At 46.5% G+C, this 72,089-nt stretch overlaps 3 protein-coding genes across 3 annotated transcripts; all 3 read left to right on the top strand.

Moving 5' to 3' along the window:
• The first annotated feature begins 8,852 nt into the window (after positions 1–8,852).
• LOC127307895 (protein G1-like1) lies at positions 8,853–11,035 on the top strand. The gene is made up of 2 exons (XM_051338663.1): positions 8,853–9,072; positions 9,952–11,035. The coding sequence occupies exon 2, from the start codon at positions 10,023–10,025 to the stop codon at positions 10,809–10,811; it is 789 nt and encodes a 262-aa protein (XP_051194623.1). The 5' UTR covers positions 8,853–9,072; positions 9,952–10,022; the 3' UTR covers positions 10,812–11,035.
• Positions 11,036–16,226: 5,191 nt separating this feature from the next.
• LOC127310458 (uncharacterized) lies at positions 16,227–18,770 on the top strand. Its single transcript, XM_051341135.1, has 3 exons — positions 16,227–16,577; positions 18,286–18,579; positions 18,762–18,770. Exons 1-3 carry the CDS (start codon positions 16,227–16,229, stop codon positions 18,768–18,770), a joined length of 654 nt encoding a protein of 217 aa, XP_051197095.1.
• A 2,641-nt stretch (positions 18,771–21,411) lies between these two features.
• On the top strand, positions 21,412–43,701 carry LOC127309644 (uncharacterized). Its single transcript, XM_071822122.1, has 6 exons — positions 21,412–21,770; positions 42,657–42,830; positions 42,910–43,020; positions 43,122–43,191; positions 43,298–43,405; positions 43,497–43,701. Exons 1-6 carry the CDS (start codon positions 21,412–21,414, stop codon positions 43,656–43,658), a joined length of 984 nt encoding a protein of 327 aa, XP_071678223.1. The 3' UTR covers positions 43,659–43,701.
• Positions 43,702–72,089: the final 28,388 nt, after the last annotated feature.

Raw genomic sequence — 72,089 nt, 5'->3', positions numbered from 1 at the left:
CTTGGGGATGCCCAAGGCATCCCCTTCTTCATCGACAACATTATCAGGTTCCTCCCCTGAAACTATATTTTTATTCCATCACATCTTATGTGCTTTTTCTTGGAGCGTCGGTTTGTTTTTGTTTTTTGTTTTTGTTTGAATAAATGGATCCTAGCATTCACTTTATGGGAGAGAGACACGCTCCGCTGTAGCATATGGACAAGTATGTCCTTGGTTTCTACTCATAGTATTCATGGCGAAGTTTCTCCTTCGTTAAATTGTTATATGGTTGGAATTGGAAAATGATACATGTAGTAATTGCTATAAATGTCTTGGGTAATGTGATACTTGGCAATTGTTGTGCTCATGATTAAGCTCTTGCATCATATACTTTGCACCCATTAATGAAGAAATACATAGAGCATGCTAAAATTTGGTTTGCATATTTGGTTTCTCTAAGGTCTAGATAATTTCTAGTATTGAGTTTGAACAACAAGGAAGACGGTGTAGAGTCTTATAATGTTTTCAATATGTCTTTTATGTGAGTTTTGCTGCACCGGTTCATCCTTGTGTTTGTTTCAAATAAGCCTTGCTAGCCTAAACCTTGTATCGAGAGGGAATACTTCTCATGCATCCAAAATACTTGAGCCAACCACTATGCCATTTGTGTCCACCATACCTACCTATACTACATGGTATTTTCCGCCATTCCAAAGTAAATTGCTTGAGTGCTACCTTTAAAATTCCATCATTCACCTTTGCAATATATAGCTCATGGGACAAATAGCTTTAAACTATTGTGGTATTGAATATGTAATTATGCACTTTATCTCTTATTAAGTTGCTTGTTGTGCGATAACCATGTTTACTGGGGACGCCATCAACTACTCTTTGTTGAATTTCATGTGAGTTGCTATGCATGTTCGTCTTGTCTGAAGTAAGAGAGATCTACCACCATATGGTTAAGCATGCATATGTTAGAGAAGAACATTGGGCCGCTAACTAAAGCCATGCTCCATGGTGGAAGTTTCAGTTTTGGACAGCAATCCTCAAATCTCAAATGAGAAAATTATTAATTGTTGTTATATGCTTATGCATAAAAGAGGAGTCCATTATCTGTTGTCTATGTTGTCCCGGTATGGATGTTTAAGTTGAAGAATAATCAATAGCGAGAAATCCAATGCGAGCTTTCTCCTTAGACCTTTGTACAGGTGGCATAGAAGTACCCCTTTGTGACACTTGGTAAAAACAATGCATTGTGATGATCCGGTAGTCCAAGCTAATTAGGACAAGGTGCGGGCACTATTAGTATACTATGCATGAGGCTTGCAACTTGTAAGATATAATTTACATGATACATATGCTTTATTACTACCGTTGACAAAATTGTTTCATGTTTTCAAAATCAAAGCTCTAGCACAAATATAGCAATCGATGCTTTTCCTCTATGGAGGACCATTCTTTTACTTTCAATGTTGAGTCAGTTCACCTATTTCTCTCCACCTCAAGAAGCAAACACTTGTGTGAACTGTGCATTGATTCCTACATACTTGCTTATTGCACTTATTATATTACTCTATGTTGACAATATCCATGAGATATACATGTTACAAGTTGAAAGCAACCGCTGAAACTTAATCTTCTTTTGTGTTGCTTCAATACCTTTACTTTGAATTATTGCTTTATGAGTTAACTCTTATGCAAGACTTATTGATGCTTGTCTTGAAGTGCTATTCATGAAAAGTCTTTGCTATATGATTCACTTGTTTACTCATGTCATATACATTGTTTTGATCGCTGCATTCACTACATATGCTTTACAAATAGTATGATCAAGATTATGATGGCATGTCACTCCAGAAATTATCTGTGTTATCGTTTTACCTGCTCGGGACGAGCAGAACTAAGCTTGGGGATGCTGATACGTCTCCGACGTATCGATAATTTCTTATGTTCCATGCCACATTATTGATGTTATCTACATGTTTTATGCACACTTTATGTCATATTCGTGCATTTTCTGGAACTAACCTATTAACAAGATGCCGAAGTGCCGATTCTTTGTTTTCTTGCTGTTTTTGGTTTCAGAAATCCTAGTAAGGAAATATTCTCGGAATTGGACGAAATCAAAGCCCAGGGGCCTATTTTCTCACGAAGCTTCCAGAAGTCCGAAGGAGAGACGAAGAGGGGCCACGGAGGGGCCACACCCTAGGGCGGCGCGGCCCCCCCCTTGGCCACGCGGCCCTGTGGTGTGGGGCCCCCGTGCCGCCTCTTGACCTGCCCTTTCGCCTATAAAAAGTCTCCGTGACGAAAACCCCAGTACCGAGAACCACGATACGGAAAACCTTCCAGAGACGCCGCCGCCGCCGATCCCATCTCGGGGGATCCAGGAGATCGCCTCCGGCACCCTGCCGGAGAGGGGAATCATCTCCCGGAGGACTCTACGCCGCCATGGTCGCCTCCGGTGTGATGTGTGAGTAGTCTACCCCTGGACTATGGGTCCATAGCAGTAGCTAGATGGTTGTCTTCTCCCCATTGTGCTATCATTGTCGGATCTTGTGAGCTGCCTAACATGATCAAGATCATCTATCTGTAATTCTATATGTTGCGTTTGTTGGGATCCGATGAATAGAGAATACTTGTTATGTTGATTATCAAAGCTATGCTTATGTGTTGTTTATGATCTTGCATGCTCTCCGTTATTAGTAGATGCTTTGGCCAAGTTGATGCTAGTAACTCCAAGAGGGAGTATTTATGCTCGATAGTGGGTTCATGCCTCTGTGAATCTGGAGGAGTGACAAGAACCACTAAGGTTATGGATGTGCTGTTGCCACTAGGGATAAAACATTAGTGCTATGTTCAAGGATGTAGTCACTAGTTACATTACGCGCAATACTTAATGCAATTGTCTGTTGTTAGCAACTTAATACTGGAGGGGGTTCGGATGATAACCTGAAGGTGGACTTTTTAGGCATAGATGCAGTTGGATGGCGGTCTATGTACTTTGTCGTAATGCCCAATTAAATCTCACTATACTCATCATGATATGTATGTGCATGGTCATGCTCTCTTTATTTGTCAATTGCCCAACTGTAATTTGTTCACCCAACATGCTGTTCGTCTTATGGGAGAGACACCTCTAGTGAACTGTGGACCCCGGTCCAATTCACTTTACTGAAATACAATCTACTGCAATACTTGTTCTACTGTTTTCTGCAAACAATCATCTTCCACACAATACGGTTAACTCTTTGTTACAGCAAGCCGGTGAGATTGACAACCTCACTGTTTCGTTGGGGCAAAGTACTTTGGTTGTGTTGTGCAGGTTCCACGTTGGCGCCGGAATCTCTGGTGTTGCGCCGCACTACATCCCGCCGCCATCAACCTTCAACGTGCTTCTTGGCTCCTCCTGGTTCGATAAACCTTGGTTTCTTTCTGAGGGAAAACTTGCTGCTGTGCGCATCATACCTTCCTCTTGGGGTTGCCCAACGAACGTGTGAAATACACGCCATCAACAACCTCCGACACGACGCGCGTGATGAATAACACGCGTGATGCCAGCGGAATTATCACGAGCAGTAACGTTACAACATGTTTACAATAGAGGCCACAAGAAACATATATTACAACAATGACTCCAACGAGTCAAGATACAAATATACAATACGAAGATCGAAATCATACAAAAGATCAAATACATCCGAGTACGGACAAGATAGAAATTGGACTAAGAGTTCTGAAGATACCCAGTGGCGTCCATAACCCTGCCCAGGCCATGCCGGAAGGGTAACCTTGGTAACGTCGTCATCTCAAACCTGCGAAAGTCGGTCCAAGGGTTGCCGACAAAAGGGAGAGGAGAGACAAAAGAGAAAAAAGGCGAGGGTAAATACCAATGGCACATACTTGCGAGACAAGACCAGTTGTGCTTGCTGGTGGGCGGTATAAACATCGCCCGACTATATGGTGGATTTTAGCGGCAGCAAAGCTTGACTAACTTATAGAGACACACTACAACATTCGTCTAACAGAGAAGGTAAGAGAGCGCATAAGCTAGAAGTTCTATACTCTGCAAACATAACCCATCTGATGTGTTCCCCCTTCACAAAAGACGAAGTACTAACAAGGGCACAGACTCGATGACAAGTTATATTAAGTAACAGTTGTAGTAATGCTAATTTACTATGCAAGTTATTAACAAATTATTAGCAGCAACATAAAGGTGTATGTTGTTCTATGATCGAGTTAAACAGCTCCAAGTCGTCCATAACCGCGGACACGGCTTTTCGAAAAGATGTACACCATGCAGGGGTTGCCCAAATGTAACCATACGCATGCTCGACCCACTTACGACAGGTGGCTGTCTCACAACAAGACCATTCCCAGTTCAACAAAAAAGTCTAGGGGGACACCCGACTAAGCTACCCGTATCGAAGTTCGGTCGTACTCCGAAGCGGACTCAGGGTTTGCGTTAAAGGATAGGCGTGCAAACCACACGCTTCGCTAAATGTTTCGCGGGTACAATACATAATATAAACACTCGAATGCAGCAGGAAGTAAACACCCGAAGGCAACATTATATAAACATACATGCGCCAAATAACTAACTTGAGAAAAGGTAATGGGTGAGGGTGATCCCAGAACTCGGGTCCTAAGGGACATTAGTGAGTCAAAGTTCCGATGTTTTCACAAAGGGACTCACATATGCCACTGCTTACAATTTTAGTTGTTAGCAATAAAGTAAAGTGTGATTATCTTCAACAACTGATATAGCTTGTGATAACCTCCCAACAAACCCAACATATATAAAGATAACAACAGATTCCAAAATATGCGCTACGACTCGCAAATGCTCAACCAACAAACAATGGTGATAAGTAGCGGATATCTGACATGGCTCATATGGAAAACTGTGCAATAGGACACGTGGCACAATAGAATCGCAACGTATGGCTAGCAGGAGATCAACGAGACAGAAACTGTAAAATTGGTGAAGGAGGTGGGCTCGGCTGTGAAAAGCTGCAGAAGAACTTGTCGAACAACTCGTCGTGTCTCACAACACCACTTCGTAATCCTATCCGGGAAGAATCAAATGCTGGAACACACAACAAATGTGAATCTTACAACTACAAAATAATAACCGGCATGATGAAGATGATATGCATGGCATTGCAACGATGGTGCAATGCAGTTATCCAATTTAAGCGGGATCGGAACCCCGGACAAACAATTATTAGATTGAACTTGCATTTCTACCGACAAATTTAAATGTTTATTAGCATGACAAGATATGGCAGGGGTGAGATACTTCAATAATAAACGGAGCGGGGGAAACCACGTCGGTGTTCCAAAATACTACGCATATATGTGAGGTGAAATACACAAACTATCACGGCACGACATGATGCGAGATGCAAACAAATGTATGGATGGCATATTAATGTTCAGTGCATTTTTCTGATCAAAATTCATATATAACACCTTTTATTTTGAATTACCATTTAAAAGTTATTAACAGATTGGTTTTTATTAATTACTAGTAAATTTGCCCATGCGTTGCAACGGGAAACACAAGGCAAATAATATCTTGTGCGAGAGTGGCATGTTCTACTTTGACAAAACTATCGTCTAACCTCTTGTGATCCCGCTTGGCGGACGTTATGTGCTGGCGGAGCTGGTTCCTCCTGGCGTAACTTGCATGTTGAAATACTCGATGACCTAAGTAGGGATGGCATTTGGGAGCGTGACATCGTTCTCGACGCAGTCGTCCTTGATCAAGCGGTGGATGCGACAGAGTTGCTGCCTCGGGTGAACTCTTCTTCTCTACGACCTTGCCAGAGATGCCGCCACCACTAAAAATTAATGCTCTTTTTAACATGGACATGTTCCTACTCCATGAATCACTATAAACAAACCAGTTGATACATCTATGTACCCCCTCTGATCCGAAAAAGTGTCGGTGGTTAGTAGTATTTTTATAATTATACCCTTCTAAAAAAACGATTAATGCAATGGCCTTACTACTGTCTAGCGTAGAGTCCTGGACCCGTCAAGATGGACTCCAGATTGGAATCTTACCATGGATGAGACCGGGTGGATCCCCGTCGCTGGGCAGGCGGCAAGTCCGCCTGCAGCGGCGATCAGCTAGGCTTCCATCAGCGGCAGGTCCAAGAACGACACATCTCCTAGTGTGTGCAGGTGTGTGGCCATCGCATCATGGAGCCCCTCCGCCGCACGCGCGATGTAGCCAGGCGAGCTCGACGGAACGACGTGACGGCGTGGTTCATGGGGGGCGCTGCCACTGGCGTTGTTTTTAGGGTTGGGTGGGGATCGACGGAAGTGGTCCGGTTTGGTGGTTCCTCTGCGTGCGTTTCAGGATGGTTCGGTTGGATGTAGTGCGGGTTGATTAAAATAGAAGCGCGAGAGTTTTTTGTAAAATGTTCCGCCCAACATTTTTTTTTAGATCCTAGGGAGTAAAAAATATCCAATGAGGAAATTGTAGTCCCATTTACTGCTTTCTTTCAAATTTGAATACAATTTGAGAGGCCATTGGACCACAACGTAGAAATGGTTCTAAAAAAATCAAATCCCTCGTTGTGTCGGAATAACAAAATAAAAAAACAAATAATATATTTCTGGAGATATTCAAGTTGTGCATGACCCAACAACATATCTTATTGATAGCTTTTGAATTACATACTCCAGTATTTCACTATGTTTTCCCGTTAATCTCCATAAGGTCTCTCATTTGGTCTTTTTCCTCCATCTTGTAAGCTAGCTAAATCTAAATGAAAGATCAATTAATTGGCGTACATGTGCAGCAAGGAAACAGAAAAATTCAGGATATGACCATCAGTCCGCCTAGAATAAGGGAGTAAAAAATATCCAAATGAGGAAATTGTAGTCCCATTTACTGCTTTCTTTCAAATTTGAATACAATTTGAGAGGCCATTGGACCACAACATAGAAATGGTTCTAAATAAATCAAATCCCTCGTTGTGTCGGAATAACAAAATACAAAAACAAATAATATATTTCTGGAGATATTCAAGTTGTGCATGACCCAACAACATATCTTATTGATAGCTTTTGAATTACATACTCCAGTATTTCACTATGTTTTCCCGTTAATCTCCATAAGGTCTCTCATTTGGTCTTTTCCCTCCATCTTGTAAGCTAGCTAAATCTAGGGGGATTTTATAATTTGCCACACTTTTCTTTGCACTTCTATCATTTGCTATTTTATGTGTCACCGACAGGTGGTGGTCATGTGGCAAATAATAGATATTTTAAAGAAAACGTGGCTAATCATAAAATATTACATGTGCGGCGAGGAAACAGAAAAATTCAGGATATGACCATCAGTTCCCCAACCGCATGTGCAGAATAATCTAAAGAATCGCGGCCGTCTTTGTTCTTGCACGAATTAGCACCGCAGCTCGAGAAGTTCCCAAAGACAGTCGAGCCCGCACGCTGGTGACCGAGCCGTCGACACGGGCTGCCCAAGAAGTCCAAGAGCTTCGGCCGCCGTGGTAGCGCGCTCGTCGCTTCCGGCAACGGATGGACCCAAGATCTTGAGGACGAGATGCAGGGCCTCCTCCGGGTCATCTTGCAAGGCTACATCGTTCATGGTGTATGCATAAGGCGTACCTGACGACGCTGATGTGCATGTAGGGGATGGGATCGAGTAGATGAATACGCGTGCGTTCGTGAGGCCACCCATACAAGACCAGAATACGGCGGCGGCCGCATGACGTTAGGGCTTGGTAACCATTGTGACGATGCAGATCGGAGTATGGCGGCGGCGGCATTGTGCACCCTAGGCCATGGTTACATTTTTTTGAGTTCACGTTATGATCTATTGGGATTGAAGGGGAAGATGCAATACCGAAGGGGTATGAAAAAAAATTATGAAGGATATTGGTGGGTAATTTTTCTAACTCTAATGTCGTTAAATATCTCCAAGATCCATTGGCTATAATCAGTTAACTAGTAAAATTAACGGACGGATGTTTCTGATTATTGTGGAATTTTCTAGCTAATTCTCTAATTTCTAGTAGCCCGTAATTTACTTTTAATATCTAATAGATAGATAGATAGGTATCCCAAGGTCCAAATCCTTAAAAAAAATCCTATCAGCTTCCTTTGAATCAAAGGAGCCTTTTAAATGTAGGGGCTCTTTGATTCAACGGATATACATAGGAATTTCAGATCTTTAGAAATTTTCTATTGTGTTTATTTTATTTGTAAGATTGAATTTCATTGAAATTTTCCCTAAAGAATTCTTCGCACTAGATTTTATACAAAATCTAACATTCACTTAAAGTTGATTTTTAGTTCTTTGTTCCCTGTAATAGAATCAAACAGAGCATGTTGCATGATCTTGAATTTTTCTTATTGCTGCAGGCGAATTAGATAAAGTCGTGTGCATCAATTGATTGTGGAGGCTGGACCTACCCCTTATCGAAAAAAAATATTTCACCTACGATCTACTCGGTGGGTTTCCGCGTGGGGGAAGAGCAGAGGATGACACATCCATAGGTACACGTATGATCGAATACAGAGCTCGACGTACGTACCGCTGAACGATTTGACCTCTCTTTCTAGAGCTTTGAATAGACAAATATGGCTCCTCCCTCGTCCCCATTTGCTTCTCCCCTGTGAAATCCATCATCTCGACGTGACATCTCCATACCCCCCCCCCATCGACAGCATTTAATTCGAAGACAAGCTGCTGCTGCAGCCTGGCGAGGTGTGTGTAGCTATCCCATGGCCAACAAGAGGACAGGGAAGAGAGAGAGACTGAGTAGACGATGATGATATGAGAGAGAATGTGAAGTGACAACTGAGGTGACGACCTTTTCTGCAATGTGGAAAGAATCGCCATCCTCCCTCCTCTCTCTGCCCCACGAGGCTTGATATCTGCGCTCATGGCTGGGTCCCAACCCCTTGTCTCCCTTGCCTCCTCCCTTTACATAGAGGCTATCTTCTTCTACCTCTTGGTCTCCTCGCCAACAGCTCAGGGAGCTCTCATCTGCTGCCTCCACCTCCGATGAACTAGCCGAGCCTTCTTTCCCCTCCTTCATCGTCTTCTTGGTACTTTACTCGTTCTCCGCTTGATCTACTTGCAGATTTTCGTGCGTTTACCCTCGATCTTGATCGACGCTCTTTGATTTTTCACCCTATGTTTATTTGATTCTAGGGCATGCATACATGAACATAGGCATACATGCCTACACATAATCGAGTAAATCTTTCAATTTGGGAATTAAGAACCAATAGCTTCAATAAATCGCGCATCTCCCCCTCGTCTGATTCCGTTTTATTCTTCCATTTTGAGTGACTAGGTGTCTTCTGCGTGTGAATTTTATCTTCTCTGCACCAAGCAAGAAAACATGTATTCTATTTATACCACTAGTGCGGCTGTTTGTTCTAGCTAGGGTTCCATTAATTCCAAACCGTGCGTGTGCGAGTTTGACCGGCAAGAGCTATCCAATTAAGTGACCTCGCCCATCGATTGCCATCACTGTGCAGGTAGCTAGCTACCTTGGGAGTTCTTGCTATATCCTGCAGATTGTTTCTGTTTTTGCCATGTCTTGTGTTGTTTCTTTCCCTCTCTGCATTTCTGCATGTCTCAGCCTGTTTGTGTCAGCTCTTTGCATGGCTGCCAAAGCTCAGCTCAGCTCTGATCTTTCATTAAACATAGTTGTATGTAGTGTACTTATGGTAGGTGTCAGCTTGCCTGGAGGAAACCCTAGTTCTTGCTGAATCTTGATAGCCGCAGCTAGGATAAATTGAACAGGGAGAGCGAGATATATAGTTGGTCAAGAACCAAACTGACCATCCCATGGCTATCACAGAACACATGCATTATTCACACTGACACTAATTGCTAGCTAGAAATCTATTTATTGCAGTGGTTTGACCATCGGTCAGTGCCGGCATTGTGTTACTAATTATGGCATGGTAGTGCAGGTCCAGATCTGAGCTGACAAGCAGCTAGCCACGACCCAAGAGAAGGAAGGGTCAGTCAGGCGGCGGCGGCAATGGACATGACCGGTGTGGCCGTGGCGGACAGCCCTAGCAGCGTCGTCGGAGGAACGTCGTCCGCGTTGGGGGCGCCGCGGCCGAGCAGGTACGAGTCGCAGAAGCGGCGTGACTGGCAGACGTTCGGGCAGTACCTGCGGAACCACCGGCCGCCGCTAGAGCTTGCCCGGTGCAGCGGCGCGCATGTCCTGGAGTTCCTACGCTACCTCGACCAGTTCGGCAAGACCAAGGTGCACGCGGCGGGGTGCCCCTTCTTCGGCCACCCCTCGCCGCCTGCGCCATGCCCGTGCCCGCTGAAGCAAGCGTGGGGCAGCCTTGACGCGCTGGTGGGCCGCCTCCGCGCCGCCTTCGAGGAGCACGGCGGCCGGCAGGAGGCCAATCCGTTCGGCGCGCGCGCCGTTAGGCTCTACCTCCGCGACGTCCGCGACAGCCAGGCCAAGGCGCGCGGCATCGCCTACGAGAAGAAGCGACGGAAGAGGAATCCGGCGTCGAAGCAGAAGACACGGCAGGGGCAGGAGGAGACGCAGGTCGAGGTGGTGAGGCACTGTGGCATGGTGGATCACCCGGCGGCGCACGCGCAGTACCTGTTCCCTATGCATTCGCAGTACCTGTTCCAGGGCCACTTCCTGGCGCCGGCTCCCGACGGGGATCCCGCCGGAGCGCTGGAGGGCGGCGTGGTTCACGGCGCAGGGGAGGACATAGTGATGGTCATGGCGGCGGCGGCCGCGGCCGCCGAGTCTCACGCGGCGGGTTGCATGATGCCGCTGCCGCTCTCCGTGTTCAACTAGCTCGAATGATCGATGCAATGCTCCATGTAGAAAGTTAAATTAAGTAGGACTGAGTAAGTTAATTAAGTATGCGGGTTTATTTTGCTAATGGCGGCGATGCCTCGTTAGGCTGAGTTGTCTCGACATTTGGAACACAGCTAGCTCTAGGTTTGTTCCAACTCTTCCTCGAGTAGTCGACTACTAGCACTTGTGGTGAACGTATGAAATTGCCTTCTTGATTTAAATTTGAGGTACTAATCTCTGTGCTATGCATACATGGTTTTGTTGGCGAAGTTCAAAAAGCTGGCAAGATTGACATATTCAAACTAACCGCTAGCTGATTGATGAGTGTCCATTTGTGTGTTGCACTGTTGCTTGATCTCATGGCGGTTAGCACAGTGTGACTGACTCGAAGTTTATTGAACTTCATATGTCCCAGTTTTCAGAGTCATTGTACAATCAACTTTAGGGAAAGTGTAATGGCACTATAGTCCAGAGGGGAAAAATTTCTTTGGTACAATCAAACACATCTCATCCTCCTATAGGATTTAACTAGTCATAACATTTCAATGATATGCTTTTCCTATTTCTATGCTTTTCCTTTTTCATGGTTTTCCTATTTATGAATCAAATGAGCCCTTAATGGCTAAGGAACCCTCGTGATTTTTTTAAAAGATATGCATAATGTGATGCTTGGTTAAGTTCCGGCAGTGATGGAAAAATTCTACAGGAATATTATTGGGCTCATGTGCTTTATTAAAATCCATCGAGAAAAGGGTATGTTCCACTTCCTCAACAGTAAAGATTCTAGCTGGCCAGTAGAGATACATTTTACATGAAGGACATCCAAGATAAAGAAGATTACAAAAACATCCTAAAATTTTGCAAAGAGGACGGCGGGAGCAAACCACGCCATATCTTGATAGCCTCCAACATGGCACTACGGCCTGGAGATTATAGATCCTTCGCCGGCAGCTAGACGCCAGCATCAAGGGGGGAGCAGCTGCCCTTCAACCATGATGGTCGACAACAAACTCACCGTCGAGAAATTGCTCCCAGCAGTAGCTGCACCCATGCCACATCCCTGCCATAATCCACTTCTGTAGAACACATTACCGCTCTGCATCTTCCCCTCGCCTCCAAGGCCGGCCGAAAAAGGCTTCGATGCACGACGCCACAAAAATAAGGAGATGGCCACAACCGCCCTTATTCAAGGGCCTTGGCCTCTGCAACTCCTCCATCACCCTCCCACCTCGGGAGCTGGCTGGAAAAACTTGAGGACATCGATCCAATACCGAGCAGCATCACTTGAAGGAGCAATCCCAGAGGTATTCCTCCAGCTCTGCCAGACACCGCACTGCTCTCCTCCTCCCATCACCGCCATGGCCAGCCAGGAGAAGAATCAAAGCAAGGAATCTCCAGAAGAAGATGAAGAAGACCACAACCTTATTAATGGAGTCCCAGATGGAAGGAATCCCCACCGCCTCCGACTCCAACCGCTGAAGCACCACGACCGGAAATCTCACAACCGAGCAGTACCATATCTGGCTCAGAGAGATCAATACTTTGCTCCAAACTAAGCGCATATAACCCATTACCGTCATCCAGCCGAAAGACCAAACCCTACCCTGTACAACCCACATCCTCCTCCCATGTCCATGTTGGCCACCAGCACCGCCGGGGGAGCAGGGGGAAAGGAGAAGTGGAGTCGAGTCGACTCTAAAGGATAATGACGAGAGATAAAGTTGGGGAGAAAATGAGAGCCGGTGGTCTAAGATTCTAGTTAGTTAGGGTTTCCTCTTTCATTCGACACGAATATTGCGAGGAGCAGGACCAAAAATGTTTTGTAACACTGAGTAGCATGGCGTAAAAAGTTTTTTTTGTTCCATCCCTCGTAACATCTTCATCTTTGAAACAATGAAAATGTATTTCTCCTCTTCCTTCCATTTGCCACTCTAAGGAAATAAGCTGAGTTTTGATCATCTTTAAGTATTCAATTTTGGTTATCTGAAGCGAATATAACTGTTCATCAGCATAAATTTCATGCAGCTCCACTAGAATATTTGTTCTTCTAACATATTCCTCGGTGGACTAGGGAATAATTCTTACTAGCTCATCTAAAAGGGATAGTTATTCTTGTAACTCCTTTTTCTTTTTTCTAATTTTGCCAAACAAGTTAAATCAGCCCCACCCCTAAAAATGCTTCATGAATCTTGTTAACTTGATATTTAAAATGTCAATGGGATCATAAATATTCACATGTTGATTTTAAAAAATCAACAGTAGGAAGGGAATCATCTCTTTTCCACCAAGCAATATAAAAAAATTATCTAGTATTATTTTTGGTGCAGTAACGTTTACATTATCAGTCATTAACAACAAGGGACTATGATCCGATAACTCTGACACAAGTTTCCTAAATTGCACAAGGGAAAATAAATCCTGCCACGCAAGAGACATTAACACTCTGTCTAATTTCCCAAGAGTAGCTAGGGAATCTCTGTTCATTGGTACAAGTGTACAAGCCACTAGACATGTTAATCTCTCATGGGCCCAACATATGACTAATGGAACTAGAATTATTATAGAATCTAGAAAAAGGAGTCTTCTAATTTTTATCGCCACAATGTCTAATGATATTGAAATTGCCCCAAATTATATAAGGTGCATCAATCTCATGTCAAAAAGATGACATTTGAGCTAGGAAATCGTCTTTAAATTCATCATGTGCAGCAACGCCACTAATAACCAGCACTTACATTTTTCACATGGTCCGATAGATCTATGTGAAAGATATAATTGGCATTAGGATCTACTCTTCGAAAGAAACTTGGGGAAAAAAATAAAACCGTGTTTAGAAAGAACTAGACACTTTTTTGATATAGTAGAAGCGAGACTTGCCGTGACAATTTTGAAATTCGTCCCTGACAGGAATCGAACACCGGTCGTTGGGGTGCGCCACTGCAACCCCAAACACTAGGCTAAGCCCACGTCGTCAAAAAAATAAAACCATGTCTAGGAGGAACTATACACTTTTTGATATAGTAGAAGCGGGATTTGGCGTGAGAATTCCGGAATTCGTCCCTGACAGGAATTGAACTCCGATCGTTGGGGTGCGCCACTGCGACCCCAACCACTGGGCTAAGCCACGTCGTCGAAAGAAACTTGGGAAACTAGGGAAATTTTTTCTTCATAGTTTCGTGGAGGCAACGAAATCAATGGCATGATCATTAATAGATTCACTGAGGCATGAAGCCATGCTTTCTTCCCTTCCCTTGTATTATTCGAGAAAGCACCTTTTATTTAAATAAAAAATATTCACACCAATCAAAGATGCCCTAAGCATGATTTCTTTATGGATAGTACATCAAAGGAATTGGAGATTTGACGAGAATTAGCTTTCAAGATTCCTCCTCTTGAAGAGCTTAGTTGCATTATTCAAGCTAGCTAGGTAATACTTGTGATGGCAAAATTAACCTAGCTAGCATACTGCAGTAAGGGCATTTCCAGGGCCCTACATCTCCAGCGGCTCGACGCAAATGAATGAAAGTGATCCTTTTTATTCACGTGGATAAAAGATGGGTCTGTCCGAGCCCAGCGGCTAGACGCATAGTGACTGGGCTATCCGCCAAGACGCATTCCTGACCTAAATTTGGGCAGTGAATGCGTCTGCACAGACGCAACACGTGATACCTTCCGCCTTCCTTGGGACCGCCTGGCATCGACCATGTCTGCTTCATCTTCTACGTGGCGCGGGATAATTAGGCGGGGCGACGTTGCTTCTGCATCCTGTCAAGTGAATTAATGACCACACAGCGATGTAGGTTCCCCGGGCCTACCGATGGGTGTCGGCCTTAATGCGCGCCACCACTCCCTCGACTGCCTCCAGTGTATAAAATGGGCCGTTGCCACATCCATTCTTCACACAACCCAAGCAACCTCCCCAATCCCCAACCCTAACGCCTTCATCCACCTTCTCCCCACGTGCTCCATGACGGGTCCTAGGGGCCGAGTTTGGGGCGCGCCGTAGCCAGAGCAGGGTGGTCGTGTTGGATCTGCACCACCAGCACACTCGCCATCGCATGTGTACTCGTCTTCCCATGCTGACTCGGAGTGGAGGCACGACCAGGACTTCGAGTTTGTCATCCACATCACCAAGAACCCTTTTGGGAGAAAGAAACTTCCTGATAAGTTTGCGGAGTTTCTCGCCGCTCGGGAGCCAGTCGACGTGCACCTGCGAGAAGAGTTTCTCGCCGCCCGGGAGCTGGTCGACGTGAACCTACGGGAAGCCAGCTGCGGATTTTTCTAGTGGCCCGTCAACGTCTGGTTCAACGGATAAGGCAAGATATACCTCGTCTTTGGTTTCAAGAAGTTTGCGCGTGCCTACATCCAGGTCAGTTGCCTGATGCACTGCCTCTATGAAGACGACAATGACATGAGTGTCAGGGTGTTCGATGACTCATCCTGCCGCAGGTACTACCACAGCAATGACTCCAACAACGACAAGTGTCAGTTTAAACCACTAGTCCAAATTTTAATTGCGTCGAACTGTTGGGGCTAACCCTGACCCAAATGGACAAACCATTCAAAACGGCTAATTTGATGTCCGCGGCCCTATCCAAACGGACGTAGACAAGGCCGCAGAAAATGTCCTAATATTTGTATTTGTATGCGATTTTTGTTTTCAACGCAACATGTCCGAGACATGGTAGATGCATTTTACACCTGATCTGGATGGCCATTTCCTCACGATGGATCCACACGCATAGATAATGCACTCTTATATTCAGAGTATCTCCAGCCGTCTCCCCGACGAGGCCCCTGGTAGCCTTTTTTTTACATCCGGATGACAATATTCAGTCCAACCGCGCTCTCGGCTCCTCGTTTTCTTCCGGATTTGGCCTTTCATCCGTTCGGAGAGCCCAGGACATCCCGGCCTACGGGGTGCATTTGGGGACTCCGAACGAGAGAAAAGCGGGGACGGGCCCGCTCTGTCGGTGAGAGAACACACTAACCCCACCATTTTGTCGTCGCAAATCCCCCCTCCCCTCCCGTTGCTCTGTCGCCGCCGGCACCACCCCTCGCCAATCCGCTGGCCGGTAGCCTCAACTCCGTCGTTCCTCCACCCAGCAGCCTATATTCCGTCGCTCGTCCTGCCCTCTGCGTATTTTCCGCACTCCAAAAGCTCCATCGCGTCGCGCCTCGTCTACACGCCCGACAGGTGTTCGTCCAATTGCCTGGCCACACATGGACTCCGACGAGGAGGAGGAGGAGCAGATGTTCGCCGAGATTTTTGAAGAAGAAATGGCAGCCGCCGCCCAAGACGAGGAGCACATGCTGATCCTAGCTTGCCGGTCCGGCTTGTACGCCGAGTCAGCCATTGGTCGCCGTGGTGGGTCGGCACCAGGTCGCCGGAAGTGCAAGCTGATGCAGCGAATGGAGGGCTACTGCATGCTCTACGTCGACTACATCGTCGACGATCCATTGCATGATGAGACTGTTTTTAGGCATCGTTTCAGGATGGGTCGGAATCTCTTCCTGAAAATTGTGTATGCCCTTCGAGAGTACGACTCCTATTTCAGACGCAAGTTGGATTGCACCGGCATGGCAGGGTTTTCCGTCATTCAAAAGTGCACGGTGGCTATGCGGATGCTGGCATATGGAGCTCCTGGTGATTCTACTGATGACTATCTTAGGATGGCGGAGTCCACCGTCCTTAATTGTTTCTACCGGTTCTACAGGGCGGTGATAGCACTGTTCGGGGACATCTACTTGAGATCACCCACTGTCGAAGACACTGTTAAGATCCTCGCTGTCAATGAAGCTCGAGAATTTCCAGGGATGCTTGGAAACATTGACTGCATGCATTAGAAATGGAAGAATTGTCCATTTGCCTGCCAGGAAATGTACAAGGGTCACAAAAAGGCTGCACTGTGATACTTGAGGCAGTGACTACCTATGATCTCTAGATTTGACACTCCTTCTTTGGTATGCCGGGATCCATCAACGATATCAACGTCTTGCAGTGCTCGCCGATCTTCTACAAGCTTGTTGAGGGTCATACTCCTCCGGTTAACTTTGTGATCAATGGCCGACAGTATAACAAGGGATACTATCTTGCAGACGGTATCTATCCAAAGTGGGTAACATTTGTGAAGACTATCTCAAGCCCCGCCCTCCCGAAGGAGCAGCAGTATGTCAAGGAACAAGAAGGTTGCCGAAAGGATGCCGAGCGTGCATTTGGTGTCCTCCAGCAGAGATTTGCTGTAGTCCAGTTCCCCGCTTTGACTTGGTCCAAAGATGAGATGTGGGAGGTGATGAACTATTGGGTGTGCTTACACAACATGATTAACGAGAATGAGCGGAAGTATCCGGTTCCTCCGAGCGAGCAAGTTGCACCATATGACAGAGACGGTCCTCTTGCACAGCCTAACCACCAGGTGCCGGCATCGTAGGCTGTGTTCATCGCTATGCGCCAGGACATTCGAGACTCCACAATGCATCAACAGCTGCAGGATGATCTGGTGGAGCACATATGAACGTTTCGAGGCAACACCAACTAGTTTCCATTTTATTTGTTTCAAAACTTGTCTTATTTTGTTGAACTGTAATGTTTATTTGTAAAAGTAAGCCAAATGTTGGCGAAATTGGTCAAATTCGAACACCATGTGTCTACCGGGAAGACGGCTGGAACTTTGGCGCTCCCCGATCTAAACTTTCGTCCAATTCGACGCTATTTAGCACCGAATTTGACCGTGGGAAGCGCTAACGGCTGAAGATGCTCTCAGTACACGCATTCGATGTTCGATCCTCCCATGGTACGGTGGCCGATTCCTTCATTCACCCAAGACTAGAGTAGACAAACGCTAGTATATTGATATTACAATATAGCGTACCGGCCTGTCTCGCAGCACTTGGAGTGCGCGCACCTTCATGTTAGGGCATCTCCAGCCGCGTCCCACAAAGGGATTTAGGACGTGCTAGACAAAAAAAACGTTTCCAGTCGCGTGTCACAAAGCCTCTTTTTATCCGGCGCGGGCCGATACGGTGTTCGGCGCCCCGAGCCCTTCCCCGCTACACAGGGGCGCTCCGGGCTCGCCGAACACAACGAAAAGTGAGGCGAGGAGTGGCGGGATCGACGCGTCAGCAGCACATTGAAGTTTAACGTAACTGTCGCCTACCTCGCTACGGAACTTATTGATGCGCATCGACGGTGCAGTTCCCGCAGAGACGTAGCGAAGCGGCTCCTCGCGCCTAGCTCTGCGTGCCGGCGTTAATGAGCGCCACCGCTCCCCCGCCTCCCTACGGCCTATAAAAGGGTCGCTCTCTGATCCCTCGCACACAAACCCTAGCGCATCTCTCCCCAACCGTAGCCGCCACCATCTCAAGAGTCGACGCCAAGGCTGGTAGAGGCGGAGGCCGTGGTGGTGGCCGCGGCAGAGCTGCACGCTCGCCGTCGCCTGCGACGCCGTCGTCTTCATTGTCGGACCTGCAGGAGGAGGAGCGGGAAGTGTTGTTTGAGTTCGTCGTCGTCCTCAAGGGCGACCCACTCGGCATCGAGAGGCTACCGGACAATTACGCCGACTTCGTCGCCGGCAATGAGCCGGCCTCGCTGCTTCTGCGGGAGGCTGCCTGTGACTGCTGCCGGTGGATTGGGGACGTGATCTTCGACATGCGCGGCAAGATGTACCTCCACACCGGCTGGGAGAAGTTTGTGCGCTTCGACGACCTCGAAGCCGGCTGCGTGCTCACGTGCTCCTACCTTGGCGAGGGGGATATGACCGTCAAGGTGTTCGACGAGACGCGCTGCCGCCGACACTACCACGGCGACAGCGCCGAGGAGGACGATGACTAAGTGTTGTTTCTTCGCGGCGAAAGTGCCACGAGCCAATTGAAGCCAAGAGTGGTGGTTTCTGTATGTCCTATCTTGGTGAGAATAACAGGATTATCAATGCCAACTGGATTTTCCAGTTTGGGTGATTGAGTGTGCCCGAGAGTGTTCTTTCTTGACAGCGAACATATGAAATCAACACTGTTGGCTTTCTTTATTTTCCAATGTTTTAATGTGTGTCAACCATGGTTCAAACTATGTATTAGTTTGTGGATACCATGTTCCAAACTATGTCTTAGTTTGTGGATACCATATTCCAAACTATGTCTTAGTTTGTGTAAATCATGTTCCGAATTATGTATTAGTTTATGGAATGTTTTTCTCTCTGTTGAAATAAAAAAATTAATGTTAAAAAAAGTTTGGAGCAGCGTTTAAGGAACGATATCACTCAAACGCTGCACAAACAAAACACATCCCCAAACGCTCGCTTGAACTAACGTTATTTGGAAGGTGTTTTGAAGGACGCGACTAAAGATGCTCTTACCTTTTGAAGGATGAGGATAAGTTTGATCGAGACAAATGATGGATCGACATGCGATGCAAAGGCTCAGTAGGTTTAGACGTTGAGTACCCCGTTGACGGAGCTGAGCTGGTAGACCATGGGGGAGGTACGAGCTAGTGTGGTCTCATGTGCTAGTCAGTGCGTGTTCTTCTAGGTAGCCAGTCACCATGCGCTGAATCTTGCACAGTAATCTCTAGAGGTCTAGCTCCTCCCTTTCGGGGCTGATTTGGAGTTTTTTTTTTTTTGGCTTAAGCGGATGAAGCACCCGGTTTTGGGATTTCGGTGGAGAGAAACTCCGGTGTAGAGAAGCGTTGAGAGCATCTTCACCGGCGCTCCCGATAACAACTTCGATAGCAATCCCGTGCCGACCTCTTCGCTAAGGGCGAGAATCGGGGCCGCCGGCGCCTCTCGAGGCTAAAAAATTTGGGCGTGAGAGCCGCCTATCAGCCACACGTCGAGGAAATATACATCTTCTCCCCCAAAACCCCGTCTCCTCCGCCGCTCATTTCTCCCGCCAGTTGCTCCATCTCCCATCCATCCTTCAACCCGAAAAACCCTCGCCACCGCGCCATGGCACCGAAGAGAAAGCCAGCGAAGCCGCCGACGAAGGCGTTGTCGAAAGCGCCGCTGAAGACGCGCACCATCGCGCCGAAGGACAAGCCGGCGACCATGTCGCAGGAGGATTGGGAGAAGGAGATGGAACGCCGCTCCATCATGACGGCCGACCGCAGGAGGCGCCGCATCGCCACCATCGACGGAAAGAAAGCGACGGCCTCTGCGGAAGCCTGCCTGAGCTTGGGCGGCGGCCAAAACAGCATCTGGAGCTCCCCGTCGTCGCCGGGTTACTACGCGGGGTACACCGTGGACGCGCCGTCGATCTCGCAGATGCGGCTGTCGCAGATGGATGGTCGCACCCGCTACTCCCCCAAGTTCGGGGGCAGCGGCATGATCGTCGACAACAACGCGCCGTTCTCGCAAGATTCAATGGCTCGGGGCAGCGGCGCCTTCCGCTTCCCCGACCTGAACGATTCGTCTGACATGCGCCGCACTTAGGTCTAGGGCCACGTGACGGACGGCACCGGCCTTCCCTACCACCTCTTCCCCGATGACGGTAGGCACACCCACCAGGTGTTCGGCAGCGCGTCCGGCGTGTCCGTGGGCCAGGACGAGGTGCGTTTCCTTACTTTTTATGTGTTATGTGCATCGTATACACCGGTGGCGACTGAAAGTTTGTAACTTTATGCGTAGATTGCCAGCGAGGAGGAGATCCTGAACGACATCATCCGCGGCCATGCCTACGAACCGCCGGTCGACGAGTACGAAGAAGAGGCCGAGGAGGACGAACGTGAGGAGGAAGTCCAGGAAGAGCTAATCGACGCCGAGACCGGCGCGAGCGTGAGGAGGACGCGCAGGGTTCCGCTGGTACTCATGGTCCGAGGTGGAGGTCCATGGAGGATGAATGCCTCATCGAGGTGTGGAAGAAAGTGAGCTTTTTCCCCATCATCGGCGCAAACCAAACCGGGGGCAAGTACTACAAGCGCATTCTCGATTGCTTCAACGAGAAGAAGAACTATGGTGATTACGCCACCATAGAGATGAACCGGAACGAGGGCGCCCTCTCTCACCGTTGGAACTTGATCAAGGGGTCGTGTAGCAAGTTCCATGGCTAATATGAGAAGATCAAGGCACAGAAGGAGAGCGGCAAGACGATGGTGGATTGGGTATGATCTACGCCTATCTTCTTACATATGAATTGATGATCCTAATTGTTACATATGAATTGATGAACTATCTTCTTACATATGAATTGATGATCCTTGTTGTTACATATGAATTGATGAACTATCTTCTTACATATCAATAGATGATCCTTATTCTTACATATTGCTAGATGCTCCAAGCTCTTGACATGTACAAGCACCAACACGAGGACAAAGACTTCCCCTTCATGCATTGCTACAACAAGCTCCAAGGTTGCAAGAAATGGGACGACCTCCTCCACACTCTATTGAAGGACGGGGAAGATGGGCCGGTCGATCCAGCCGGCGCCTCCACCGGGCGCCCCAATGGCAACAAGAAGGCCAAGGCCGGGAGGAATGCAGCGCCGTTATTGGCAGCCGTGGACGCCTCCCTCGAGAAGATGATCAACTCATTCTCGGTTGAGAACAAGGAAGCGTCGGATATATAGGGCCACCGTCGTGTGGAAGGCAATCCTCGACAAGCAATACATGAAGATCGCGTTGGAGAGGGAGAAGGTGGAGGCGGCGAAGCTGGAAGCCCACGCCGCTACCATGAAGGCCACCAACGAAGCGACACAGCTATCGTTGACCAAAATGTCACAAGAATCGAAGATCTTAATGGCCGACATGGACAAGATGGACCCGTTGGCGCGGGCGTGCCACGAGATGTACCACGAGCGCATCGGCCAAGAGGTGATGGCGGCGCGAGATGGGTCGGCGTCTCCCCATGCACCGCCCGCGTTCATGTCTACCCCGGCACCGACCGTGGATCCTGTTGTAGCGACGGAGCTTCCGCCGGCCGCCGATGAGGAAGTCGTCAAGGTTGAGCCGTCCGTGACCTCCATCATGTGATCATCTGGCTTGGAAGCCCTTTTTTTGCGCCGGAGACGGCGATCTGGTGGCCATGTGTTGGCCCAAACCTCTTATTCCAAAACCTATTTGAATTTGGTGGCCGTGTCTGTAGGATAACGTTGCATAGAAAACAAAAATTTTCCTACCGCGAACACGCAATCCAAGCCAAGATGCAATCTAGAAGACGGTAGCAACGAGGGGGTATCGAGTCTCACCCTTGAAGAGATTCCAAAGCCTACAAGATGAGGCTCTTGTTGCTGCGGTAGACGATCACTTGCCGCTTGCAAAAGCGCGTAGAAGATCTTGATCACGATCGGTTCCGGCGCCACGAACGGGCAGCACCTCCGTACTCGGTCACACGTTCGGTTGTTGATGAAGACGACGTCCACCTCCCCGTTCCAGCGGGCAGCGGAAGTAGTAGCTCCTCTTGAATCCGACAGCACGATGGCGTGGTGTCGGTGGCGGTGTAGAAGTCCGGCGGAGCTTCGCTAAGCTATGCGGGCAATATGGAGTGGAGGAGCAAAGCTAGGGTTTGGGAGGGGGTGGCCGGCCACTCAAGGGGGGCGGCCAAGCTATGGTCTTGGGGGTGGCCGGCCCCCTCCCTTGGCCCCTCATTATATAGGTGGATCCCAAGTGTTGGTGTCCAAGTCTTCGAATAAGACCCGAAACCAAAACCTTCCATAGGAGGGGGCAAACCTAGCCCAACTAGGACTCCCACCCAAAGGTGGGATTCCCACCTCCCATGTGGGGGGTGGCCGGCCCCCTATGGTGGAGTCCACTTGGGACTCCACCCCCACTAGGGCTGGCCGGCCATGGAGGTGGAGTCCCTTGTGGACTCCACCTTCCTTGGTGGTTTCTTCCGGACTTTTCTAGAACCTTCTAGAACTTTCCATAGAACCTTCCGCGACATTTTATTCACATAAAATGACATCCTATATATGAATCTTATTCTCCGGACCATTCCGGAACTCCTCGTGATGTCCGGGATCTCATCCGGGACTCCGAACAAATATTCCAACTCCATTCCATATTCAAGAACTACCATTTCAACATCTAACTTTAAGTGTGTCACCCTACGGTTCGAGAACTATGCGGACATGGTTGAGTACTCACTCCGACCAATAACCAATAGCGGGATCTGGAGATCCATAATGGCTCCCACATATTCAACGATGACTTTAGTGATCGAATGAACCATTCACATAAATTACCAATTCCCTTTGTCTCACGATATTTTACTTGTCCGAGGTTTGATCTTCGGTATCACTCTATACCTTGTTCAACCTCGTCTCCTGACAAGCACTCTTTACTCGTACCGTGGTATGTGGTCTCTTATGAACTTTTTCATATGCTTGCAAGACATTAGACGACATTCCACCGAGAGGGCCCAGAGTATATCTATCCGTCATCGGGATGGACAAATCCCACTGTTGATCCATATGCCTCAACTCATACTTTCCGGATACTTAATCCCACCTTTATAGCCACCCATTTACGCAGTGGTGTTTGGTGTAATCAAAGTACCTTTCCGGTATAAGTGATTTACATGATCTCATGGTCATAAGGACTAGGTAACTATGTATCGAAAGCTTATAGCAAATAACTTAATGACGAGATCTTATGCTACGCTTAATTAGGTGTATCCATTATATCATTCACACAATGACATAACCTTGTTATTAATAACATCCAATGTTCATGATTATGAAACTAATCATCCATTAATCAACAAGCTAGTTTAAGAGGCATACTAGGGACTTCTTGTTTGTCTACATATCACACATGTACTAATGTTTCGGTTAATACAATTCTAGCATGATATATAAACATTTATCATAAACATAAAGATATAAATAATAACCACTTTATTATTGCCTCTAGGGCATATCTCCTTCAGTCTCCCACTTGCACTAGAGTCAATAATCTAGATTACATTGTAATATACCTAACACCCATGGCATTCTGGTGTTGGTCATGCTTTGCCCTAGGGAGAGCTTTAGTCAACGGATCTGCTACATTCAGATCAGTGTGTACTTTGCAAATCTTTACTTCTCCATCTTCGATGTACTCGCGAATCGAGTGATAACGCAGCTTGATATGCTTCAGCCTCTTGTGTGACCTTGGCTCTTGTGCATTGGCGATGGCACCCATGTTATCACAGTAAATGATTAATGGGTCCAATGCACTAGGAACCACACCGAGCTCTACAATGAACCTCTTCATCCATACCGCTTCTGATGAAACCTCTGAAGCCGCTATGTACTCCGATTCTGTTGAAGACTTCGCCACCGTGCACTGCTTCGAGATTGCCAAGCTTATCGCAGCACCATTCAATATAAACACGTACCCAGATTGTGACTTAGAGTCATCGGGATCGTGTTCCAACTTGCATCGGTGTAACCGTTTACAACGAGCTCTTGGTCACCTCCATAACAAAGAAACATATCCTTAGTTCTTTTCAAGTACTTCAGGATATTCTTGACCGCTGTCCAGTGTTCCATTCCTGGATCACTTTGATATCTGCTAGTCAAACTAACAGCATGTGCTATATCTGGTCTAGTACATAGCATGGCATACATGATAGATCCTACTGCCGAGGCATAGGGGATGTTACTCATCCTTTCTCTTTCTTCTGCCGTAGCCGGTCCTTGAGTTTTACTCAATACCTTGCCTGGTAACATAGGTAAGAACCCTTTCTTACTTTCGTCCATTCTAAACTTCTTTAGAATCTTGTCCAGATATGTACTCTGTGATAGCCCTATTAGGCGTCTTGATCTATCTCTATAAATCTTGATGCCTAATATATATGATGCTTCACCAAGGTCTTTCATTGAAAAACTATTATTCAAATAACCTTTAACACTGCTTAATAGTTCTATATCATTCCCAATCAATAATATGTCATCTACATATAATATCAGGAATGCTACAGAGCTCCCACTCACTTTCTTGTAAATACAGGCCTCTCCATGACACTGTATAAACCCGAAGTCTTTGATCACCTTATCAAAGCGTCGGTTCCAACTTCTTGATGCTTGCTTCAGTCCATAGATTGAACGCTGAAGTTTGCATACTTTGTCAGCATTTTTAGGATCGACAAAACCTTTGGGTTGTACCATATACAACTCTTCCTCAATGTCTCCATTAAGGAACGCCGTTTTGACATCCATCTGCCAAATCTCATAATCGAAAAATGCAGCTATTGCTAACAAAATCCTCACAGATTTTAGCTTCGCTACAGGTGAGAAAGTCTCATCGTAGTCAACTCCTTGAATTTGTCGGAAACCCTTTGCGACAAGTCGAGCTTTATAGACAGTAATATTACCATCAGCATCTGTTTTTCTCTTGAAGATCCATTTATTCTCGACAGCCTTTCGGCTATCAGGTAAATCTACTAAAGTCCATACTTTGTTATCATACATGGATCCCATTTCGGATTTCATGGCCTCTTGCCATTTGTTGGAATCTGGGCTCATCATCGCTTCTTCATACGTCGCAGGGTCCTCATCATTGTTATCTACAATCATGACATTTAGACAAGGATCATACCAATCAGGAGTGGCACGTTCCCTTGTCGATCTGCGAAGTTCAGTAGTTTCCTCGTTCGAAGTTTCATGATCATTATCATTAGCTTCCTCTCGTTGCCGGTGTAGGCGATGCAGTACAACTTCCGGTACTGCGCTACTCTGATCAACGAGTATAGATTCATCAATCTCATCGAGTTCTACTTTTCTTCCAGTCACTTCTTTAGTGAGAAATTCTTTCTCAAGAAAGGTTCCGTTCTTAGCAACAAAGATTTTGCCTTCGGATCTGTGATAGAAAGTGTACCCTATAGTTTCCTTAGGGTATCCTATGAAGACGCATTTCTCCGCTTTGGGTTCTAGCTTGTCCGGTTGTAACTTCTTTACATAGGCTTCGCAACCCCAAACTTTCAGGAACGACAGCTTAGGTTTCTTATTAAACCATAATTCATACGGTGTCGTTTCTACGGATTTTGATGGTGCTCAATTTAAAGTGAATGCGGCTGTCTCTAATGCATAACTCCAAAATGATAACGGCAAATCAGTAAGAGACATCATACTACGAACCATATCTAAGAGAGTTCGATTACGACGTTCGGACACACCGTTTCATTGAGGTGTTCCCGGCGGTGTCAATTGTGAAAGTATTCCGCATTTCTTTAAATGCATGCCAAACTCATAACTCAGATATTCACCTCCACGATCAGATCGTAGAAATTTGATCTTCTTGTTACGTTGATTTTCTACTTCACTTTGAAATTCCTTAAACTTCTCGAAAGTTTCGGATTTATGTTTCATGAAATAGATATACCCATATCTACTCAGATCATCTGTGAAGGTTAGAACATAACGATAACCACCGCGCGATGCTACGCTCATTGGTCCACATACATCGGTATGTATGATTTCTAATAAGTCAGTAGCTCGCTCCATCATACCAGAAAATGGAGTCTTTGTCATTTTTCCCATTAGACATGCTTCGCATCTATCAAGTGACTCAAAGTCAAGTGATTCAAGTAATCCATCAGTATGGAGTTTCTTCATGCGTTTCACTCCAATATGACCAAGACGACAGTGCCACATATAAGTAGAATTATCATTAAGTTTAATTCGCTTAGCATCAATGTTATGTATGTGCGTATCACTACTATCGAGATCTAACAGAAATAAGCCATTCTTTTGTGGTGCTCGACCATAAAAGATATTATTCATAAAAATAGAACAACCATTATTCTCAGACTTGAATGAATAACCGTCTTGCATTAAACAAGATCCAGATATAATGTTCATGCTCAACGCAGGTACATAATAGCAATTATTTAGGCTTAAAACTAATCCCGAAGGTAGATGTAGAGGAAGTGTGCCGACTGCGATCACATTGACCTTGGATCCATTTCCAACGCGCATCGTCACTTCATCTTTCAGCAGTTGTCGTTTATTCTTTAGTTCCTGTTTCGAGTTACAAATATGAGCAACCGAACCAGTATCAAATACCCAGGTACTAGAACGAGAACTAGTGAGATAAACATCTATAACATGTATATCAGATATACCTTCTTTCTTCTTCTTGACAAGGCCGCTCTTCAGATCTGCCAAATACTTGGAGCAATTACGCTTCCAGTGTCCCTTCTCCTTGCAGTAATAGCACTCAGCATCAGGCTTAGGGCCGTTCTTAGGTTTCATAGGAGGCGTGGCAGCTTTCTTGCCACCCTTCTTGAATTTTCCCTTAGACTTGCCCTGTTTCTTGAAACTGGTGGTCTTGTTGACCATCAACACTTGGTGCTCTTTCTTGATCTCAATCTCAGCAGCTTTTAGCATGCCAAAGAGTTCAGGTAACTCCTTGTTCATGTTCTGCATATTGTAGTTTATCACAAAGTTCTTGTAACTTGGTGGCAGTGATTGAAGGACACGATTAATCCCCAGTCTATTAGGAATCACTATTCCCAAGTCACTGAGTTTCTTCGCATGCCCGGTCATGGCGAGCATGTGCTCACTAACGGAGCTGCCTTCTTCCATCATACAGCTGAAGAAATGTTTCGATGCTTCATAGCATTCCATGGCCGCATGAGTCTCGAATATAGCTTTCAGCTCATTCATCAACTCATGAGGATCATGGTGCTCAAAACGTTTTTGAAGATCGGATTCCAGACTGCACAGGATGGCACACTGAACTTGAGAGTACCGAGTTTTCCGAGTCGCGTAAATAGCTTTTACTTCATCGGATTCATCTTCTGCAGGAGGGTCACCTAGCGGTGCATCAAGCACAAATTGCAGATTTCCGCCAGAGAGGAAGATCCTCACATGACGGAACCAGTCGGTGAAGTTGCTACCGTTGCTCTTAAGTTTCTCTTTCTCTAGGAACTGATTAAAATTGATTGGGGACGCCATCTCTACAACATATATTTGCAATAGTTTAGACTAAGTTTATGACATATTGAGTTCAAATTTTAATTCAACATAATTAAAAACCTAAGTGAACTCCCACTCAAAACAATATCCCTCGCATTGTCTTAGTGATCACACGAACCAAATCCACCGCACCTAAACCCGATCATCACGAGAAAAGGTGTGATTTCAATGGCGAACATTCAAAGTGTTCATCATATCAACCATATGATTCATGCTCTACCTTTCGGTATCACGTGTTCCGAGACCATGTCTGTACATGCTAGGCTCGTCAAGGCCACCTTAGTATCCGCATGTGCAAAACTGTCTTGCACCCGTTGTATGTACTTATCGAATCTATCACATCCGATCATCACGAGATGCTTCGAAACGATAAGACTTGATAACGGTGCTACTAAGGATGAACACTTTATTATCTTGAGATTTTAGTGAGGGATCATCTTATAATGCTACCGTCGCGATCTAAGCAAAATAAGATGCATAAAAGGATTAACATCACATGCAGTTCATATGTGATATGATATGGCCCTTTTGTCTTTGCGCCTTTGATCTTCATCTCCAAAGCACGGACATGATCTCCATCATCTTCGGGCATGATCTCCATCATCGTCGGCGAAGCACCAAGGCCAATGGCACCGTCTTCATGATTGTCCTCCATGTAGCAACTATTACAACTACTTTGAAATACTACTCAACATGAAATTTAAAGACAACCATAAGGCTCCTGCCGGTTGCCACAATACAATAATGATCATCTCATACATATTCATCATCACATTATGGCCATATCACATCACCAAACCCTGCAAAAACAAGTTAGACGCTCTCTAATTTGGTTTGCATATTTTACGTGGTTTAGGGTTTTCGATATAGATCTAATCTACCTACGAACATGAACCACAACGTTGATACTAATGTTGTCAATAGAAGAGTAAATTGAATCTTTACTATAGTAGGAGAGACAGACACCCGCAAAGCCTCTTATGCAATACAAGTTGCATGTCGAACGAGGAACAAGTCTCATGAACGCGGTCATGTAAAGTTAGTCCGAGCCGCTTCATCCCACTATGCCATAAAGATGCAAAGTACTCAAACTAAAGATAACAAGAGCATCAACGCCCACAAACCATTGTGTTCTACTCGTGCAACCATCTATGCATAGACACGGCTCTGATACCACTGTAGGATAACGTTGCGTAGAAAAAAAAAAATTTCCTACCGCGAACACGCAATCCAAGCCAAGATGCAATCTAGAAGACGGTAGCAACGAGGGGGTATCGAGTCTCACCCTTGAAGAGATTCCAAAGCCTACAAGATGAGGCTCTTGTTGCTGCGGTAGACGATCACTTGCCGCTTGCAAAAGCGCGTAGAAGATCTTGATCACGATCGGTTCCGGCGCCACGAACGGGCAGCACCTCCGTACTCGGTCACACGTTCGGTTGTTGATGAAGACGACGTCCACCTCCCGTTCCAGCGGGCAGCGGAAGTAGTAGCTCCTCTTGAATCCGACAGCACGACGGCGTGGTGTCGGTGGCGGTGTAGAAGTCCGGCGGAGCTTCGCTAAGCTATGCGGGCAATATGGAGTGGAGGAGCAAAGCTAGGGTTTGGGAGGGGGTGGCCGGCCACTCAAGGGGGGCGGCCAAGCTATGGTCTTGGGGGTGGCCGGCCCCCTCCCTTGGCCCCTCATTATATAGGTGGATCCCAAGTGTTGGTGTCCAAGTCTTCGAATAAGACCCGAAACCAAAACCTTCCATAGGAGGGGGCAAACCTAGCCCAACTAGGACTCCCACCCAAAGGTGGGATTCCCACCTCCCATGTGGGGGTGGCCGGCCCCCTATGGTGGAGTCCACTTGGGACTCCACCCCCACTAGGGCTGGCCGGCCATGGAGGTGGAGTCCCTTGTGGACTCCACCTTCCTTGGTGGTTTCTTCCGGACTTTTCTAGAACCTTCTAGAACTTTCCATAGAACCTTCCGCGACATTTTATTCACATAAAATGACATCCTATATATGAATCTTATTCTCCGGACCATTCCGGAACTCCTCGTGATGTCCGGGATCTCATCCGGGACTCCGAACAAATATTCCAACTCCATTCCATATTCAAGAACTACCATTTCAACATCCAACTTTAAGTGTGTCACCCTACGGTTCGAGAACTATGCGGACATGGTTGAGTACTCACTCCGACCAATAACCAATAGCGGGATCTGGAGATCCATAATGGCTCCCACATATTCAACGATGACTTTAGTGATCGAATGAACCATTCACATAAATTACCAATTCCCTTTGTCTCACGATATTTTACTTGTCCGAGGTTTGATCTTCGGTATCACTCTATACCTTGTTCAACCTCGTCTCCTGACAAGTACTCTTTACTCGTACCGTGGTATGTGGTCTCTTATGAACTCTTTCATATGCTTGCAAGACATTAGACGACATTCCACCGAGAGGGCCCAGAGTATATCTATCCGTCATCGGGATGGACAAATCCCACTGTTGATCCATATGCCTCAACTCATACTTTCTGGATACTTAATCCCACCTTTATAGCCACCCATTTACGTAGTGGTGTTTGGTGTAATCAAAGTACCTTTCCGGTATAAGTGATTTACATGATCTCATGGTCATAAGGACTAGGTAACTATGTATCGAAAGCTTATAGCAAATAACTTAATGACGAGATCTTATGCTACGCTTAATTAGGTGTATCCATTATATCATTCACACAATGACATAACCTTGTTATTAATAACATCCAATGTTCATGATTATGAAACTAATCATCCATTAATCAACAAGCTAGTTTAAGAGGCATACTAGGGACTTCTTGTTTGTCTACATATCACACATGTACTAATGTTTCGGTTAATACAATTCTAGCATGATATATAAACATTTATCATAAACATAAAGATATAAATAATAACCACTTTATTATTGCCTCTAGGGCATATCTCCTTCAGTGTCTTGGCCTAAACTTCATATTCGTAAACTATTTTGAATTTCTATGCTTGTGTTTCAGTTTTCAAATTGAAATTTTCTATTAGGGCCGCTGTTTTGGGGGCGCCGATGTGGGAGCTGCTCCCCCAATGGAGGATGTTGTGCCGGCGTCCCAGGTGTCGGCGCTCCTATCGGCGCCTATTTGGAGGTTGCCGGTGGAGATGTTGTGAGGAACTGTTTTGTCTATTGTTTTTTGGCTTATGGAAGTTATGCTTATTTTATGCGGATTTGCTATGTCTCATTTATTGCACTTTTTTACTAAACTGAGTTGTACTTGTCTTTAAACTACAATTAAACTAGTGAAGCTAGTGGTTTCAGCTCTACTGCTCCAGCATCGTCTCTGTCCAGTCCGCATTAGTATGATTGTTGATTGGTACTAAACTTTTGTCTTTTTACAGATTACGGCACACTTGTTTCACTAGTGGAGAAGAGGCCTTTGGACCCAAGCAAATGACCCACTGCTGAACCAAACCGGGTCCAATGCCCCCATTGGACCCGGTTCGTTTCTGCCCAGGACGACCCCACCCGCTGGCGCCTGTCCTGTAGCGGCCTTTGGACCCGGTTTGTCATACAAACCGGGACCAAAGGGTCCACCCGCAGGGCGCGGCAGGCCGTGTCAGCCTGGGGAACCCTTTAGTCCCGGTTTGTATGACAAACCGGGTCCAAAGGCCCCCTCTGGCTATATAACCTTGCCCCTGCCCAAGTGTGAGCCACACTTAGCCATTTTTTCACTATCTTCACAAGAGGGTGTATTGCTCTCCTCTCTTCTTCACATGCACAAGAGGTGTTTGATGAAATGCTTAAGAGGATTTGCCACTTGAGTTTACACAAATCAAGCCACACTTAACTTGCTTTTTTCTTCTTCATCGAGGTTAACAACTTTATCCTTTTCATCTGCAATTGATAAAATGCATGTGTATATATACATCGTGATGTTCTGTAATGGTTTTGATCAGCTTAATTATATCATGCAGATGAATCGGCAATGGATGTACATTGATCGACGGTTTGACGAGTTCACTGCGGGCCTGGATAATTTTATGGCCGTGGCGGAGGCAAACAAACATGGTGGCTTCATGTATTGTCCATGTGTGGACTGCAAGAATACCGTAAATTACGCTCGCTCGAGTCTCATTCACAGCCACCTTCTGCGATCCGGTTTCATGCCCAGTTACTATTGTTGGACCAAGCACGGAGAAAGAGGGGTTATGATGGAAGACAATGACGAAGAGGAAGAGGATGATGACGGTTATCCCAATTTCCCTGAATACGATGATACTGCAGAAGGCAATGAAGACAATGAAGTAGAAGATCAAGAGGCACCAGATGAGCCTGCTGATGATGATCTTGGCCGGGCCATTGCTGATGCAAGGAGAGAATGTGAAACTGAAAAGGAAAGGTTGGCCTTCGACAAGATGATAGAAGATCACAACAAATTGTTATACCCAACTTGCGAAGATGGCCATAAAAAGCTAGGCAGCACACTGGAATTGTTGCAATGGAAGGCAGAGAACGGTGTCACTGACTCAGGATTTGGAAAGTTGCTGACAATAATTAAGAGGAAGCTTCCAAGGGGTAACGAATTGCCCGCCAGTACGTACGAAGCGAAGAAGATTGTCTGCCCTCTAGGATTAGATGTGCAAAAGATACATGCATGCATTAATGACTGCATCCTCTACCGCGATGAGTACGAGAATTTGGATGCATGTCCGGTGTGCACTGCATTGCGGTATAAGATCAGACGAGATGACCCTGGTGATGTTGAGGGCGAGCGCCCCAGGAAGAGGGTTCCTGCCAAGGTTATGTGGTATGCTCCTATAATACCACGGCTGAAACGCTTGTTCAGAAATAAAGAGCATGCTAGGTTGTTGCGATGGCACAAAGAAGACCGTAAGAAAGACGTGATGTTGAGGCACCCTGCTGATGGCTCCCAGTGGAGAAAATCGATAGAGAGTTCCCAAACTTTGCACAGGATGCAAGGAACTTACGGTTTGGTCTCGACAGATGGCATGAATCCTTTTGGAGAGCAGAGCTGCGCAGCCATAGCACCTGGCCTGTGACTCTTTGTATATATAACCTTCCTCCTTGGTTGTGCATGAAGCGGAAGTTCATTATGATGCCGGTGCTCATACAAGGCCCGAAGCAACCCGGGAACGACATTGATGTGTACCGAAGCCATTAGTCGAAGAACTTCTACAGCTGTGGTCCCTAGCAGGTGTACGTGTGTGGGACGAGCACAAGCAGGAGGAATTTGACCTAAGAGCGATGCTTTCGTAACCATCAATGACTGGCCTGCTCTTGGTAACATTTCAGGACAGTCAAACAAGGGATACAATGCATGCACACACTGTTTACATGAGCTCGAAGGTGATTATTTGGAAAAAGGTCAGAAGGTCGTGTACCTGGGGCATCGTCGATTTCTTAGGCTTACCCATCCCGTAAGAAAGAAAGGCAAGCATTACAACGGTGAGGCTGATCACCGGAGGAAGCCTCCCCATCGTGATGGTGTTGATATATTTGGTATGGTCAAGGATCTAGATGTAATATTTGGAAAGGGTCTGGCGGACGGTCTGTTCCGAATGACGATGCCGGACACGCGCCCATGTGGAAGAAGAAATCTATATTTTGGGATCTACCCTATTGGGAAGTCTTAGAGGTCCGCTCTTCAATCGATGTGATGCACGTGACGAAGAATCTTTGCGTGAACCTGCTAGGCTTTCTGGGTGTGTACGGGAAGACAAAAGATACACCAGAAGCACGGGAGGACCAGCAACGTTGGAAAGACCCCAAAAAGCTGCATGAGAGAGTTAAAGGACGTCATTTATCCAGCTACGCTCTTACAAAAAGCGGAGAAGGAAATATTTTTTGAATGTCTTAGCAGTATCAAGGTCCCGTCTGGCTTCTCCTCCAATATAAAGGGAATAATAAATATGGAGAAGAAAACATTCCAGAACTTGAAGTCTCATGACTGTCACGTGATAATGACACAGTTGCTTCCGATTGCATTGAGGGGGCTTCTACCGGAAAATGTTCGACTGCCCATTGTGAAGCTATGTGCATTCCTCAATGCAATTTCTCAGAAGGTAATAAATCCAGAAATTCTACCGAGGTTGCAGAATGATGTGGTCCAATGTCTCGTTAGTTTTGAGCTGGTGTTCCCACCATCCTTCTTCAATATTATGACACATCTCCTCGTTCACCTGGTCGATGAGATTTCCATTCTCGGTCCTGTGTTTCTACACAATATGTTCCCCTTCGAGAGGTTCATGGGAGTCTTGAAGAAATATGTTCATAACCGTGCTAGGCCGGAAGGAAGCATCTCCAAGGGCTATGGAACAGAGGAGGTCATTGAATTCTGTGTTGACTTTATTCCTGACCTTAAGCCGATTGGTGTTCCTGAATCGCGGCATGAAGGGAGACTAAGTGGAAAAGGCACGCTAGGAAGGAAATCAATGATATGTAGGGACGGGATTTCTTTGACTCAAGCACACTACACAGTCCTACAAAGTTCCACCTTGGTGGCTCCGTATATCGGTGACCACAAGAACTTTCTACGCTCCCAGAACCCGGGGCAGTCGAACGATTGGATTAGACGTGAACACATGTCGACTTTCGGCGGTTGGTTGCAAAAACATCTCCTGAATAACAAACATATTGAAGATCAGTTGTACTTGCTGGCCCAGACACCATCTTCGACTGTAGTGACTTTCCAAGGGTACGAGATAAATGAGAATACATTTTACATGATCGCCCAAGATAAAAAGAGCACCAACCAAAACAGTGGTGTCCGCTTTGATGCAATAATGAATGAAGGCCCAAATGACACATATTATGGTTACATAGAGGATATATGGGAACTTGAGTATGGACCTTCTTTTAAGGTCCCTTTGTTTAGGTGCAAATGGGTCAACAAAACAGGAGGCGGGGTTCAGGTAGACAAGTTGTATGGAATGACAACAGTGGATCTCAACAATCTTGGGTATAGAGACGAACCATTCGTCCTAGCCAAGGATGTGGCCCAGGTTTTCTATGTGAAGGATATGTCTACCAAACTAAGAAAAAGGAAACATAAGGAAACAAATACATCAAACGATGAGCCAAAGCGCCACATAGTTCTTTCTGGAAAAAGAAACATCGTGGGAGTGGAGGACAAGACAGACATGTCAGAAGATTATAATCAGTTTGATGAAATTCAACCCTTCATATTGAACATTGATCCAAGCATCAAGTTAAATGATGAAGATGCTCCATGGTTACGGCCGAAGAAGATTAATTAAATGATGAAGATGCTCCATCATCAAGTTAATTGAAGAATGTTCATGGCACAAATGAGTATCTCAACATGGCAATCAATTTCCCATTTATTTTTGTGTAATCATGTAACTGTATGTAAGATATTAAAAGTGGAGATGCGCCACGGGAGATTTCCCAACCCTTTCCCCAACACTGTTAGATGAGATGTAGTCGTTCAGGGGCTTGGCAAGGCGTATCGATGCTCCTTTTATAGGCACGGCACCTCTTCTACTTTGTCTTGTTCCTTCGACAGGGCGTCGTGTGCTACATGCTTTATCTCATCGAGCAGTGCGTCCACCCATGCGTTCTTATCCTGCCGACATCTTTAGTCCCGGTTGTACCCACCAGCCGGGACTAAAGGTTACCCACACGTCCTTATCCCACCGACAGTTTTGTTAGATGACACAAAAAAGGATCTTTAGTCCCGGTTGTACCCACCAGCCGGGACTAAAGGTTACCCACACGTCCTTATCCCACCGACAGTTTTTGGCGCCACTGCGTTCCCGCCTATTTTTCTTCCCGCGCTTTCCACTGCTTCCCGCCTCCGTCCTCCCGCCATTTTTTCACTATATATATGTTGGCTTGGCCTCCATTTACATATCACATCTAGACCTCATATCTGCAAACCTCATCACCAGGTCACATGGCTTCCATCGTATCTCTAACCCTCCGGGAGGCGGAGGCGCTTTGCGCGTCGAACTACCCCTGCCCGCCGGGCTACCGCGTCCCTACCGGCTGGTTGCTGAGCGTCGGAGGGGTACCGGTCCCTCCTGTCCCTCTAGGTGTGGCGCGCGAGATGGCCATCACGAACCACTACTACTTCGAGCTCACGCCAGAGCAGCGGAGGAATCCCCAGTGGCATCCTGACTACAGCCCGACTTGGGAGAGCTTCTTCATCAATCGGCGTGAGAGGGCGCTCGCCAGGCACGAGGAGGGCGGCCCGCCTCCTTCGAACTTCAACGAGGCCGGCCGTCGGCTGTGGTGGCGCGACCGAACTCTCCAGGGCGTCATGGCCCACCGTGGCCCCCGCCTGCGCTACCCTCAGTCCCAGCCCACGCGTGCTCTCCCGCCGAGGTTTGACTACCGCGACCCCGATGCCAGCGACGATGATGACGGTGACTACGACGACTACAGTGGCGAGTACTATAGGGCTAGGCACGAGTATGACTGAATGACTCGAACAGTCGAATCTGGCCATGTATCTTAATTAATTTTCAGTTGAGCTAGGCACGAGTACTATAGGGCTAGGCACGAGTACTATCTGGCCATGTATCTTAATTAATTTTCAGTTGAGTTCTGTACTTTAATTCCACATGTAATCTGGCGGGAAACTTTTCTCATCATCAGCGTCTGCCACAACGACTTTATTGAAAATACAATAAAATAGATAAACAACTAGTCTAGTCGATCTACTCGTCGTCGGAGGTTGTCTCGGTCCAAATGTCGTCCCACCGAGGGTCGTTGTCGGCCCAAGTTGTATTCGGGTTATCGAGCTCGAACACGGCGACAGCCCGACGATGGGGCCTGTTGGACCTGCGTTGTGCCCGGAGGTCAGCGAAGAACGCGGCGGTGTTGTCGACGTCGTTGGGGAACTGCGCCCTCCACTGGCGCATCAACTCCTCGTCGTGCTCAGCGATTGCGATCCGGCGCTGCACCTGGCGGTGGCGGCGACGGTCCTCGTCGTCGACGAGGCACGGCGTCGGCGAGGAACTCCGCCTCCTCTAGCGATTCGACGTCTGGGAAGTTCATGTCGCACCGTGGCCGCCGAAATCGCCATGCGGCCGCGTCGTAAGCGCGCGCCGCCAGCTCCGGGGTGTTGTACGTGCCGAGGGTGAGCTGGAAGCCACCGGCACGCATCTCGGCGTAGAACCTACCGTTCGGCCGCGCTCGGACGCCACGGAAACCGGACGAGCCGCGACGGCGCGGCGGCATCCCGGCGACGAATGAACGGAGGCGACGGCGACGTGTGGTTCCGCGCGCACGCGGCGCTTTATAGCACAGCGACGCGGCAAGTTTGGCGACAGGTGGCGCGGGGAAGCGGCGGGGCGTGGCACGTGGAAGCGGCGGCGACAGGTGGCGCGGGGAAGCGGCGGGGCGTGGTACGTGGAAGCGGGATCTACACGTCGCACGGCGGTGGCGGCGGGGCGAGGCACGTGGAAGCGGCGGCAACACGTGGCACGGGGAAGGGACACGTGTGGCGGTGGCGGTGGTGGGCAGTACACGGCGGTGGCCCGTACATGGCGGTGACGGTGCTGGCCAGGCGGTGGCGGTGGCGGTCGTGGGCAGTACACGGCGGTGCCGACGGTGGCCAGTACACGGCGGTGCGGTGGTGGGCAGTACATGGCGGTGGCCCGTACATGGCGGGGGCGGCGGGGCGAGGCACGTGGAAGCGGCGGCGACACGTGGCACGGGGAAGGGACACGTGTGGCGGTGGCGGTGGTGGGCAGTACACGGCGGTGGCCCGTACATGGCGGTGACGGTGGTGGCCAGGCGGTGGCGGTGGCGGTGGTGGGCAGTACACGGCGGTGCCGACGGTGGCCAGTACACGGCGGTGGCGGTGGTGGGCAGGCGGTGGCGGTGGCGACAGTGGCCACTACACGGCGGTGACGGTGGTGGCCAGGCGGTGGCGGTGGCGGTGGTGGGCAGTACACGGCGGTGCCGACGGTGGCCAGTACACGGCGGTGGCGGTGGTGGGCAGTACACGGCGGTGGCCCGTACATGGCGGTGGCGGCGGGGCGAGGCACGTGGAAGCGGCGGCGACACGTGGCACGGGGAAGGGACACGTGTGGCGGTGGCGGTGGTGGGCAGTACACGGCGGTGGCCCGTACATGGCGGTGACGGTGGTGGCACGGCGGTGGCGGTGGCGGTGGTGGGCAGTACACGGCGGTGCCGACGGTGGCCAGTACACGGCGGTGGCGGTGGTGGGCAGGCGGTGGCGGTGGCGACAGTGGCCACTACACGGCGGTGACGGTGGTGGCCAGGCGGTGGCGGTGCGGTGGCTTTTTTTCATTTGAAATAAGGCGGGAATGAAATTTTTTAAAAAAATTGGCCTTTGGACCCGGTTTGTATTACAAACCGGGACTAAAGGCCTTTTTTGCGCGCGCAGCGAAAACGCAGCAAAAAAGACCTTTAGTCCCGGTTTGTTTTACAAACCGGGTCCAAAGGGGGGTCTTTGGACCCGGTTTGTAAAACGCACCGGGTCCAAAGGGGGGGGGCACTATAACTGTCGCCCCTTCGTCTCCGCGGAGATCAATCCCGCGGAGACGAAGGCAACGACGCCGCCAGGCTGCTTCGGTCTCGCCCGCCTGCCGCGCCGCCGCCGTTCACCGCCGCCGTGCACCGCCGCCCTCCACGCGCGTGCGCCGCCGCCGCTCGACCACCCGCGCGCGCCGCCGCCCTCCGTTCGGCCGCGCGCGCTCACCGGCGCCCTACCGCCCGCGCGCGCCCGAGCCGTTCGGCCGTGGGCCGCCGCCGTCGCCGCCACGCCGCGCCGCCCGCGGCGCCCGCCTCCACGGCTACGCCCCCCCCCCCGCGCCTCCTCCTCGGCCGCCTCCTCCTCGACAGCCGCCCGCCTCCTCTCCGCTGCCGGCAAAGGTGAGCCCCCCCGGCCACACCCCCTTTTTTTATATATTTTTGTTTCTTATCAAATTTGACATATTAGATATATATTAGATGTATCAAATTTGTTAGTATAGTTGTTAATTAATTAGTATAGTTGTTAGTATATAGTTGTTAGTATATTGTTAGTATAGTTAATTCGAAAAAAATGTTATATAGAAAATAGTGAAATTTATATATGATTTGTTAGTATAGTTGTTAATTAGTATAGTTGTTAGTATATATTGTTAGTATATAGAGTATAGTTAATTAGTATAGTCGGCGCCCCTCAAACGGGTAGTGCCGGCGCTCTCAAATGGTAGTGCCGGCGCTCTCAAACGGTAGTGCCGGCGCTCCTCAAACGGTAGTGCCGGCGCCCCTCAAACGGTAGTGCCGGCGCTCTCAAACGGTAGTGCCGGCGCCCCTCAAACGGTAGTGCCGGCACCCCTCAAACGGTAGTGCCGACGCCCTCAAACGGTAGTGCCGGCGCCCCTCAAACGGTAGTGCCGGCGCCCCTCAAATGGTAGTGCCGGCGCCCCTCAAACGGTAGTACCGGCGCTGACTAAATAGAGTAGTGCCGGCGCCGACTAAATAGTGCCGACGCCCACTAACATAAAAGTAGTAAAGTTATTTTTTAATTTATGTTAACGTTGGTACATATATATATGATTTGTTTTCGTAGCTACGATGCCGCGACAGCGACAGCCGGCGGGCCGTGGTCTGACTCTCACCGAGGAGATGGAGCAGATGGGGGAGGTCCGGGACTGGGCTCCGCCGGGGTGGCACTGGGAGGTCTTAGCTTCCGGGTCGCGCACCTTGGTGCGGAATCCGGGTCCCGTTGTCGACCTGGATATTCTTTGGTGGAGGTCTTATGGGCCACGGTCGTTTCGAGAGGAGCCGGCCCCGCCGGAGGAGGTAGCTCAGCGCATTGAAGCGGAGGACCAGCACGTTCGCCGTTACATGTACGCGTTAGACAACATGTATAGGACCGGATGGAGCGTTATGCGGGGATCTCATGTTAGCTATGCTCCCGTTGTTGTTCCGTGGCTTTGGGGGCACACCCAGCGCGGCTCAGGACCCGGTCGGCGCCCTCTAGGACCCGGTCTGCGCGGTTGAGTGGTTGTAGTAGTGATTGATATGTATTAGGGTTAAATAAACATGAACCCGATCTATGTATGCATGTAATCGTGTATCTGCTTTCAGCACTATATTATCGATCCTTAGTTAAGAACTACACATATGTAACTCCATTTTCAGTTTTCTGCATTATCCTTAATTTGATCATATGATGGTTCCTATGTATAGCTTGCAGGTCGTTGTAGAAAGCATGGAGAGAGATGAAATTCAAGAAAATTTCATGGAGGAACTCATAGCAAACGGTACTGGATGATCGCGACGACGACGTTATTCCAGATGATGGCGGTGACAATGTCACCGCAACTTATTTGAATGACTCCGGTGAGGGAGCGGAGGATATTGAGGAAGAAGATCCTAGTGGCGCCGGTGAGGAACAAGATCATCATAATGGCTCCCGAACTGTAGTTATCACCGAGGTATATAAATTAATTAAGCCGCTGTTGATCGACTAGATGCATTAACTAATGAAATTGTACTGACTATGAACTATTTCTTTTTTAGCCCTCCGGATCGAGCACTTCTTCTGTAAAGTCGAGGAAGCGAGGCCCGGCCAAAAAGTTGGATGACGGTGTTAGGCACGACATCACCCACATCGAGAAGGATGGTAAACCGATTGCTCCAGAGAAAGGTGCAAAGGCATTTATAGCTCAATGCGGAGTGCTTGTTAGGGACCACGTCCCGATCACCGTTCGAGAATGGCACAAGCCGAAGGGACTAGTGCTGTCTGCAGAGGAAGAAGCTCAAGGTCTTTATATCGATGATGTAGCCAAAAACAGCATTATGAACAAGCTCATGTCACATTTCAACATAGTACCCGAAGAGGGGGGTGACGCTGAGAAGGCCAAGATGGAGCAGGCCCTCCGCGAGTTTGGCAAGAAGAAGATGGCCGAACTATTCAAGAGCCACAAGAAAAGATTGCGCCGCCTTATCAAGTTAAAGAAGACTCCGGACAGTGAGAAGGTAAAAAATCACTGGGACGAATTCGTGAAGTACAGCACGGAGTCAGAAGAATTTAAGAGAAGGTCGGAAATAAATAAGGCAAATGCTGCGTTGAAGCTATATCACCAAATTCTGGGTCCAGGTGGATACAGGGCTAACCGTCCTAAGTGGCAGGCAGCTGAGGCGGAACTGACCAGTAAAGGGATCAGATTAGGGACACACGGTTGGATCGAACGGTGCAAGGAGTGGTTCTACGGGATTGGGGGAACGTTGGATCCAGAAACAGGGAAGTGCATCTATAAGAAAGCTCATCTGAAGGTTCCCATTGATGCCCTGGAAAAGGCACATAGGGACGTGGAGGCGGGGTTGTTCCAGCCCGAAAGAGAGAACGATGAGCTGACACGCGCCCTTGGGAACAAAGAACACGGCGGACGAACACGAGGCACAGCAGGCTCCGTTCCGTGGAAGTATGGCTTTCCTGCGGAAAGGAAGAGATTTCCTGATAAAAGCCATGAGAGGAGGAAGGCAAGGGAAACAGACCGCCTGGCTAACTTAGAGGAGGGTATGAGCACCATGCAAGCCCAATTAACCATGGTAACCCAAGTACTTACATCTCAGATGGCTCGGGGGCAGGCTGTAGATCCCGCACCGCTCAATGCCATCGCCTCGCTGCAATCTCAACCACACCGGAAAAGCAGCGTGGCTTCCTCTCAGCAGGTGGATAATGATGATGATGATGACCAGGTGGTCGAGCCTCCTCGCTACCCCCCCGTGGATGATCTCACTGAGAGCCGTCCTTGTGAGCTGCATGTTAAAGTTTTCAACCTATCCTTCAAGGCGGCGGTCGGCATCCTCTTACCTACAAGGTCTTACCATTGCCGTCCGGTCCAAGACGACTTTGCTGTTGTGATGGTGGATGAAGTGTTGAGAGAGTATGAGGGGTTGGTGCTTGAGCACCCTGCAGGTGAAGATGGGGAAATCAAAGAACTGGGAGAAGCCCGTAGAACCACCGTGCAATGGCGGAAGGAGAACATTGTGTTTCCAGGTGAGAAGCCAACAAGCAGGCCACCTCCGCCTCCTCCGCCACCTGTGCAGTCTCCTCCGCGTGATGATTCTCCTCTGCGCGATGATGATTCCCCTATCCATGACCAGTCTCCTCCGCGTGAAAATACTCCGCCGCCTCCTCCTCCTCGTCAGGAGACTCCGCCGCTTCCACCTAAGCAAAAGAGGAAGCGGTCCGCGGCACCTCCTACAGCTCCGAAGAGATCATCAACTCCAATGAGGGAACAGACTCCAGAGTTGTTGCCACATGAGCAGACTGAAGAGCAAAAGGCGTTTCTTGCAACTGCGCCGAAGAAGATGTTTATTCCACCGCAGACAGTGAAGCACTTTGCCGAGACGAGAATGAAGAGACCTGAGCTGAGAGCTGATTATGACCGCTCTCTTGGACAGTCCTCTAGAGCGATGAAAGAAGCAAAAAAAGTCGCCCAGCTTGGACAGCAGGACATTCAGGCCGCACCCCACTTCATCGTGGAGCCATATCATGATCCAGAGACGGCATCGATGATCGAACGGGCGGCTAGAGCTCAGGGAGCATCAGTTGAGTACGAAGATTACTATCCAACGGCTCAAGTGGTAAACAAGTATAGATACGGATCTGATCTCGTCAAACCTGGCGAGCTCGCGCGTCTAGGGACTCAGATGCGAAGGTTGCATGACTGGTACCTGAAAGCCTGTCGAAGATGTGAAACCTACATCACGGTGTATCTTAGAGATGAGCATTACTTCCGGGGGGAAGACGAGATAAACATTGAGTTAGAAGAACTGTTTCAGTTATTCAATCAAGACGCCCTCGACAAAGCTGTCATCGCTTGCTACTGCCTGTAAGTGATTTATTTGTGTAATTAAGTTTGTAGCTCATTCATTTGCACTAACAATTATCCTCATTATATTCTTTGTGTACGCTATACATTTAATTATGCAGAATGAAGAAGCTGGAATACAAAAGAGGCAAGCTCCTACCGCTGGGGTTCATAGACCCAAACACAGTTCATGAAGTTACGGTTCGAGACTTCGCCAAGGACACAGAGGACAACATCGTAATGTTTTTAGAGAAGCAAGCAGACAAAGAGGATATATTCTTTCCCTACAACTTCAAGTGAGTGTTATATATAACATACATTATGCTTGTGCACTTTCCACTTTATTCTCGTAATCATTGAGCTATGCTTGTGCAGTTTCCATTTTATTCTCCTAATCATTGATCTTCACCTTGGAGTCGTAAACGTCATGGACTCGAAACGTACAGAATATGCGGAATGGGCGGACATGGCTGCCATCCTCCAGAGGTAGTTTCAATCAATTTCGTATTGGCATCTTCATCTGCTCTAATTCGAAGATATCATCAACTAATCAATTACTCATTTACTCATTATTTTTTGCTGGGCAGGGCTTGGAAACGGTTCATCAATACTGTTCCGGGTGAATGGAAACCGGAGCTTACATTTAGAGATTACCCTGTAAGTAGTACTATATATATAGCTATGTCCGTGAAACTTTATATATGATATTTACTTTCAATACGATGCTTGATTATTAGTTTGATCGAACTATTTTTTCGTAAAGTGTATGAGGCAGGAAAAAGGGAATAACTTATGTGGATACTACGTCTGCACCTTCATGCGTGACATGTCCTGTCCCAAGGGTGGGGATGCCCAAATACACCACACTCGTGTACGATAACAAATTTTCACAATTAATCTTAATTAGTACCATCTATTGTATTGAGTTCCATTCATATATTGATCTCCTTTTTTAAATATAGATGACACGCCTGCGGGACACTCTCATAACAGCGGATCAAATAAAAGCAATTCAAGAGGAAATCGCGGGATTCTTTATTACCGAGGTCCTTACCCCAGGTGGAGAGCACTATCGGAAGATCGTGACGGCGGAGGATATTCGTTCAGGAAAAGTTGTATTGTAAATATGCATGCATTACGTGTACTGTGTTGACTATGTCGTGTACTGTTGACGATGTCTATATATATTCATGACGATTTTTTGTGGTTTCTTGAATGATATATATATGCATTGCTGAAACTCTGCCGCGGCAAGGGAAACAGACTGTTTCTCTGCCGCGGCAGAGAAACGCTGGTACAGCCCAAATCTGTGCCGCGGCAGAGAAATAGCAATTCTCTGCCGCGGCAGAGAAACATAGGCCCGGTTCGTACCACGAACCGGGACCAAAGCCCTTCCAGCGCGAGCTCCCTGGTCGCACCACGTGTTGAGGCCTTTAGGCCCGGTTTATCTTTGAACCGGGACTAAAGGGTACCCCCTTTAGTCCCGCCTAGTTGGTCCCGGTTCAGGAACCGGGTCTAAAGGCCCAAATGGACCGGGCCTATTGCCCAGTTTTCCACTAGTGTTTAGACCGTGAAGTGCAGTACAATTTCATGTTGTTGCACCTCCTGAAGTGGGTCGTCGTCAAAGGTTGGTCTTCGCTACGTCTAGGGTTAGGGCTCAGAGGCGACGCCGAGGCGATCGGCCGCCGCCGCCCTACCATGGACGTGAGCGCCCCCGTATTGAGAAGTCTAAGAGGTTACGATCAGGAGGAGTCCAAGAGGAATACGATGACGAGGGCTAGGAGTTGGAACCGTGACCGGCAAGAAGAACTCTCAGATTGGATCGGGAAGGAAGGTGATATAAAACCGCGCCGGGACGGCCGAGTATCCAACCTAATCAAGATCTTCGATAACCAGTCGGCGACTTACGATCCGGGTGCGCACATGAGCTCTGTTCCGGCGAAGAGTATGGTGTTGACCGGCGGTGGGGGTGATCAAGGGGGAACCGGTGAGGTTCCTGCCCACCCGAAGCCGGCGGTGGGTGATACGTCTCCGACGTATCGATAATTTCTTATGTTCCATGCCACATTATTGATGTTATCTACATGTTTTATGCACACTTTATGTCATATTCGTGCATTTTCTGGAACTAACCTATTAACAAGATGCCGAAGTGCCAGTTCCTGTTTTCTGCTGTTTTTGGTTTCAGAAATCCTAGTAACGAAATATTCTCGGAATCGGACGAAATCAACGCCAAAGATCTTAGAATCCCCGGAAGCATCCAGAACACACCAGAGAGGTCAGAGGGGGGCCACAGGCCCACCAAACTACAGGCTGGCGCGGCCAGAGGGGGGGCCGCGCCACCCTATAGTTTGGCCCCCCTGTCAGCCCTCCTGCGCCGCCTCTTCGCCTATATAAAGCCCCTGGATCAGAAACCCTGATGCGTTCGACGAAAACCACAGAAACCTTCCAGAGCCGCCGCCATCGCGAGGCCAAGATCTGGGGGACAGGAGTCTCTGTTCCGGCACGCTGCCGGAGCGGGGAAGTGCCCCCGGAAGGCTTCTCCATCGACACCGCTGCCATCTCCACCGCCATCTTCATCACCGCTGCTGCTCCCATGAGGAGGGAGTAGTTCTCCATCGAGGCTCGGGGCTGTACCGGTAGCTATGTGGTTCATCTCTCCCATGTACCTCAATACAATAATCTCATGAGCTGCTTTACATGATTGAGATTCATATGAGTTTTGTATCACAATCTATCTATGTGCTACTCTAGCAATGTTATTAAAGTAGTCCTATTCCTCCTGCACGTGTGTAAAGGTGACAGTGTGTGCACCGTGTTAGTACTTGGTTTATGCTATGATCATGATCTCTTGTAGATTGCGAAGTTAACTATTGCTATGATAATATTGATGTGATCTATTCCTCCTACATATGCATGAAGGTGACAGTGTGCATGCTATGTTAGTACTTGGTTTAATCTGTTGATCTATCTTACACTATAAGGTTACTTAAATATGAACAAATTGTGGAGCTTGTTAACTCCGGCATTGAGGGTTCGTGTAATCCTACGCAATGCGTTCATCATCCAACAAAAGTGTAGAGTATGCATTTATCTATTCTGTTATGTGATCAATGTTGAGAGTGTCCACTAGTGAAAGTGTAATCCCTATGCCTTGTTCCTAAATACTGCTGCGTTACTACTGCTTGTTTACTGTTTTACTGCGTTACTACTGCTGCAATACTACCACCATCAACTACACGCCGGCAAGCTATTTTCTGGCACCGTTGCTACTGCTCATACTTATTCATACCACCTGTATTTCACTATCTCTTCGCCGAACTAGTGCACCTATTAGGTGTGTTGGGGACACAAGAGACTTCTTGCTTTGTGGTTGCAGGGTTGCATGAGAGGGATATCTTTGACCTCTTCCTCCCTGAGTTCGATAAACCTTGGGTGATCCACTTAAGGGAAAACTTGCTGCTGTTCTACAAACCTCTGCTCTTGGAGGCCCAACACTGTCTACAGGAAAGGAGGGGGAACGTAGACATCAAGCACTTTTCTGGCGCCGTTGCCGGGGAGGAAAGGTAAAAGGCACTCATACTTCGGTTCCAGGTAAAGTACTTTTCTGGCGCCATTGTGTTTGTGCTCGAAGCTATTTCCTTTAGATCCTGCAATTGCATCTTTTTGTTTCTTGTTTACACTAGTTAGGCATAATGGAAAACATCTGTGAGCTCTTTGTACTATTTCCTGAGTCAAGACATGAATGGTTTAATGCGAAAATTAAAAAACCCATGGAACATGTTAGCATGAATACTTTGAACACCATTGTTGCTAATGATATGGAAAATTCTAAGCTTGGGGAAGCTGGTTTTGATGAGCATGATCTTTTTAGTCCACCAAGAATTGAGAAGGAAATTTACTTTGATGATACTTTGCCTCCTATTTATGATGATTATAATGATAGTAGTCTTTTGTTACCACCTGTTATGGAGGATGAATTTGATTATGATTACAATATGCCTCCTATATTTGATGATGAGAATAATAATGATAGCTACTTTGTTGAATTTGCTCCCGCTATTACTAATAAAATTGATTATGCTTATGTGGAGAGTAATAATTTTATGCATGAGACTCATGATAAGAATCCTTTATGTGATAGTTATATTATTGAGTTTGCTCATGTTGCTACTGAAAGTTATTATGAGAGAGGAAAATATGGTTGTAGAAATTTTCATGTTACTAAAATGCCTCTCTATGTGCTGAAATTTTTCAAGCTATACTTGTTTTATCTTCCTATGCTTGTTACTTTGCTCTTCATGAACTTGTTTATTTACAAGATTCCTATGCATAGGAAGCATGTTAGACTTAAATGTGTTTTGAATTTGCCTCTGGATGCTCTCTTTCGCTTCAATTACTATTTCTTATGAGTGCATCATTAAAACTGCTGAGCCCATCTTAATGGCTATAAAGAAAGAACTTCTTGGGAGATAACCCATGTGTTATTTTGCTACAGTACTTTGTTTTATATTTGTGTCTTGGAAGTTGTTTACTACTGTAGCAACCTCTCCTTATCTTAGTTTTGTGTTTTGTTGTGCCAAGTTAAGCCGTTGATATAAAAGTAAGTACTAGATTTTGATTACTGCGCAGTTCCAGATTTCTTTGCTGTCACGAATCTGGGTCCACCTCCCTGTAGGTAACTCAGAAAATTAAGCCAATTTACGTGCATGATCCTCAGATATGTACGCAACTTTCATTCAATTTGAGCATTTTCATTTGAGCAAGTCTGGTGCCATTTTAAAATTCGTCAATACGAACTGTTCTGTTTTGACAGATTCTGCCTTTTATTTCGCATTGCCTCTTTTGCTATGTTGGATGAATTTCTTTGATCCACTAATGTCCAGTAGCTTTATGCAATGTCCAGAAGTGTTAAGAATGATTGTGTCACCTCTGAATATGTTAATTTTTATTGTGCACTAACCCTCTAATGAGTTGTTTCGAGTTTGGTGTGGAGGAAGTTTTCAAGGGTCAAGAGAGGAGGATGATATACTATGATCAAGAAGAGTGAAAGCTCTAAGCTTGGGGATGCCCCGGTGGTTCACCCCTGCATATATCAAGAAGACTCAAGCGTCTAAGCTTGGGGATGCCCAAGGCATCCCCTTCTTCATCGACAAATTATCAGGTTCCTTCTCTTGAAACTATATTTTTATTCGGTCACATCTTATGTGCTTTACTTGGAGCGTCTGTATGCTTTTATTTTTGTTTGTGTTTGAATAAATTGGATTACATCATGCTTGTGTGGGAGAGAGACACGCTCCGCTGGTTCATATGAACACATGTGTTCTTAGCTTTTAATTTTCATGGCGAAGGTTGAAACTGCTTCGTTAAATTGTTATATGGTTGGAATTGGAAAATGATACATGTAGTAATTGCTATAAATGTCTTGGGTAATGTGATACTTGGCAATTGTTGTGCTCATGTTTAAGCTCTTGCATCATATGCTTTGCACCCATTAATGAAGAAATACATAGAGCATGCTAAAATTTGGTTTGCATATTTGGTTTCTCTAAGGTCTAGATAATTTCTAGTATTGAGTTTGAACAACAAGGAAGACGGTGTAGAGTCTTATAATGTTTTCAATATGTCTTTTATGTGAGTTTTGCTGCACCGGTTCATCCTTGTGTTTGTTTCAAACAACCTTGCTAGCCTAAACCTTGTATCGAGAGGGAATACTTCTCATGCATCCAAATCCTTGAGCCAAACAACACTATGCCATTTGTGTCCACCATACCTACCTATACTACATGGTATTTTCCCGCCATTCCAAAGTAAATTGCTTGAGTGCTACCTTTAAAATTCCATCATTCACCTTTGCAATATATAGCTCATGGGACAAATAGCTTAAAAACTATTGTGGTATTGAATATGTAATTATGCACTTTATCTCTTATTAAGTTGCTTGTTGTGCGATAACCATGTTCACTGGGGACGCCATCAACTACTCTTTGTTGAATTTCATGTGAGTTGCTATGCATGTCCGTCTTGTCTGAAGTAAGAGAGATCTACCACCTTATGGTTAAGCATGCATATTGTTAGAGAAGAACATTGGGCCGCTAACTAAAGCCATGATCCATGGTGGAAGTTTCAGTTTTGGACATATATCCTCAATCTCAAATGAGAAAATTATTAATTGTTGTTACATGCTTATGCATAAAAGAGGAGTCCATTATCTGTTGTCTATGTTGTCCCGGTATGGATGTCTAAGTTGAAGAATAATCAATAGCGAGAAATCCAATGCGAGCTTTCTCCTTAGACCTTTGTACAGGCGGCATAGAGGTACCCCTTTGTGACACTTGGTAAAAACAGTGCATTGTGATGATCCGGTAGTCCAAGCTAATTAGGACAAGGTGCGGGCACTATTAGTACACTATGCATGAGGCTTGCAACTTATAAGATATAATTTACATGATGCATATGCTTTATTACTACCGTTGACAAAATTGTTTCATGTTTTCAAAATCAAAGCTCTAGCACAAATATAGCAATCGATGCTTTTCCTCTATGGAGGACCATTCTTCTACTTTTCAATGTTGAGTCAGTTCACCTATTTCTCTCCACCTCAAGAAGCAAACACTTGTGTGAACTGTGCATTGATTCCTACATACTTGCTTATTGCACTTATTATATTACTCTATGTTGACAATATCCATGAGATATACATGTTACAAGTTGAAAGCAACCGCTGAAACTTAATCTTCTTTTGTGTTGCTTCAATGCCTTTACTTTGAATTATTGCTTTATGAGTTAACTCTTATGCAAGACTTATTGATGCTTGTCTTGAAGTGCTATTCATGAAAAGTCTTTGCTTTATGATTCAGTTGTTTACTCATGTCATTACCATTGTTTTGATCGCTGCATTCACTACATATGCTTTACAAATAGTATGATCAAGTTTATGATGGCATGTCACTCCGTAAATTATCTCGTGTTATCGTTTTACCTGCTCGGGACGAGCGTAACTAAGCTTGGGGATGCTGATACGTCTCCGACGTATCGATAATTTCTTATGTTCCATGCCACATTATTGATGTTATCTACATGTTTTATGCACACTTTATGTCATATTCGTGCATTTTCCGGAACTAACCTATTAACAAGATGCCGAAGTGCCGTTCCTGTTTTCTCTGCTGTTTTTGGTTTCAGAAATCCTAGTAACGAAATATTCTCGGAATCGGACGAAATCAACGCCAAAGATCTTAGAATCCCCGGAAGCATCCGTAACACACCGTAGAGGTCGAGGGGGCCACAGGCCCACCAAACCACAGGCTGGCGCGGCCGAGAGGGCCGCGCCGCCCATAGTTTGGCCCCCGTCAGCCCTCCGCGCCGCCTCTTCGCCTATATAAAGCCCCCGGATCGAAACCCTGATGCGTTCGACGAAAACCACGAAACCTTCCAGAGCCGCCGCCATCGCGAGGCCAAGATCCTGGGGACAGAGTCTCTGTTCCGGCACGCTGCCGGAGCGGGGAAGTGCCCCCGGAAGGCTTCTCCATCGACACCGCTGCCATCTCCACCGCCATCTTCATCACCGCTGCTGCTCCCATGAGGAGGGAGTAGTTCTCCATCGAGGCTCGGGGCTGTACCGGTAGCTATGTGGTTCATCTCTCCCATGTACCTCAATACAATAATCTCATGAGCTGCTTTACATGATTGAGATTCATATGAGTTTTGTATCACAATCTATCTATGTGCTACTCTAGCAATGTTATTAAAGTAGTCCTATTCCTCCTGCACGTGTGTAAAGGTGACAGTGTGTGCACCGTGTTAGTACTTGGTTTATGCTATGATCATGATCTCTTGTAGATTGCGAAGTTAACTATTGCTATGATAATATTGATGTGATCTATTCCTCCTACATATGCATGAAGGTGACAGTGTGCATGCTATGTTAGTACTTGGTTTAATCTGTTGATCTATCTTACACTATAAGGTTACTTAAATATGAACAAATTGTGGAGCTTGTTAACTCCGGCATTGAGGGTTCGTGTAATCCTACGCAATGCGTTCATCATCCAACAAAAGTGTAGAGTATGCATTTATCTATTCTGTTATGTGATCAATGTTGAGAGTGTCCACTAGTGAAAGTGTAATCCCTAGGCCTTGTTCCTAAATACTGCTGCGTTACTACTGCTTGTTTCTTTGTTTCTTTGCGTTACTACTGCTGCAATACTACCACCATCAACTACACGCCAGCAAGCTATTTTCTGGCACCGTTGCTACTGCTCATACTTATTCATACCACCTGTATTTCACTATCTCTTCGCCGAACTAGTGCACCTATTAGGTGTGTTGGGGACACAAGAGACTTCTTGCTTTGTGGTTGCAGGGTTGCATGAGAGGGATATCTTTGACCTCTTCCTCCCTGAGTTCGATAAACCTTGGGTGATCCACTTAAGGGAAAACTTGCTGCTGTTCTACAAACCTCTGCTCTTGGAGGCCCAACACTGTCTACAGGAAAGGAGGGGGAACGTAGACATCAGTGGGTACCAACTCTGCGCTGGTACAAACCGAGTCGCGCCTGGCGATCATGAGCGCGGATGAAGCCCTGGAAAGTAATTGGCATGGAGACACAACAGAGGGGAAGAATTCAGGTCCAGAGGCGAGGATGGCTGGCGACGTCGACATGAATGACGAGTTCTGCATGGAGGAGGAGGATGAAGAGGAGGCTCCTGCAGCGGCGCCCACAGTTTGGCGTATGCTGGCTCGATACTATTCGCTCAAGATGGCGAACTATGCCGTGATCCATAAGCACTTTACTGAGGTTTGGCGCGTCCGTGGCAAGATGATCTTTAAGCCTCTAAAGGACAATTTCTTTATCATCATGTTTAACCAGGAAGGAGACTATAGATTTGTTGAGCAAGGTGGCCCCTGGATTCATCAAGGCGTGGCGTGCCTGATAGCACCGCTTGTCGATAGTGCACAGCCATCCGAAACAGTCCTGGACACAGTCCGTTTGTGGGTGCGCTTCTATGATGTTCCATGGAAGAAGCAGAGCAAGGAGTATGGAACAATGCTGGGGTCAAAGTTTGGCAAGGTGGTGACAGTAGATGTAGATGCAGAAGGACTGGAGCTGAGCGATTTTCTGCGGGTTCGCATTGATTGGCCGCTGAACCAGCGGCTATTATCTCGCTTCAAAATCACCAAAGGCCAGCAAGCGGCAATGATCTACAACATGCGATATGAGAGAGTTCCTTATTACTATTTTCACTGTGGATTCATTGGGCACAATGAGGAGCAATGTGAGAGAAGAATCATGGGCATACCTTCACTGCAGTATGATGCTACGCTGCGTTGTTCGCCAAAACGGAAGTTTCAGAGTAGAGCTGTTTCCACGCCAGACGAACCTGCTACCAAGAAGTTCCTGAATTTCAATTCGCCGGAAGGGAGCGTTAATTCCTCGTCGCTGGGAATCCCTCCAAGGGCTGGGCGACAGCCACAGGCTGATCCTAGAATGCCAGGAACGGAGATACCATCAGCTGTCGATGCGCATGATGGAAGGAAGGAGATAGAGAGGGACCTGGCAGATACAGTGAATAATTTGCAGCTGAAACTAAGCAAGGAAAAGGAGACTGGGAAGCAGGATAGGGCTACTGGTGGGAAGGACATGATGCCAGGGATGAAGAACTCCATGCAGGATAGAGGTAGCGGCAAAAAGGAGGTGGTGCTAGCACCGAACGCCATGCAGATCATGCAGAGCATGCCATCGATCCCCAGCAACAGTCGAGGGACGCCCTCTGGTCCGCATTCTAGCGATATGATCCCACCAATACGGGGTCTGTCCCAGCTTGGTACCCCCCTAAGTGGATCTGATGTATCTATGGCAGATGGGGAATCGATCTTAGGCAAGAGAACTGCGGGTGAAGAGGAAGCATCTGAAGAAGCGGGTCAAAAGCTGGACTTATCTTTGACTCTCAACCATAATGTGCAAGGGGGCGGCAAACCGAAGAAGGGCAGGAAGGCTGGAACAACAGACGTACAAGGGGACAAGAAGGATGCGCAGGCGGAGAACGTTGCAGCAAGGACAAGGAGGAGGATCGCCACTGGGCATGTAACGCCTGGAAACCTGACGAGGCCGAGTGTGGAGCCTCATCAGGAGAAATGAATTATTTAGCGTTCAACTGTCGGGGGGGCTGGGAATAACCCGACAGTGCGTGAACTTGCTACTATTTCCCAAGTTTGGAGTCTGCGTTTATTTTTCTTATGTGAAACTAGGCAAAGTACAAATAAGATGCGTCGCTTGCGTCATAGGTTAGGTTTGAGAGGTTTTGCTGGCAGTAGTAGTGATGGTCTTAGTGGTGGTTTAGCTCTCTTCTGGCATGATCAAATTAATGTAGAGGTCCAATCAATTAATGAAAGATATATTGATGCGTATGTGCGTGAATCCCCAACGGCACCTCAATGGCGCCTTACTTGTGTTTACGGTGAACCACGGGTAGAAGATCGTCACCTTATGTGGGACAAACTCCGACAATTGAAAACTAGTTCTGCTCTCCCGTGGTTGGTTTTGGGTGACTTTAATGAAGCCCTTTGGCAAGAGGAGCATTTATCTTGCACCCCTAGATCTGTCAACCAGATGGATGCCTTCCGGGAGGTTTTGTATGAATGCAGTCTAACTGATCTTGGCTTTTCAGGTGTACCATACACGTATGATAACAAAAGGTTGGGAAGAGCAAATGTTCGAGTCCGCTTGGATAGAGCGGTGGCATGCCCGGCATGGCGGGACAGATATGCGGACACAAGGGTACTGCATCTAACGTCACCTGTATCGGATCATTGTCCCATTCTTGTTCAGATGGAACAAGAGGTTCGCATGCCGCAACGACAACCAAAGCGCCAATATGAAATCATGTGGGAGACGGAATCGGATCTTGCAGAAAGAGTTGCTATGGCATGGGGCGAAGCAGGACATAAAACAGACCTGGCCGATATTATGCAGGGGCTAGATCGAGTCATGGATACCCTGCAATCCTGGAGCAGAAAACGTTTTGGCAATATTCTAAGAGAATTGGACAAATCCAGGAAGTGCTTGGAGTCTTTAAAGATAGCAAACGCTGACCCACGCAAAATTCGTCAAGCCACTGATCGGATGAACGAGTTACTATACAAGGAAGAACTATTATGGTTGCAACGATCCCGCATCACTTGGTTGAAGGAAGGCGACAGAAATACGAATTTTTTTCACCAAAAAGCAGTTTGGCGAGCACGAAGGAATAAAATAAAAAGACTCAAAGATAATGAAGGAGTCTGGAAGGATACACCGACTGAGATGGAGAGAATGGCTCTATCATATTTCCAGGAACTGTTTACTCGTGATCCAACACTGAATTCTGATGATCTTATTGGCCTTACTAGTGAAAAAGTAACTAATGCCATGAATGATGATTTATGCAGGGATTTCACGGATGAAGAAATAGGTGATGCTCTATTCCAAATAGGTCCTCTGAAGGCGCCATGGGAGGACGGGTTCCCAGGCCGTTTCTACCAAAGAAATTGGGGCACTATTAAAGAAAAAGTTATAAATGCAGTGAAGCTATTTTTCGCGACAGGAAATATGCCGGATGGGGTAAATGACACGGCTATTGTACTGATCCCAAAAATGATAATCCTAAAACGCTCAAGGATTTCCGTCCAATTAGTCTATGTACCGTCATTTATAAGATAATTGCAAAGTGCATGGTGAATAGGCTGCGACCAATCTTGGGTGATATTGTCTCTATTAATCAAAGCGCATTTGTCCCAGGAAGACTAATCACAGATAATGCACTAGTGGATTTTGAGTGTATTCACTTTATTGAGCACAATACAAATACTAACAAGGATTTCTGTGCATACAAGCTCGACTTATCCAAGGCTTATGACAGGGTGGATTGGGATTTTCTGAAGAAAGTGATGCAAAGGATGGGTTTCTCTCATCGGTGGGTGGACTGGACAATGGCATGTGTCACCTCGGTGAGTTACAAGGTTAAGTTTAACGGAAACCTCCTGGATTCATTTTCTCCCTCTCGGGGCCTCCGTCAGGGTGATCCTCTCTCTCCATTTCTGTTCCTGTTTGTTGCGGATGGGTTGTCTACACTCCTACAGAATGCGGCTGACATAAATGCTATCGAACCACTCAAAGTTTGTCGTAGTGCCCCTGGGGTTTCGCATCTCCTATTCGCAGATGATAGCTTATTGTTCTTTAAAGCGCAGGGTGACCAGGCGCAACGTGTCCTTGAAGTCCTGGATACTTATGCTAGAAGTACATGCCAATTAATCAATCCTGGGAAGTGTTCGATCTATTTCGGCGAGGCGTGTCCAGAGGCAAGAAGGAGGGAAGTAAAGGAGATACTGAGCATAGCACAAGAAACCTTTGAACCGAAATACCTTGGGCTCCCAACTCCGGAAGGCAGAATGTCCAGGGATAAATTTCAAAGCCTCCAAGCAAAATTGGCTAAGTGCCTTGTGGAATGGGATGATAACCATAAGTCTCAAGCTGCGAAGGAAGTACTAATTAAATCGATTGCTCAGTCAATCCCAGTCTATGTGATGAGTGTCTTTAAACTCCCACTTGGCCTATGTGATGAACTAACAAAAATGATCAGGAGGTACTGGTGGGGAGCGGAAAATGGGCGAAGGAAGACTCACTGGATTTCATGGGACATTATGCTAAGACCTAAAGATTATGGGGGTGTGGGTTTCCGGGACATGAGAATTTTCAACCAAGCCTTGCTAGCCAGGCAGGCATGGCGCCTGATACAACTCCCTAATACACTTTGTGCACAAATCCTAAAAGCGAAATATTATCCTAATGGTCTATTGCTGGATACTGTGTTTTCAGGTAATGGGTCATCGACATGGCACGCAATCGAATATGGGCTAGAGCTACTTAAGACGGGAGTCATATGGAGAGTCGGCAATGGAGCTAGCATACGGGCATGGCGCGATCCCTGGATCCCTAGGGAATCTGGCCATCAACCTCAGTCTCAGCGAGGACGATGCCGGTTTCGATGGGTAGCTGATTTCCTGTTACCAGACGGATCCTGGAACTTGCAACGATTGGAGCTTTATTTCTCGGCGGCAGACATCAAGGAAATACTACAGATTAAGCCATCTCGTAGGAATGAAAATGACTTTGTGTCTTGGTTCCCGGAGTAGAATGGTGTATTCACCGTTAGAAGTGCATATCGCCTCGCCCTTCACCGTACCATGATGCAGCAGGATCGAGGGGCAACAAGCTCGCGGCCGGATGGAGCCAGACCGAGCTGGCGGCTGATTTGGAAATGCCCAGTTCCACATAAAGTCCGAATTCTTGCCTGGAAGATTTGTCGAAATGCAATTGCCACTCAAGCTAACATGGCCCGTAGGGGTATGGCGGATGCAGATTTGTGCCAAATATGTGGACGCGAGCAAGAGGACTCCCTACATGCATTCTTCCGTTGCCCACATGCCTCGGCACTATGGCATGCAATGGCAGAGGTCTGGAACCTGCCCAACCTTGAGGCCATGAGGCCAAGCGGACACGAGTGGCTATTACAGATTCTCCATGCATGCGGGGAAGAACAGCGAGCGATGACCTTGATGACCCTGTGGCGGATCTGGCATGCGCATAATGAGATGACCCATCACAAACCATGTCCATCCATCGAGGGATCAAGAAGGTTCCTAGTAAGTTATCTTAACTCCCTCATGATTGTCAAGCAATTCCCAGATTCTGACATTGCAAAGGGCAAGATGGTGATCAATCAATGCCAAGGCTTCAGGAGAGATACGAACAGGTCGGAAACCAGAAAAGTTGAGCGACAACACTGGGAGCCCCCAGCAGGAGATACAGCGAAACTCAATGTCGACGGAGCCTTTACAATGGATGGACGTGCAGGTATTGGTATGGTGCTGCGCAACTGTCATGGCGAGGTCCTGTACGCAGCTTGCCAGCAAGTGCACCATTGCAGCGATGCCCTGGAAGCGGAGCTGATGGCGATTGAGATGGGTGCAACAAGCGTTACAGTGGACACAGCTAGCCTTTACCGTGGAGTCGGACTGCTCGGAGGCGGTCAACCTGATCAAGAGAGCAAGCCCCAACATCTCGGCATATGCGTTTAGGATAAGGGTGGTTAGAGAATTTCTTCGGGAAAAAGATAGTCCTTTAGTTAAAATAAATAGAGAGGCGAACAATGCAAGCCATGAGCTAGCAAAGTTAGCCAGAACCCAGGGTAGGAATGAGGCGTGGATTGGTGTTTGCCCGCCTGACATTAGTGTGGTGATTGAACATGATTGTAACCCTGTGATCAATTAATGAAATCTCTTTTCCCCGCAAAAAAAACTACAATTAAACTTTTCTAAGGTGAGGGAGACTTTAAAAAATTCAGTCGACCGAGACGTTGGCACACCCTATTTCAGGTATTGATTGGTGAGAAGTCAACAGTGCCCCTAGATTTTATTTATGTCATCTTTAATTGGTAATACTGCTCACGTTTCTATACCTACCTAATAATAAAGGGAGAAGCGTTTCCGTAGTTTGGTCCGTTCGGTTTCGTCCACCGTCGTTCGTCCGTCCGTTACCTTGATCGCTATAATAATTAACCCAGCTTCGTACGTACATCAGCACAGTCCGAACCGAATCATAACAGCAGGGAAAGCCAACCGCGCCTACGTCCTTCGCGAAGCAGAGATCGATCTGAATACAAGCAGTCATGTATGTGTGCGCTCGGTCGTTCTTGATGGGCTGGCTCGTCGCATAGCTAGATGATCTATTAATCAGGTTTCCAGCCAGCCGTCGGACGGTGCCCTGCAGCCTCCGATCCCCCATCGCCGGACGCGCCTATGGTTTCCCCGCCCCAGGCTGATGCGCGTGGTATTGCCATCGCGCCTCCAGATTCCGGCCGCCTCCGTGGTTTGCAAGCCGCCAGCCTATTCGGTCCTCCAATCGCCCACCGCCTACACCTACCTCAGGCCAACGCTTTCAGCAATGGCTTGGTCGCTGCCGGATACGACGCCTAGGAATTTCAATGTCAGGCAAAATCACAAAAAGCCCAGGCCGCTACGCTCGATGGTCAGCCTCCAGACTCTTTCCACAATACGCTCGCTGGTCATGTCCATCCTGTATCCGTGGCCGGACATTGCTTTGACGCCTAGCTCGCTGTTGTTCAAGCCGTAGAGTTCGTGCTACAGCTCCATCCTTCCCAGGGTGCTCCATCGACCTATGTATAATTCTGTGAGATGCGTACAGAGGTGCAAACTTTTGCACAGATTTCTACAGAGGATGCATAGGAAAGGAGCAGGCAAGAAGTGCTCAATGGAGTGTGTTGGTGTCAAACAGGTCTGACGACACTGATGGTTCTTTCATCGCCGACCTGGCTGTTGGTACAGTTGTGGACATATCAAAGCTCGTGCCCCCTGCCGTGGAAAGTGCCTCACTAAATCTGGTTTTCTTTGTTGAATCACTTTATGCATTGCACGTGCACACATGGATCAGAGTATCAGTCAAAATAACTAATTTTCTTTATGTGAATACTAAGCGGTGAGTATTTATTTGTGAGAGTGCGAAGTAAAACATTCTAATTTATTCACACTAAACTCATAAACCTTTCTCTATGTATGTCAAAAACCATCATACCTAATATGTAGTTTCATTGTCATAGGAATAGGCAGATTACACATTTTTTTGCGAAACGTAGGGCTAACATTTTATTAAATAATTATGCATCACTGTCACAGTTTTTTACATTTTAGATAAGGTGGACGGTCAGTGGCAGTGATCAACTATTGGTGCCTTGGAATAGGGATTGTGGTTTACGCGACCAGCGACACATCCGATAGAGCGAGAAACGATCGTAGTGCAGGGCCAACTCGATCTAGCAGGTGGCTTATTTGTTCCTCGAGGCCGAATCGTTGAGAAGAAAAGCAATTGGAGGATGGGATGACGTTGAGCACGTGGCTGGTGCATCGAAGACCTTAACTGCGCTGGAAGCTTGTAAGAAAAAAATACACCTAATTCTTTCATGATTTTTTCCTATCCGCTATCATAACAACATTTTAACTAAGTATATCCCCAAGACCGTAGTCTCGTGCCTCCTCCCGTACCCTCCCAACCCTAGCCCGGCACACCCCCCTCCTCCCACCGCCGCCGCCGCTGGCGCCGTCGGGCTAAGCCCCGGTGGCGTGGCGGCGGCAGGGGAATCTTCTTCTGCAGCGCCGGGTAGCGGTTGGCTTCGTCTTCGTTAGGTGTTCTGGGGACGACGTCGGGATGGTGAAGGCGGTGTCGCATCGGAATAAGGGTGCTGGAGCTCGATCCCCATCTCGGCAAGGACACTTGTGGCGGCGCCGGTGTGCTGCTGGCATGGTATCCTCTCGGATCTGCGGATCTGGGGAGGGTGGTTTCCCCGGGCGCAGATCGACCCGACTGGCCGTGGAGCTTGTGGAGTCTGTTCTGGAGTCGGAGGAGTGTTGATGTCGTTGTCTTCCCCTCGGCCGGCCGTGGTGGCGAGGGAGAGGAAGGGGATGGCACCACCGTCCTCCTTTTTAGGATCGTGTGTGCTCTTCCGGTGGTCTGTGGCTGCAATGTCTTGCAGCTTCCTCCGGCCGGCCTTGGTGGTGAGGGGAGAAGGCGACTGGACACGTCGGCCTCTAAATATGCCAGATGGTAGAACGTTCTGCTGGTGGATTGGGTCTACTGCTCGGGGATCTTCATCCGAAGGTACTGCGGGCTCTTCTTCATCTCCTTCCTGCCCGATGGTCTAAAATGGAATATTAGCTCTCACCTTCCAGGGTGGGCACTCCTTTGGTGTTCAAAGCTCAGTGTGGCGACAACGGTGGCGGTGATACGATGGTGTTGGAAGATGCACTGCCTCTAGATCTGGTCGTTGTACTTGTTTGGTGACGACGAGGACGGTGGGCTTGATTGGGATCTGGAATTATGGTGTGAGGTCATTCTTGCAATAGTCTGGGATCATATTGTATTTTTGTATATTCATGGAGTAATTTGTAATCGGTTTCGCCAATGAATATTGTTATCGCAAAAACAGTATATCCCGTAGCAACGCACGGGCAATTTTCCTATTAATACTCAAGTAAAAAATAAAATATTTTTCTAGAGATTGTAAAATGCATAATATTGAATAAGAAAAATTGAGCGATACAATCGCTGTACTTACAAACATGAGCTGAATCTAACTTGACATGCACAAAACCAAACGCATAACAGAGAAATGGCCATCATCGTCGTTCTCGCTGCATGTGCCGCAGCGGTGGATGCGGCCTTTAATCTTGCTGAATCTATCGTCTGATCAATTTGATTAAGGCCACGCTGCCAATTACTCCTTGGATCAGGACGTACAAAACATTAATGAAATCGTCTGCCTGCTTGCTATGCCATGCATGCTCGGATGTGGGAATGGATGTGACCCGTGCGTGTACTGCTTCAGGTTTTCCCTGATTTGGCAGTGCGCTGCAGCTTGGGCTGGACCAGTCAACCGCTCAGTCGCTCACAAGGTCTTCCTTGCCGGCGCAGCTTGTCTAACTTGCTTGTAGCAAGTCACCAAGGAACAGTTCTCTGACTTGCCGTTGGAGCCGTGAGATCAAAATTGAAGGGCCCAGATCACTTGAAACACTGTCCAAGAAGTACTGTACTGGCGCGCTACAGTAACATCTACTGTTCACGGTACTGTTTGCTACTACTGTAGCGATCGTTTTAGACCATCAGATCTTAATCTAACGGTAAGAAATGAGCAGAAGTTAGAGGTACTGTGCACCTCTAACTTGTCTATGGCAAGGTAGAGAATCTGGAGCGCTTCCTTGCATGGATCGGACACATTCTCGCGGTCTCTCTTTCTTTCTCGTTTTCTTTAATAAAAACGACTATGCTGTTTTTTATATTAATAATATACTTTTCGGTAATGATGCAAGTGGGTCAAAAATTCGAACAAAATCTTCCCTGACTTGGCTCGGTGACAAAGACGATGACGCCTTTGGATACCGTTTTCCTCAATGGAGGACTCATTGTGAAGCTACTGCATCTTAGGGCATCTCCAACGCGGCGACAAATCCCGCACATTTGGATGGATTTAACCGGATAAAAACGTGGCCTGCTCGTGTCCTCCTCTTGTCCGCCCCTGGCCCGCCTGTCTGCGTCCCAAAACACAACCCTTCGCACACATCTTCCACCGCTCCGCCGCCACCCAAGGACCGGCGATTTGGGAGCGGTGTCGACGGCGGCCACTGTCCTCGAGACGCCGGCAAGCGGTGCGGAAGCATATGACGCCATGTGACTAGAGGTCCGAGCCTGTGCCGACCCCTCCAGCGGAGGCGCCAATGCATGTGTGGTTGTAACCGTGGCCTATGCCAAAGCTCGTCGACCTGGCCAGTGACGACCACAACGAGGAGTAACCGACTTCGGGTTTCAGCTAAGTATTTAATTTCTATGTGTTTTCTTATTTGTTTTGCACTATGTAGATTGTTTTTTGTTTTTTGACTACATGCAGATTCACCATAACATCAAGGTGGTTTGTAGATCGCTGATATCGTGCTTTCCGCAAGATGTTTTGCACTATGTAGATAGGTTACAAGGGAGAATTTTTTGTCTTTCGTCCGATCCAAATAAATAAATAAAAAGATATTTTAATATCCGAAATTAGAAATGCAGTTGGAGATGCCCCAATAATACAGGTGAACGGGGAGTAAAAGTGGTGCGCGTCAAACAGGGTAAGAAATGATGTTCCTTTTCCTACGATTCAACACGGCATTTAGCTGAATCTTTGGGAAGGTGCCACGTCGCAGGGAGGAGAGGACGGTGGTGTGCCTTTGCAACACCTGCACGGCCTGGCTAGCTGCAAATGGATGGGTAGCTCGCCGGGAAACGAGGAGACGCAGCACATCACACGTCCACTCACCTCAGTACTACTCCTCATGTCACCTCACCTCACCTGAGGCGTACGGCCGGAGATGGAAAGTCAGTCTGATCTAGCGTATCAGGCAAGCGATGTGGTACAACCGGGGAAGCAGCGTCGTCAGCGTTGCTGGCCAGAACGGGGCGGTGCCTGCCGACGTGCTTGCTTGATGACAAGGGCGCCGATGTGACCCGTCGCCGCAGGCATCGCCCGTGCAGACGCCATAGCTCCGCTACCCTGCTCGCGTGTCGTCGTGTTTCGCTCGATCTGTCCGACCTGCCGGCCGGTGGAAGAAGCCTCAGAATTTTAGATGAGTTGGAGGAGAGAGAAGAGGAGAGAGAAGGGAGGTGGGCTACTATGCAATAGCCAGCTCTTGCACGTGCTCCTAGGCACCTTGTGAGAGTGAAAGGTGGGCCATATATTAGTAAAGTATACTACATTCTTATAGCCAACTATTGTACATGTTATCTATATGATGACTACAAATGATATGACATCTTGTTATAGCCAACAGTTGGCTATACTATTGCAATTGCTCTCATGAGTCTTTGACCGGCCCGGCAATCGAGATCAAATTAGGATGGCCAAAGCGCTAGCGTCTCGAGTCCCTATACGCGTTGAGTAAGCTGGGTCGGTGAAAGCTCGTCGTTACATCAAAGATAGAATGTGGCTATTTCTCACTTAATTGAGAACTTACTTCGTTCTTAGTTAGGATGTTATCAAATTTAACAATGTGAAACTTGACCGAGCATAAATTTAGTTCTCAAACTAGCACATCTAGGCTCAGAGCTTATTCACCGGTGTCCCACACGATTATTTTTTAAGATAAAAGGCCTCATAGTTCAACTTTAAATTAATAAAGCAAGGAACGGTTCAAACACAACTACAAAACGTGCTGAGGTTTACAGCTTAACTAAAGATCCAAACAGAGCAGAGGACAAAGTACCAAGCCACAAAGCTACTAAAGACAGATAACAACTACTGAAAGGAGGAGGCCGACCCTTCCGACCCAACTTCCAGGTGTAGCATCCAGGCCCGACGTCGAGGAGGCGCAAAAACAGCTTCAGGAACTTGATCTCGCAGCGAAATATATCTCACGAAGTTCGTTGATCATCCAGCAAAGTCCCTCCTGATCTCTATTCTTGGAGTGCATACTCCACAGCTGCAAAAACAAAGTCGTTTTGTAAATTATATCAGCAGCAGGGTGGTTAGGGATTTTCATTTCAATGGTAAGTTTATTGCAGATTTGCCAAAGCGCCCAACACTGTGCGAGGAAGAGCAACCGAAGCAATCTCCGCGGGGACCCCGACAAACTACAGCCAATGTGATGTAATTGGTTGAAGTTTGTTGGCCGCCTGTTACACCCAACAGCTGGCGTTGGACACTCCACGCAAACGTCGCAAGCGAGCATTGAAAAAAGATATGCGCGGCATCCTCGGGGTTGCCGCCGTGGGCACAGTTCCGTTCGTCGGGCCATTCCTAGCAGCAATCTGAATACTGGAGGGCAATTTGTCAAGAATCAGCTGCCAGGAGAAGATTTTGATCTTAAGCGGAGCCGTCGCGGTCCAAACATCCTTATAGTGAGCCACTGTCGCCCCCTGTGACAACTTAGCATAAAGGGACTTAACCGAAAAATCCCTGAGGTCTCAAGGTGCCACCTGACCTGATCAGCACCCGGGGTCAGACTCACGTCCTCGAGCAGGGAACCAAGATCGTTCCATTGAGTCAAGCCCTCTTGGTCCAGGAGCAACGGAAGCGAAGAACCAACTCATTGTGATGGCATGTCCGGAGAGTCACATATGGAGAACAAAGCTGGGAATGTGACCTGCAGTGGGGCATCGCCAATCCACCAGTCCAACCAGAACCACGTGCGACCCCCGTCTTTAACATTATACTTAGCTCCCATATCAAAGTAGTGCTCCCTGTTGATACGTCTGATGCTCCATCCTTGTTTTATACCAATTCATACATGTTTTGCTTACACTTTGTTGCACTTTTACATGATTTCTGGCACTAACCTATTAACAAGATGCCACAGTGTCAGTTTCCTGTTTTCTGTTGTTTTTGTATTTCAGAAAAAATGTACAGGAAATATTCTCGGAATTGGACGAAACAAAAGCCGAGGTCAATATTTTACCGAAACGAAGACATAATCCAGAGGGGGTCGAGGAGGGCGGCCAGACCACCCGATGGCACGGCCTGGGCCTCGCCCGCGCCAAGGGGGGTGTGGGCCCCCCAGGCACCCCACCGACCTAAATCCTCCACCTATTTATACATCTTCTCGGGAAAACCCTGGATACCCGAGCCTCCATCCACGAAAAGTTCCATCGCGGCCGCCATCGCAGAACCCATCTCGGGGGGTTCTGAAGCTCTTCCCGGCACCCTGCCGGAGGGGGAAATCATCGCCGGAGGCATCTACATCGCGATGCCCGCCTCTGAAATGATGCGTGAGTAGTTCATCCCTGGACTATGGGTCCATAGCAGTAGCTAGATGGTTGTCTTCTCAAATTTGTGCTTCATGTATAGATCTTGTGAGCTGCCTGTAACATCCAAGGATTTGGGGTTACAAAAATAGATGAAACAAATGTGTGCATTGAATTCATGCATAGAAAATCGGAAATTTTCGCGCTTTCAAATAAAACATGTCACAGTAACTGAAGTTTCACTTGAGTTGATGGAATTGAAGTAGATCATCAAGTCAAGCGCTATAAACCTCAATGTGACTTTTGCTAAAACCTTGTTTGGGTAGAGATGTTTTGATATAAGGGTTTAGATCAAATGGAACTAAAACTTACCCAGTAACACATTAATCAAGGATCAACTACTTGATCTTATAAAAGATCATAATATGGTATTCCTTGCCATAACATATGAACATCTATTCAACTGCAAATCAAATAACAATAAATTGGAGAAACTATCCAGACTTATCTTGTCCATATCTTAAACTAATACATGTTCTTACCATGAACCCCATGGTATTCATTCCACTTCATTCTTGAATTCATGACAAGGAGATCAACACTAGTATTGTTCCCTAGTTTCCATGTATTATATTTTTCTCTATTCAAATTACCATACATCCAAAACTACAGAAGAGAGAGTTCTAAATCTATTAAAGAAGCAATGTCAACTCTTGAGTTAAACCCTTGGCTATATATCCATATGCTCACATCATCATCTTTAAGAAGAACCCTAGTGTATTATTCAATACATTTCCTAGAGAGAGGATCCATTTATATTAACCATAAATCTTGATGATCACATCATTATCTTTGGAGCATAACATTGAGATATTATTTCAATCATTCCTAAGTGAGAGAAACCATTGATACAACCTTAGCTATACCTATTAAAGAATCAAGGATAACTTGTGTACTAAAGCATTAGGGTATAATCTATCCCATCTTGGAGTGGTGAGATAACCTAGTGTTAAATTGAACAAGACGATATCCATGAATTGATGAAGTAAAGTAGAGACTAATTCAATTAAGTTATCTAGGTGGAGACTTAACCTTTTCATACCAATGAGATCTTGTGAGTACACCATAAACCCTAGAATAATCCATTCCTGTATAAGAGAGCTCAAGCTATGGTGTTACACTCAAGTTAGTTAAGCCAACACTTGGTTTTGAGGGAGAGAACTATTCATATACCCAGATGATTATATCATCATTCCTTGAGAAGAACTTTAAGTTGTTATCTCAGGCATTTCCAAGTGATGTAAACTATTTAGGCAAACCTAGCCGTGTACATCCAAGATAGTATAAGAGAAGTACTATACCTTAGTTGATCAACACAATACTTGATCTTGGAAGGGAGAACCCTAGTTCATGAGAGATAATTTTGGAAGCCAAACCTTTGACCATTACAAATTGGGTAATGATCATATACTCTAAGAACTGGGAGTAGAAGCCATTGAGAATAAGCTGATCATAATAAAGCCATGATCATGCTTTGGAGAAATAGGAGAATAATCCATGAGTTAAACCTAGTTTAATAAGCAGATATCATCAATCACATGAAATCATAGGTAGACTACTAAGTGAGCAACCCTAGATCATTTCACCAGAAGCATAGAGACAAATGGAGGATATCAAGACCTTGCCTAGCAAAATACCTATATTAACTCTAGTGATATTTTGAAGTGAAAATCCTATCATTGATGAAGAGAAGACTAAACCCTAGTCAACCTAACATGGTGTTAACATATACATAGAACCCTATGGCATATCTCCAACCTAACTTGAGTAGCACATTAGGATCACCTGTAAACCTACAGCCATGCCCTAATTAAACTCAAGTACATGAGATAGTTGATTGATGAACCTTAATGTTCAAACCAAGCCTCTATGAACCAAATGATAAACATAAGTCTTAAACTCTAAACCATGGCTCAATTATGTTGATACTTCATTTGGTGAACATAAGAAAAATCTAGTGCTAAATCATGTAATTAAACCCATGTGTGGTGATTAACCACTCATCGTTGTAACTAAGACCAAACCATGATGAGAACAGTATCTAATCTAGATATTTCAAAAATAATAATAGTGTTAACCTTGAAAAGGGTTAAAATATAACTTACAATACCTTAACAAATTGGTGCTCACATAAAATAATATGCAAGTAACCAAATTCTCAAATAAGAAACCAAGTCCTAATAATAACCTCTAAAATACTTTGAGTTGAAATTATCAAGTCTAATAATTCAAAAGAGATTTATATCCCAAGAAGAAAAATGAATTTCATAGAACACATAAATTCATGCCTAAATTGAAGTTTTAAATAACACCCACTAGAATACAAATTTAACCACACTTGAATATTTATTTTAAATAACTAAGTGACATAGTGATTATTTTAATAGTACTAATGGAATTAACATAGTAAGAAATCTGCAAGTAAAATTTGAATTCAAATAAACAAAACCAAAAATGGAAATTTTAAACAGAAAATGAAAATGGAAATAGAAAAGAAGAAAAAGAGAAGGAGGAGGCTTACCTGTCCACCACAGCTGCCGAAGTAGGCCAGCACCGCAGCCTAGCAGCAACCCACCAACGAAGCCCAACCCAAAACCGAAGCCAACCCAACTCGCGGTACCGATTCTATAAGAAGAAAAAAAACAGAAGACCATCATCTTCATCTTCCTCTACGAGGCCGACACCGCGGCAAGCTCCGTCTCCGCCGCCGATGCTGACCGCCAGGGCACCGTTGACCGCCCGAGGATTGATCCTTATCCTCCACGCGTTCATCATCATCCTCTCCACGTCAAGATTCACGCCCGCTTCACACACCGGCATCACCGGAATATCTCCGTCGTCCTCACCGTAGTGACGTCGCTCCTGATCTCGCCATGGCCTATAAAACCATGTAAAGAACCGTAGAAACCCTAGCTACCTTCTCCGCTATTCCATTCTCCCTTGTTTGCTCTCTATCTTTCACAGCTCCTCGGAGCATCTGGCTTGCGTCGAACACGAAACCGATGGTAGAGGTCTCCCCAGGGTCCAGGAGGGAGCTCAGCAGCACCGCCGTGCCTTGGTGAGCATCCTGGAGGAAGGAATTGTGAAGGGGAGCGCTCAGTTACTGGAATCGAAGAAATGCCTTTCACCGGTGTTCGTCGGAATTATGTCCGTGGGAGCAACTCCAACCATCCCCGTCTTCCTCGAGCAGCCTCTCAGTTCTGTGGTGAGCCTATGCATCTCTAGCATCCTTTATTTCGTAGAATCAACGTCCCTATCCCGTGATTGGGATTCGCTGGACTAGCGCCACCGAGGTACCATTCGCAGTTGCCGATTTCGATGACCATTTGGTCACTAGCGCCGCTCGTTCGTATCACAACATCGAGGCGGCTCGAACGCGAGCGCCCGTAGTGTCGCGGGAGCTCTGTAACGCCGGGGCCGTCACCACGTCCTCGCCGGTGGCGAGCACCACTGCCAGTCAATTTTGACTTGGTTAGGGCCACGCTGTCGCTAAGGTGGCATAGACACCACCTGTCAATGACTAGGGTTAGTTAAGGACCGGGTACATCTAGTGTTATTTTTGTTATTTAAAATACCAGAAAAGTACTGAAACTTTGACAAACTATATAAAATTCATTTCAACTCAGAAAAATATAAATAAGATACCAAAATACTCATAAAAATAAACTCTATCCAATAAAAATATAATATGATTTTTTATTAAAATAAAAATTTAATTGTTTAACTTATACTCCCTCCGTTCCTTTCTATATTGCCTATAGATTTTTGGCACGAAAATTAGCGCAAGAGTATTTTTTACACAAGACCCTGTAATATCCCAGGATTAGAGGCAACAAAATGAGAGAATACCAAAGTGTGCATTGCGTTCATGCATAGAAAATCTGGGGAGTTTTCGTGCTTTCAAATAAAACTTACCACAGACTTGCTGGAATTGGAGTAGATCATCAAGTCAAGCGCTATAAACTTCTATAAACTTCAATGTGATCTTTGCTAAAACCTTATTTTGGGTAGAGATGATTTGATCTATGGATTAGATCAAATGTAATTAGATTTACAACAACACATTCTTTAATAATCAAACCCTAACTTATTAACACTTTAAAGTTAGCAACTACCTTTGTGTGTATATTAATTCACTTCTTATTACCAAATAAGGTAAATCACAGGGTCTGAAGTGCATAAAAGCCACACATTCTTATTTAAATCATAACTTATTAAGTATTTGGAATACCATAAAAATAAATCCATTTACATTACGAATTATAGTTCAAACTATTTGAATAAAATTAACTATGAGTATTTTGAAACTCATATGATCATGCCTTGGTGAAATCAAACAACAACTATCCAAATTTGAGGAATAACCTTCAACTTTCACCTTTTGACCAATATTATAATATAAATCCAATCAAATATGATATAGTGACTCATCAACAATAGTAAAACCATCCACAAGATATTTAGTAGCAAATGCCACTTGGCTATCCAAAAATAAATCATATTAGAGGATAATGATCTTGCCACATGGGATGAAAATATCTACATGACTTGCATCCCAAGCTTTGACACCTCATGCTCAAAGGATTGCTATGGATGAGGGCATGACAACCAAGCACCTTACTCATCAAACCAACACAAGAGTCACCACCTATGTGTCATGATACTAGAGCTTGCCCAAGCCTATAAACACACCCTTCATCCATTATAGCATGATACAAGGATCAAACACTTGAGACCTTCCATGTGAATTAGATAGGATCAAGATGAAGAAGCTAGGAGGTGGAGGCATACCACAAGATGCAGGTTTATCAGATTTCCTGAAGAACTGATGACCCACAAGTAGAGGGGGTGTATCGTAGTATCTTCGATAAGTAAGAATGTCGATCCCAACGAGGAGCAGAAGGTGTTGACAGCAGTTTCGATGAAGGTTTCACTGTAAATGCTCACAGACAAGTATTCAGGGGGTTTTGATGTAACAGATGAATAAAGTACGAGTAAGTAAAGTGCGAGAGTAACAATTGCAGCGAGTGGCCCAATCTTTTTTAGCACAAAGGACAAGCCGGTTTGTTTACTTATAATGACCAAACGTTCTCGAGGACACACGGGATTTTAGTCTAGTGCTTTCGCTACATACGGCTAATTAATCTTCATTGTTTTGATAAGTGTTGTGTGGGTGAACCTGTGCTAATGTACCGCCCTTCCTAGGACTAATACATATTTGTGATTATACCCCTTGCAAGCATCCGCAACTACAAGAAAGTAATTAAGATAAATCTAACCACAGCCTTAAACTCTGAGATCCTGCTATCCCTCCTGCATCGATATACCAACGGGGGTTTAGGTTTCTGTCACTCCGGCAACCCCGCAATTGGCAAACGAGTACAAGATGCATTACCCTAGGCCCATAAAGGTGAAGTGTCGTGTAGTCGACGTTCACACGACACCACTAGAAGAATAACACCACAACTTAAATATCATAACATTGAATATTACTCAACCATACTTCACTACTAACATTGAGACTTCACCCATGTCCTCAAGAACTAAACGAACTACTCACGAGACATCATATGGAACATGATCAGAGGTTATATGATGATGAATAACAATCTGAACATAAACCTTGGTTCAACGGTTTCACTCAATAGCATCAATAACAAGTAGAAATCAATACCGGGAGAGTTTTCCCTATCAAACAATCAAGATCAAACCCAAATTGCTACGGCGGTGACGATGTGCAGCGGTGGAGACGGCGGTGATGATGATGAAGATGATGATGATGGTGATGGAGATGATGTCCAACTTGATGGCGGTGACGATGGCGTCGATTTCCCCCTCCGGGAGGGAATTTCCCCAGCGGATCTCAGCCCGCCGGAGAGCTCTTTTCTCTCTGGTGTTCTCCGCCCCGCAGAGGCGGCTGTAACTCTTCGCGAGGTACCCTCTGGAGCTTAGGTTTTCGGGACGAAGGCGTTCGCGAAGAAAAGGAGGCGAGAGGGGGCTGTGGGCCTCCTCCTCATAGGGCGGCGCGGCCAGGCCTTGGGCCGCGCCGGCCTATGGGGTGGGCCCACCTCGGGTCCCCTCGGCTCCCCCTTCCGGCTCCCTTCGTCATCTGGAAAAATAGGATTTTTGATATAATTTCCGTCAACTGTTGATCTTCCGAAATATTGCATTCTGACGGTGCTTTTTCCAGCAGAATCCTGGCTCCGGTGCTCGATCCTCCAATAATCATGAAACATGCAAAATAGATGAAATAACATAAGTATTATGTCCAAATATGAAATATATCAATGAATAACAGCAAATTATGATATAAAATAGTGATGCAAATTGGACGTATCAACTCCCCCCAAGCTTAGACTTCGCTTGTCCCCAAGCGAAACTGAACTCGGTAAACAGGACCACATGTTTATGGAGTGAAGAGTCGATAAATAAAATACGGACAAGAACCATCATATTCATTCACACAAGACATTCTAGTAAACAACTCCCTCATATAATTCAACTTGAAACAAGTATAAGGTAATCACAAATAAAGGTGCATAAGAAATCATAGTTGGTGATGGCAAACTTCGTTCTTGGTCAGAGAACAATTAACAGGTTATACTTATCTTATTGAGCAGCGCTCTCATGTTAAAGTTTATATGGCACAACTTGCATACTCAATCATAATAGTCTCTTCATGATCATTGCTAACTTGCAAAGCTATATTCATTTAGATAAACTTGTACTAAACAGGGAAGAATAAAGGACATGATGAAGCAAATCACTATATAATGGTTTGATCACAACAAATCAAATGCTTGCTTAAGATGGAGGGAAATAGGTTTACTGACTCAACATAAAGTAAAAGACCGGCCCTTCGCAGAGGGAAGCAGGGATTAAATCATGTGCTAGAGCTTTTTCAGTTTTGAAATCATATAAAGAGAATAAAAGTAACATTTTGAGAGGTGTTTGTTGTTGTCAACGACTGGTAGCGGGTACTCTAACCCCCTTGCCAGACAAACCTTCAAAGAGCGGCTCCCATTTAATTTTTATTTTGTGTGGCGCTCCTTCCAACCTTTCTTTCACAAACCATGCCTAACCGAATTCTCGGGTGCCTGCCAACAATCTCATACCATGAAGGAGTGCCCTTTTATTTTAATTTTATTATGATGACACTCCCCCCAACCTTTGCTTACACAAGCCATGGCTAACCGAATCCTTCGGGTGCCGTCTATCAATCACATACCATAGAGGAGTGTCTATTTAGGTTAATTAATTTGGGACTGGGAATCCCATTGCCAGCTCTTTTTGCAAAATTATTGGATAAGCGGATGAAGCCACTAGTCCATTGGTGAAAGTTGCCCAACAAGATTGAAAGATAAAACACCACATACTTCCTCATGAGCTATAAAACATTGACACAAATAAAAGATAGTAACTTTTGAATTATTTAAAGGTAGCACACGAAGTATTTACTTGGAATGGCAGGAAATACCATGTAGAAGGTAGATATGGTGGACACAAATGGCATAGGTTTGGGTTAAGGTTTGGATGCACGAGAAGTATTCCCTCTCAGTACAGGTCTTTGGCTAGCAAGGTTAATTAGCAAGCATAAGAGTCGAGGGAAACAAATAAATATACATGTGATAGAAACAATCATGCATCTTCCTTGCAAGCACAAAAAATTTTAACTTCAGAATAATAAGCTATGAGCTAACAAGAAAGAAAGATAATGAAACAACTACATGTATTTCTCTTTTCTACTTAAACCTCAAAGTGTTGTTGCTATTGACCAATGCTAAGTTTTCCAAAACCAAATAGATTTATTCAATGCTCCCAAAGTGATACCAATACTAATAACAAGATCAATCATATAGTAGAGATTGCAAACTAGAATAAGATGTGCAATATGTAAATGATAAGACTTCTCATTAATATTCCATAACGATAACTCACACCAAGGGATACATAGACAACTAACTAAAGGAGAGATACTTCCAAACTGCAACCCATCTTATATGATAACTTCCCTACTCATGATATGACACTACTTGACAGTAAAAAGTAAAAAGGTAGTGATGATGTGATACCGCGGCACTCCCCCAAGCTTGGAACAAACCAAGGAGATGCCAATACCGATGATGAATTACTCCTTCGGCGATGGTGGTGATGAATTCCCGTCATCAGACTT

The sequence above is a fragment of the Lolium perenne genome, chromosome 6, assembly GCF_019359855.2.
Source record: "Lolium perenne isolate Kyuss_39 chromosome 6, Kyuss_2.0, whole genome shotgun sequence".
Lineage (NCBI taxonomy): Eukaryota > Viridiplantae > Streptophyta > Magnoliopsida > Poales > Poaceae > Lolium > Lolium perenne.
This window is presented reverse-complemented; position numbering and strand designations above follow the sequence as displayed.

Excerpts from the sequence above, each read along its gene's own strand:
- LOC127310458 (XM_051341135.1), top strand. The coding sequence starts at position 16,227 with ATGGAGGGCTACTGCATGCTCTACGTCGACTACATCGTCGACGATCCA. Across the intron at positions 16,578-18,285 it reads TCTACTTGAGATCACCCACT|GAGGAGGAGCGGGAAGTGTT; the intron begins GTCGAAGACACT and ends TCGGACCTGCAG.
- LOC127307895 (XM_051338663.1), top strand. The coding sequence starts at position 10,023 with ATGGACATGACCGGTGTGGCCGTGGCGGACAGCCCTAGCAGCGTCGTC.
- LOC127309644 (XM_071822122.1), top strand. The coding sequence starts at position 21,412 with ATGAAGATCGCGTTGGAGAGGGAGAAGGTGGAGGCGGCGAAGCTGGAA. Across the intron at positions 21,771-42,656 it reads CCGTCCGTGACCTCCATCAT|AATGAAGAAGCTGGAATACA; the intron begins GTGATCATCTGG and ends TTAATTATGCAG. Across the intron at positions 43,021-43,121 it reads ATGGCTGCCATCCTCCAGAG|GGCTTGGAAACGGTTCATCA; the intron begins GTAGTTTCAATC and ends TTTGCTGGGCAG.